Consider the following 70,546-nt stretch of genomic DNA (forward strand, 5'->3'; position numbering starts at 1 on the left):
GCTTAGAGCTCTGTAGAATGGATATTCAATACTATTAACTTGCCAAAATATTATGTACCCATATAAAAGGATAAAATTAAAATTCTTATTACATGATTTAAAAGTTTCCAAATATTCTCAAAATCGTAACTGAGTATTTCATATACTTCCTGAAAGTGAAAGTGTTAGCCGCTCAGTCATGTCCGACTCTTTGCAACCCCATGGACTGTAGGCCCACCAGGCTCCTCTGTCCACGGAATTCTCCAGGCAAGAATACTGAAGTGGGTAGCTGTTCCCTTCTCCAGAGAATCTTCCAGGCCCAGGGATCAAACCTGGGTCTCCTGATTGCAAGCAGATTCTTCACTATCCAAATCACCTATACTTCCTGGCCTTACCTTAAACTCAGGTCTCAGCCTATAATCCTTTAAGTATGCTCAATCATTCTATTCTACCTATATCAATGAGACTCTAGACAGGGGTTTGATCTGTGTCTTCCTTTCTTCTGACTGCATTTCCAACCATTTACTTTTCTCTGCTCTTAAAAAAAAAAAAAAAATCCTTTCTTTATGTGTTTATTCTGTACTGTCAACTAGTGTTCTAATGCCAACAGTCAGGGTTTCAAGAAAAACCTCAGTTCACAGAAACCTTAAGCATCTGGCTTATAGTTTCTCCCACTCCAAGTTCTGTTTTTCACTCTGAGTGATGTAATATTTACAATAAGCAGCCAATGCAAAGTCATGATTCTTATTCCTTGACATCCCTGATTTTAAAATATACTGCTTATGGGAAAGGCGAATTTATGGAGGGAGTTTAAAAATGGTGATTTCCAGAGATTAAGGGGTAGGGAATGATGAAGTAATGGAGCACAGGGAGTTTTTAGGACAGTGGAGATTCTGTATGAGAGTGTAAGGGTAGATGCATGTCATGATGCATTTATCAAGGTATAGACTGTAAAACACAAAGAGTTAACTTCATTGTCTGCAGTGGACATTTGTTCATATTCATATGGATGTTAGTTCACAACATGTAACAAATGTGCCACACACAGGAGTGTGGGACACTGATGGTGGGGAAGCTGTGTATGGGACAGAGCAAAAGATAGTGGGAACTTCCGGTGCTTTGCGATCAGTTTTGCAGTCAATATGTCTCTAAAAAAAGTCTATTAATTAAAAAAAAAAAAAATACTGCTTAAACCTGCCCCGAGATTAAAGTGTGAAAGTGAAAGGGTTAGTCACTCAGTCGTGTCCAACTCTTTGTGATCCCATGGACTGTAGCATGCCAGCCTCGTCTGTGGAATTCTTCAGGCAAGAATGCTAGAGTGGTAGCCATTCCCTTCTTTAGGGGATCTTCCAGATCCAGGGAACAAACTTAGGTCTCCACTGCAGGCAGATCCCTTACCAGGGATCTGAGTGACCAGGGAAACCCACCCTGAAATTAAAGCAGTGTATTTAATAGCTACTTGCTAAGCACTGCTTGTACCTCATTCAGCATACACATATATGAACCAATCATTTTCCCTCAAAATTGTTCTCCTTTATTTCTTCACCATGGTAAATGACACTATTCTCTACTAAATCATCCATACAAAAATAAATAAACAAATAAATAAATGTAAAGAAATGGCATGTATAAAGAAACAAAAAGGTAACAATTAATTCTGAAAGTCTCTCCCTTAATCTCCACCTTCAGTCTATCAGAAAATCCCATTGACTTTCTTTGCAAATATCTCCTAAATTGCTCAATTTATACTCAAAATTGCTATCATAGTTTGGATCGCTATAAAGTCTTGAAGGAATTATTGCACATCTATCTCAGCTTAAAAAACAGAGACATTACTTTTCCAACAAAGGTCCACATAGTCAAAGCTTTGGTTTTGCCAGTAGTCATCTATGGACATGAGAGCTGGGCCATGAAGAAAGCTGAGTGCCAAAGAATTGATGCTTTTGAACTGTGGTGTTGGAGAAGACTCTTGAGGGTCCCTTGGATTGCAAAGAGATCCAACCAGTCCATCCTAAAGGAAATCAGTCCTAAATATTCATTGGAAGGACTGATGCTGAAGCTGAGACTCCAATACTTTGGCCACCTGATGTGAAGAACTGACTCATTGGAAAAGACCCTGATGATGGGAAAGATTGAAGGCAGGAGGAGAAGAGGACGACAGAGGATGAAATGGTTGGATAGCATCACCAACTCTATGGACATGACGTTGAGTAAACTCCAGGAGTTGGTGATGGACACGGAACCTGGCAAGCTGCAGTCCATGGGATCGCAGAGTCAGACACTACTGAGTGAACTCAACTGAACTGAATCTCAGCTCATCTCCCTGATGTATTCCCTGAATAAATTCATCTCCCTGAATCTCAGCTCATCTTGCTCCATTCTGAATAATTCAGTAGGCCATATTTATGCAAGGGTAAGTTGTATCATGCTGCTGCTTAAAAATTATACATTGATCCTTCACTGACCTTAGATTTTAAGTAAAGAATACTTAGTATTACTCATTTGATTTTTTTTATAACCTATCCTCTAATCACCTCTCCAGGCTAATTTCTCTTTGTCCAAACCCAACAAGTTATCATTACTGAATTTCTACCAGGATTTTGAGTGAATCATTCCATCTTTATTTGCTCTTTTCTATAATTATTATACTATCCCTATTATGTCCATTTTTAGACTAAGGTATGCAAAATAACTTTCAACTTCGAAATCTTGGAAGCCTAAAACAACACATTGCTTCTTTCTCGTGTCATATGTCCATCTATTGAGCCGTTCCTGTTGCTATATTCTTTAATCAGGACTCAAGCTGACAGAATAGCCACTCTGGAACACACCCCTTTGACATCATAGAGGAAAAGAGAGCTCTGGGGTAAGTGCTCCTGACAATTGAGTGCTGGACCTGGAAGTGATTCATGCAACTTCAGTTCACTGTCATTGCCCAGAGAGTATTGAACAATTCCACGAAACTCAGAGGCTAGGACCATTATTGTTGTCAAATATTTGGTATATTTGATAAACATCACTAAGGATTACCATGATAACATGGCAAATAGTTAATGGTAGCATAATATTAATAGTCTAAGGTGGATAATTCCCATTAATTCTTGTGTCTAGTTTTTCAGTTTGAGAGTCAAACACTAAAAATGATAGACTTGAAATCATTCCAGGAGGTAAATACTCAGAGAAGTATAAAGGAGCACACTTAATTTACCTTAGGCAGGAATTTGCAGGCTTGCAATGCAGTCCTCCAACAAATTCAACATTAGGTAAGTAAGGGTATGGAAATTCACAATCCCAGTAAGTTCGAATCAACCACATTTCAGCTTTTCCCATAATCTTACATAATGTGGTAGGTTTTCTTAGACAAAATGAAAGAGAGGGAAAACAATCTCATGTTAAGTGGGGCATGCTTTGCCAAAGAATTTTCTAAGAAAAATATTTAAAGAACCAATATTAGTTCTATGCAACCCATGAGAAATCAATAAGTCTTCCCCCCTCAAGAGTACACAATACTGAGATTATGATAACTAAACATGCACTTAGGTATGGAATAAAGCCAAAAGCCTGTTTCTTTCTCTCTGCCAACAGAGTCTTTCTGTTTGAGTTAAGCCTAGCCCAGCTGCATGCTCAGAATCGGCATGTGCTCCTAGCAATGAACAAAAACTCAGCCAGAGGTCCTCAACCTACTATGGTAGTCTCTTCCTCTTCTGTAATTCCAATTTACCTCATCCTCATTCCTCCAAAAGTGGCTGATATCTTTTAAAAACAGCATTTGTAATTTATCCATCTTTTCTTCTTGTGTTTGGTACTGTTCTTCCATAACTGAATACATCCTATCAGGAATGAAAATCCTTTAATAAAAATATGAAAGTAATGACTTTCTTTCCTATACATAATTATAGCTCCTGTCTAACAAGACTTTGTTCTCTTTGGTGAAGATAGAACACTGCATAATAATTTGATGGTGTAATATTTGCCATTTTGACATATTTTAGCTGATAAACAGTACCAAAGGGTGACCTTTGAACTGAAGTGGAGACCAAGTGAACTTGAACAGAATAAGAACTCAAATTAGTGACTCTGCATTGAGTTATCTTCCTTATTTTGGAAACAGAGCTTCATTTCTGAATTGTATTTTATTACTGTGGCATAAGAACCTTACCCTGAGTTTGGTGTCCTTTTGAAATGTGTGCTTCATATCACTGATAGGAGGAACCCGTATCTATCTGTTTTCTCACCACATGGCTTTTTGAATATTGTCTTGATGTCCTAAGTGTGATGAAGTTTTGATCAGAAAATATAAGGGGTTTTGATCTGACCAGGACAATCTTTTTATGTGAAAGATCACAAACAAATCTCAGTAATTTAGGGGATGATTCTGTTAATGACAAAGGTATTAAAAATCCAGTTTCAGATCCAAGACAGACCCCGTACTGGAGTCTTACTGGTGTTAACCAGGGGTATAATCTTATTCACTTTGTGTGATGTTTCTCTCCCATGCTTTATTTTAATGACAGTTTTACTGAGATGTATTTTATATGCCATACAATTCTTCTTTTTAAATAAACAATTGAGTAGTTTTTAGTACATTTATAACATTATGAAAACATCACCACTGGTTCAGTGATAAAAGAATCTGGATGCCAATGCAAGAGACTCAAGAGATATGGGTTCCATCCCTGGGTCAAGAAGATCCCCTGGAGTAGGAAATGGCAACCCCCTCCAGTATTTTTGATTGGAAAATTCCACAGACACAGGAGACTGGGGGACTGCAGTCCATGGGGTCACAAAGAGTGGGACATGACTGAGCACACATGTGCATGCGTATACACCACTGTTAAATTCAAAAGCAAATTTATTACTCGCACAAGAAATCCTGTATCCATTGGCCACCATTCCCCATTTCTCCCTGACAACCGGTAACCTATTTTTTTATCTACTTGCCTGTTCAAAAATAATCTTATTTCCCTTAATATAAATGAATTCATACATTATTATGTCTCTTTCATTGCCTTCTTTCACTTAGCATAATGTTTTTCAAGGTTCACCTGCATGGTAATATGTATCAGTACTTCACTACTTTTTGTTGCTGAAAGATTTTTGTCGAGATATACTTCATTTTGTTTATTTATTCATTGGTTGGTGAACTTTTGGGCTGTTTTCATGTTTGTCTACTAAGAATAATGCTGATATGAGCATTCATGTATATGTTTTCTGTATACATATGTCATCATTTTTCTTGATTTTAAACTTAGGAGTAGAATTGCAGGGTCATATGATTGTTTCACTAACCTTCTAATATATTATCAGATGACATCTTTTTCCTGTTAATTCTCCACTCCTGATTTAGTAATCTAGAGTGGTAAAGAACCCGCCTGCCAATACAGGTTAGATGTTTAGAGACGCAGGTTCAATCCCTTGGTCAGGAAGATCCCCTGGAGGAAAGCACTAGCAACCCACTCCAGTATTCTTGCCTGGTGAATGCCACGGAGAGCAGCCTGGCAGGCTGCATTCCTTACGGTCCCACAGAGTCAGACACGACTGAAACAACTTAGCAGCACACACACACACGCATGTGCTTAATGCATCTTATTGAAATGAAACTGATATTGTAGGAGAAATAAAAAAGCAGTTTATCTGAATAAGAAGACTGTGAGACAATATCTCAAATTTGGAAAAGCATTTCCAAATTTCCAAAAGCAATGCTACATTTGATATAACGCTGGGACATTTGCTGAATATTGAATGATTAAAGAATTATTTACATCCCTTAAGAAAAGCTAGGAAAGTGTGCCTATGCTTTGTTTTGTTATTTATTATTGATTTATTGTGGACTTTTGTGTTCTGATACTGTGAAATTAAAAACTTGAGTTATATATTTCTGTCTGGTAAAAAAATCATCCATTAAGTTATGATTCTGTTACCCTTTTAGACATTGACCATTTTTGCGTCTAACCTAACAGTTCTTTTTCTCCCAAAATATTTATAAATATTTTCAATATATGTTTTGAAACAGATACCACCTTACTCATTTCCTTGTCAATTATTTGAATGTATCTATAACATGATTCAGTTTATAATTGTATAATTTATGTTATCCTTTTAAAATCTGAAAAATATACTTGAAATGAAAATCCTCATATACTTTATAATGAAAATCCTCAATGGATTCTGAATAGCAATCTATATGTAATAGCATTCTAAACTTTATGAGAGTCAAAGAAATGTTTTTCTTCTATTTACCAAGCCTCTATTATTCTTTCTCAGATTATCGATATATTCCCCAAAAGAATGTTAGTGTGCCAAGAGTTAGGAGTAAATCAGAGTCAGAGTTATATCCTGTCACTATTCCTTACTATAAAAGAGTTTTTACAACTGAGTACAAAGTTGTTGGAACCAGAAGTAAACAAATAGCTTCAGTCCAGCTGTAGATCCGTCACTGCTTGATCCGTTACTCAGAATATGTCACCAGAAGATTTTCACTTTTCTTTTCTCACTTTTACCTTTTGCAGCTTGGACTCTCACTTTGCAGCAGTTTTGTCCACACTCTTTAGGGTCGATTCTAGAGCTATAAGCACCTGTTTCTGTCACAGAGTGCCCAGAAAAAGCCTCCATGCAACATGTCGACCTTAATTAGGTCATATACCTTTTTTGAATCTGTGGCATATTTCTACGTAGCATACCTCAGTAGAAACACTCATATTGTTTGTGAGTTGTAGAAGAAAAATTTCTCAAAGATATCTTGAAAAAAATGAAGTGGCTACAAACAACAAGAGATCACAAGTATAAAGAAAACTGTTACTTGGGAATAAGCTTAATTTTTAGTAATGATGGGGTTTTAGAGATTTTGATACTTATGTTAGAAAATAGCAACAAAGAAAACACTTTTAAAATTCATGTGTCTACAAGCAATAAATGCTGGAGAGGGTGTGGAGAAAAGGGAACCCTCTTACACTGTTGGTGGGAATGCAAACTAGTACAGCCGCTATGGAGAACAGTGTGGAGATTTCTTAAAAAACTGGAAATAGAACTGCCATATGACCCAGCAATCCCACTGCTGGGCATACACACCAAGGAAACCAGATCTGAAAGAGACACGTGCACCCCAATGTTCATCGCAGCACAGTTCATAATAGCCAGGACATGGAAGCAACCTAGATGTCCATCAGCAGACGAATGGATAAGGAAGCTAAGGTACATATACACAATGGAATATTACTCAGCCATTAAAAAGGATTCATTTGAATCAGTTCTAATGAGATGGATGAAACTGGAACCCATTATGCAGAGTGAAGTAAGCCAGAAAGATAAAGAACATTACAGCATACTAACACATATATATGGAATTTTAAAAGATGGTAATGATAACCCTACATGCAAAATAGAAAAAGAGACACAGATGTACAGAACAGACTTTTGGACTCTGTGGCAGAAGGCGAGGGCGGGTTGTTTCGAGAGAACAGCATTGAAACATGTATATTATCTATGGTGAAACAGATCACCAGCCCAGGCTGGATGCATGAGACAAGTGCTCGGGCCTGGTGCACTGGGAAGACCCAGAGGGATTGGGTAGAGAGGGAGGTGGGAGGGAGGATCAGGATGGGGAATACATGTAAATCCATGGCTGATTCATGTCAATGTATGACAAAACCCACTACAATATTGTAAAGTAATTAGCCTCCAACTAATAAAAATAAATGAAAAAAAATAAAATAAAATTCATGTGGAACTACAAGACTCCAAATAGTCAAAGCAATCATGATAAAGAAGAACAAAGCTGGAGGCATCACAGTTTCTGATTCTAAGCAATGTTTTAGAGCTGTACCAATCAAAATGATATGATACTGGCATAAAAGCAGACCCACTGATCAATGGAACAGACTCAAGAGCCCATAAATAAGCCCATGCATATATGGCCAGCTAACATTTCACAAAGCAGACAAAAATATTCAGAGAAGGAAGACAGTCTTAAATAATTCTTGCTGAAAAAACTGGATATTTACATGCAAGAGAATGAAACTAGACCCCAATTTTACTTCACTACAAAAATTAACTTGCAATGGATTAAGAAGAATGTAAATGGAAGCCCTGAAACCATAAAATTCTTAGGAGGAAATATAGGGAAAACCTTCCGACATGGATCTTGGCAATGATTTTTTAATTATGACAACAAAATCATAAGTGATAAAATTTAAAATTAAAAAGTACAGATTAATTCACATTATAAAGCTTTTGAACAGCAAAAGAAATGATTAACAAGATGAAAAAGCAACCTATGAAATGAGAGAAAATATGTGCAAACTATTTATCTCATTTGTTGCTACTATACGAAATGTCTAAGGAAGACAAAGAATTCAACAACAGAAAAACCAAATAATTCAATTAAAAAATGAACAAAGGACCTGAATAGACATTTTTCCAAAGAGGACACTCAAATAGTCAACAAGTACATAAAAAAGTTCTCAACATCACTAATTACCAGAGAAATGTAACTCAAAACCACAATGAGATATCACCTTTCACCTATTAGGATAGCTATCACTGAAAAGAGAACAGATAACAAATACTGGTGGGGATGTGGAGAAAAGAGAACCCTTGTGTTCTGTTATTGAGAATGTAAATTGGTAAAGCTACAGTGGAAAACAGCATGGTTATTCCTCAAAAACTTCAAAATAAAACTACTACAGCACTCCCATGTCAGTTGGATCATTATTGACAATATCCGTAATATGGAAACAATCTGTTTTTCAGTGACTGAATGGACAAAGAAAATATGGTTACATCAAAAATAAAAAATATTATTAAGTCATGAGAAAAAGGAACGATCTGCCACTTGCTTAAACAAGAATGAAACTTGAGGGAAATATGGTAAGTGAAGTAACTCAGAGAAGGCAAATACTGTTTGATATTATTTAAATATGAGATCTAAAAAGAAAGCGAAACAAAAAAGAAAAATGAAGTCACAGAGAACAGACTGGTGGTTGCCACATCCTAGGGATAAAGGATAGACACAAAAGGTAGGTGAAGGTGGACAAATGATATAAACTTCCAGTTTTCAAATAAGCAAGTCCTGGGGATCTAATGTACAGCTTGGTGACTACAGTTAATAACTGTGGTTGTTTTTAGTCACTTCAGTTCAATTCAGTTCAGTGGCTCAGTCATATCTGACTCTTTGTAACCCATGAACTGCAGCATGCCAGGCCTCCCTGTCCATCACCAACCCCCAGAGTTTACTCAACCCATGTCCATTGTGTCGGTGATGCCATCCAACCATCTCATCCTCTGTCATCCCCTTCTCCTCCTGCCCTCAATCTTTCCCAGCATCAGGGTCTTTTCAAATGAGTCAGCTCTTCACATCAGGTGGCCAAAGTATTGGAGTTTCAGCTCCAGCATCAGTCCTTCCAATGAACACCCAGGACTGATCTCCTTTAGGACGGACTAGTTGGATCTCCTTGCAGTCCAAGGGACTCTCAAGAGTCTTCTCCAACACCACAGTTCAAAAGCATCAATTCTTCAGCACTCAGCTTTCTTCACAGTCCAACTCTCACATCCATACATGACCACTGGAAAAAACATAGCCTTGACTAGACGGACCTTTGTTGACTAATGTCTCTGCTTTTTAATACACTGTCTAGGTTGGTCATAACTTTCCACCCAAGGAGTAAACATCTTTTAATTTCATGACTGCAATCACCATCTTCAGTTATTTTGGAGCCCAAAAAAATAAAGTCAGCCACTGTTTCCACTGTTTCCCCATCTATTTGCCATGAAGTGATGGGACCGGATGCCATGATCTTAGTTTTCTGAATGTTGAGCTTTTAGTCACTAAGTCTGACTCGTTTGCACCCATGGATGGTAGCCTGTTATTCTCCTCTCTCCACGGGATTTTCTAGGCAAGAATACTGAAATGGGTTGCCATTTCCTTTTCCAGGGGATCTTCCTGACCTAGGGATCAAACGTCCTGGCAGGCAGATTCTTTACTACTGAGCCAACAGGGAAGTCCATCGTTGTTAATACTGTATTGTATATTTGAAATGTGCTAAGAGAATAAGTCTAAAGTTCTCACCTCAAAGGAGAAGAGAATTTTAACTATGTGTGGTGATGAATGTTAACTAAAGTTACTGTAGTGATCGTTTCACGATATGTACAAATATAAAATCATTATGTTGTATACCTGTGATGAAACAATATGGTTGTTTTGTGTTTTTTTTTTTTTAGTGAGTTTTGCTTTTTTTTTCTCATTTATTTTTATTAGTTGGAGACTAATATTAATGCATATATATGGAATTTAGAAAGATGGTAATGATAACCCTATATGCAAGACAGAAAAAGAGACACAGATGTATAAAACAATATGGTTTTAAAGCAGGACAAGAAAAATTTAACCTAAAAAGTTCTCTGCCATTTGAACCAACACCCTGCTTCCCTTTAGTATACATTTTACATCTCCATTGTACATTATCAAGATCTGCTTAGAAGATACAGGAATGTCTACTCACAATAAAACAAAAACAAACAAAAATTACGATTTCCTCCTGGCACTAGCAAAGTAACTCCTTAGGAGATAGCATTCCTTCCTTAATCTCTCAAGGGGTCACAATGACCCACCACTTGCTTTACTGGCCTCTATAAACTGTCAGTATATTACTCTGATCTAAAACCCTTTGTCTCAAAAACATATAACCGTTCTTTGGCTTCTAATGGGTGAAATATTCTCCAGAGCTTTCTGAAAGACTCTCTCCTGGGTTATAATCCTCATATTAGCTCAAATAAAATTTTCCACTTGTTTCTTAGGCTAACTATTGGCTAATTTCTTCATCCACACCTGAAACTAATACAATATAAAATGTTAATTTTATTTAAAAAATCTAACTAAATAATGCAAGTAGGGTACTGCCTCCTCTAAGATAATTAGTATATTGTGCAAAATCATCCTTAGCACAATTAAATAAATTTAAAAAATCAATTATGAAAAATGAAAAACAAAGTGGCACACAGACTTACTGAAATAGAGAAAATCTTTTTGTTGGAGTCAAAACTCACTAGTTGACTTATAATGTAGTTATGAACAGAACAATAACAACAGGATGACAATGAGATAAGTTTAAACATCTAGAAACATGGTCCTTTAGAGAAAAATCTTCCATGTTTCTCTTCTGGGAAACAAGAGTAGAGAAACCAAGATTTATATATTTCTTTTCCAGTTTCATGCTCACCACATTCCAAGCCCAGGAATCAGTCAACCAAGTGTTGATAGGATACAAATACAAAACTTGAAAAGAGAAGATTAATCAGGAAGAAAACAGAGTATATAAAAAAGAGAGGTAAAAAAGAGAGAAATAGTCAGGGTTATGGAACTTACACTGTCAGATTTGAGTTTTCCAGATACTTTGAAAAAATTAGTAACATCAAATAGGATATATGGAGAAATAAAGAGAATATTTCTTCTGTGATACATATTTTCAATACACAATGATATAAAACAAAACAAAAAACCAGAAGCTTAAAAAAAGGAAAAACTGAAGAAAAAGTTATTATTTTCATTCAAAACAGTTAAGCAACAGAATCTTGTATCTCACTTAAAAGAAAACTTTTCAAAGGTTTCATACAGTCAGATAGATACTCACATTATACATATGAAATAAGAATCATTATTGCATGTAAATTTCTCTTACCTAAAAACTTGCTGTAATACTCATCCCATTCTGGAAATGAATAATGTGCAGACATCACATCACCCATGGTATACAATAACCAGTTCTCCAGCCTCTGTATAAAAGTCATACTGTCTATCAGTCTTGATATGACACAAGGAATATATAAAGAAAGCATAAGAATCCCAGAACACAATCTCTCAATGACTTTTTCATAAGAAAACTGCAAAGAATATATAAATGGAATATTGATGAGTTCAGCCACTAATTATCTACAAAGGTCTAAAGGGTCAGCAATACAGATATCAAACTTAGCTGTCTGTAACCTGCTGAGTTACTTCTTCTTTGTGACAGCACTTATCACATACTCTTTTGGCTATTGCTAAAAATATTTGATCATTTTTATCAGTTTTACTTGCCTGTCACATCATGAAAATTTTGGCAGTTCAAAAGAAAGTGTGTAGAGACCAGCACTGAATTATTCCATGAAATTTTCTTTACTTGTTGGAAGTTGAAGAATCTCCACATTAAAGGGAGTCTGGGATGATCAAGCAAAGAACTCGTTGAAGGTACCAAGACGTTATCTCATACCCATGAAGGTAGAGTTCATCCAGAATAACTTTAAAATTAATCCAGTAACTAAAATCCATGGGTCATACAAGTACCTTCTCAGTAGTCCTTCCTTTCAGGGTCAAAGAACCATAAATGTAGCATGAAAAGGACACAGAAGCCTTTCACAGTTTTCATGACATTAACTGTGCTCAAACTAAATCTGGGTTTAAACCAATTGCATGAAACTCACAATCCAAAGGTCTCTCTGAGCTTCACAGTCAGTTTATAGAAGGTTGGATTAAACTTTGAGTTGTGTACTTTGCATTAAAGATTAAAAGGAAATGCAATTGCTTTGATGGAAACAAAAATATCAATAAAGTCAATAAAATGAGTTACAAAGAAACCCCTCAGAATGAGAGCTTCCAAACTTATTTTAGTTGATATCAAAAAGGGCATGTGAAGTTAAACATAAATTCATAATAATTTCTAAATAATGTCAAGAAAATCCATCATCATCTCATGTGTATACAATGAAGACTAGAATTTTTGGAAATAAATAAATAAATGGCAAGTAGATGGGGAAATAATGGAAACAGGAAGAGACTTTATTTTTGGCGGCTCCAAAATCACTGAAGATGGTGACTGCAGCCATGAAATTAAAAGACACTTGCTCCTTGGAAGAAAAGCTATGACCAACCTAGACAGCGTATTAAAAAGCAGAGACATTACTTTGCCAACAAAGGTCTGTCTAATCAAAGCTATGGTTTTTCCAGTAGTCATGTATGGATGTGAGAGTTGGACTATAAAGAAGGCTGAGTGTTGAATAATTGATGCTTTTGAACTGTGGTGTTGGAGAAGACTCTTAAGAGTCCCTTGGACTGAAAGGAGATCCAACTAGTCCATCATAAAGGAAATCAGTCCTGAATGTTCATTGGAAGGACTGATGCTGAAGCTGAAACTCCAATACTTTGGCTCCCTGATGCAAAGAACTGACTCATTTGAAAATATCCTGATGCTGGGAAAGACTGAAGGCGAGGGGAGAAGGGGATAGCAAAGGATGAGATGATTGGATGGCATCACTGACTCGCTAGACATGAGTTTCAGCAAGCTCCGGGAGTTGGTGATGGACAGGGAAGCCTGGTGTGCTGCAGTCCATGGGGTCACTAAGAGTCAGACATAACTGAGCAACTTAAGTGAACTGAACTGAGATTTTTTTTTTTTTTTTATATTTTGGAATTTTTTCTCTGATTTTATTTGAATGTTTGTTTGAACAGGATAGTTAGTCTCTGTGGTATTTTTCTTTCTGATGAATCTGCTAAATATTCAGATAAGAATGAGGCCATCACTTACTGCCCGATGGAGTAACTATGCATACTTTGAGATGTTAAGACAGAGAGACTTAGAGCCAAATGTTTTGATGCTAAATTCAGTACTCTCCCTGCTAAATCATATCTATCTTTAAGAGAAGCAGAGAAATATATCTTTTCACTATTAGGGCAGATAAGAGTTCAAGCTCTGGTTCTCATCAGACTAATGTTATATTGAGAAGAGATACTTTATTAATAGAGTGAAGTAAGGAAGTCATGAAGAACGTAACTTGATAATATTATCCTTCTATCCAGCAAGTCTAATTGTATTATCTTTGCCTTCTTGTTCTAAAATAATTTTTATAATGCAAAGTTCCATTTTTTTTTTTTTTTTTGCTTGAATTTTTGCAACTTGAATTCACTACACTCTGTAGAAATGAATCCAGTGATATTTAGGGACATTGGCTTAAAAAGTTTATTTTCCTCAAGCAATTAAACAATAGGAATATATAAAGATAACATTGTCATAAGAATAATTGTTTCTTAACAAAAATATAATTACATAATTATCCAATTGTTTACTATCTCTACACCTTCTACTCCAAAATTATAAATCAATCTATTTACATTGTAGATGTCACCATTACAGTCATTTATATATCTAATCTGGAATTACTACAGAACCCTTATGGTCTCACTGCTTCAAATTCTGCACACGTGCAACTCACATTCCATAGAGAAATTTTGCTGCAGTTTAAGTTGTGTCTGACTCTCTGGGACCACATGGACTGTAGCCCACAAGATTCCTCTATCCATGGGATTATTCCAGCAACAATACTAGAATGGGTTGCCATTTCCTCCCCCAGAGGACCTTCTTGACCCAGGATCGAACCAGCGTCTACTGAATCTCCTGCTTAGCAGGCAAATTCTTTACCACTAAGTCACCTGGGAAGCTAGAGAAACTTCACTGATCTTTTTTTTTTTTTTTTAATTCTCTTTCACAAATTATCTTACTTGAGTCAAATGTTTTAATAACTACGTCTTGTATAGATATTAAAATCTATACTCTCTGTAATGGTCCAAAAGATGCTGACTTGACTTCTAATCTTACGTTGTTCCACATTCCTTCCCCATTGATATCTGCTTTCTTTGAGGTTTTCATGGTAAGAATTTCTCCTCTGGAATGACATTAGCAAGACTGCAAAATAGGAGATCTCTGCTGTCATCCCCACAGAACAATGATTTTGGTAGTTACCTCAGGATGAGCATAACTTTCTGGGAATCTGAAAGCCCAGTGAAGAAGTTTCGGCCCACCATGGGAGCAAATAATCCCAAGAATGTATGCGTTGAAAAGGGTAAGTGAACAGTTTTGCTTTTTGTGTCACTTCTTCCCCAATTATCATGGTTCAGTGCCACAAAAGATCTATGTAAAATATAATTTCTCCCAGAGGAGAAAGTGAAATTGTGTGAGTCAGTGCATGATGTCCCAGCAATAGGAATGTCTTTTTTTTTTTTTTTTAACCTTGCCAAGATTACTGAGTGATCTGCAAAGCTAAGGGGTTACAAGAGGCTGGGATCATTGCTGGGTCTTAGAACTTCTCAAAGCAATTCCGCTAACCATTTTGTGGTTCTTCCTACTAAACAATTTGCAGACTCCATCAGGTGGACTTCCCACCATCTCCTTGGACACCTCATCTGCAGACCAGTCTGAGTGGCCACAGGCTTCCCCAGTGCTTCATCTGTCTCACCCACTCCACTCTGCTCCTCCTCCCTGACCCACAGAACAATCTCCTCTGTGCACCGCCATGGACATCAAGAGTTAGCAAATGCAGAAATCTGACCCATATCTGTGGTATTGGGAGAATACTCACAACCTTGAACATTTCAGGACTCTATACTTGAGAAGACAAATGGGAAACTCTCAACATGGGGCTGGTATTGTGGGATCAAAAGGAGATACACAACCTAAATAAATCCCCCACAAGAGGGAGAAATCAATGTGGAAGAGACATTGGGAGGTCGTCTGTGGGGTCACAAAGAGTTGGACATGACTAAGCAACTAACAGTACACTGCTACTGCTATTTAGTACAGTTAATATAAAATTTTCAAGGCATCGTCACAAAAATAGGAAAAACACTCCTAATATTTGTATGGAGCCACAAAACACCCTGAATCACCAAAACAATCTCCAAAAGAAAGACAAAGCTGAAGATATTACACTTCCTGATTTCAAGTTATGTTACTAAGAAATAGCAATCATGAACTGAAATGACGCTGGCATAAAATATGGGCAAAGACCACTGAAACAGAGTTGAGAGTTAAAAAAAAAAAACTGTAAGAAATATGGGCAACTAATATTCAACATGAGGTCCAATAACAATAGGTGGGAAATGGATAATCCTTTTCAATATACAATGTAGGAAAACCAGATTACCATGTCCAGAAGAATGAAACTGGACTTCTATCAAATGCCACTCACAAACTTAGCATGAAATCGATAAAGAATTAGACATAAAAACAAAAACCTAAAACATTCCTGGAAGAACAAATAGGGAACATGTTCCTTGACATTGGTCTTGGCAATAGTTTTTTGGATTGACTCCAAAAGCACAACAATAAGAACAAAAGTAAACAAGTGGGACCACAACAAAATAATAAGCTCTGCACAGCAAAAAAGAAAGAAAGAAAAGGCAACTGACAGATGATATCAGCAAGCCACATATCTGATAAGGCATTAATATCCCCAAAATAAAAAGAACTCATATGTCAAACCCAATCTCTCAATTTACTTTGCTGTACAACAGAAATGGTGGCTCAGTGGTAAAGAATCTGCTTGCCAAGCAGGAGACAAAGTTTTAGTTCCTGGGTTGGGATAATCCCCTGGAGAGGAACATGGCAACCCACTCCAGTATTCTTGCCTGGAGAATTCCAAGGACAGAGGAGCCTGGCAAGCTACAGTTCATTGGGTCGCAAAGAGTCAGACATGACTGAGCAACTAAACAACAACGACAGCAGAAATTAACACAACATTGTAAATCAATTATACTCCAATAAAATTTAACTTTAAAAAACTCATGCAATTAATAGTAAAATAATCTGATTTAAAACTGATCAGACACATCGAATAATTTTTCCAGAGAAAACATATATATGCCCAACAAAACAATTGAAATGCATTTCTAACTTTCACAGAAATGCAAATCATAGCCACTTTGATATATCAGCTAACGCTGTTAGAACTAGTTCAGTTCAACCACTCAGTCATGTCCAGCTCTTTGCGACCCCCTGGAATGCAGGGTGACAGGCTTCCCTGTCCATCACCAACTCCCAGAGCTTAATCCAATTCATGTCCAGTGAGTCAGTGATGCCATCCAACCATCTCATCCTCTGTCATCCCCTTCTCCTCCCAACTTCAATCTTGCCCAGCATCAGGGTCTTTTCAAATGAGTCAGTTCTTCAGATCAGGTGGCCAAAGTATTGGAGTTTCAGCTTCAGCATCAGTCTTTCCAATGAATGTTCAGGACTGATCTCCTTTAGGACGGACTTGTTGGATCTCCTTGCAGTCCAAGGGACTCTCAAGAGTCTTCTCCAACAGCACAGTTCAAAAGCATCAATTCTTCAGCACTCAGCCTTCTTTATAGTCCTACTGTCACAACTATACCTGACTACTGGAAAAACCATAGCTTTGACTAGATGGATCTTTGTTGGTAAAGTAATGTCTCTGCTTTTTAATATGCTGTCTAGGTTAGTCATACCTTTTCTTCCAAGGAGCAAGCGTCTTTTAATTTCATGGCTGCAGTCACCATCTTCAGTGATTTTGGAGTCCAAAAAAATAAAATCTGTCACTGTTTCCATTGTTTCCCCATCTATTTGCCATGAAGTGATGGGATCAGATGCCATGATCTTAGTTTTCTGAATGTTGAGTTTTAAAAGTATGAAAAGGTGAAAAGATAGGTACTTGTATTACATCATGTCATGTGGTTTGCTGATATTATATACGAGGGAATTGCATCTAAGGGTATAAAAAGGACATCTCTGAGGGAAATAAATGCCAGGAACTGAGAATGTGATTTTAGGATCTCAGTCTACTTAATCAAGCTTAGAGCCAGAATCTAGAATATTAGTAGAAATGGAGTGGAATTCAGAAGCAAAGAACCTAGGGAGGAAACAAAATTGAGAAACAAAAGGTCGGTGCAATCCAGTGTGAAACGCAGAACTGATGTTTCTCTGCTCCATAGACTGCATATTATTCTAAGTCCCAACTGTACTGCTTTTTAAAACACTACAGTTGATATCCTCATAAATTTATGGATAATGTTAGATCTGAGATTACAAGTGAATCATTATTTTTGATAAAATATGTTGACTATAGCTGAAACAAATACCTCCCTCACCATAAAAGACAGCCACATTTAGAAATCAAAGCACAGAATTTCATGGATCATTTTTTATTTATGACACATAGAACTTGACATTGTGTTCATATATGTATATATGCACATATGTACAAAATATTTGTGTATATCTGTGATAGTTTAAAATTATCATTTTAAATTAAGTCTTGATATGGAAGAAATTTGAGCAGGATTTCCTAACATAGTGATGTATGAAATGCAACTAGTTTAAATATAAAGTATTTTAGAACATGTTATACTAACTGACTAGGAAAACCAGAGGTCATCAAAATGCAAGGAAAAAAAATGCCTATTAAAACTAAACTGGGAAAATAAAGCATGTTACAAAGGTTTAGCCTCTGTATACCTAAAATTATTAGCAAATTGTTTATTTAATGCAATGATGTATAGATTATTTAAGTAGGTAAACATTAGTGCTTAAGAGAAGTTTGTTTCTATAAAATAGAATAGATTCACTTATTTATCAGAGTAGTTCTTTTGTATAAACAGAAAATTCAGAAACAAGGTATCTAAATCTTGAACCACTTAAGCTCCTTTATGTTAACATAATTTTATACTATGCAAAAGATTTTGATTTTGGCATAAAATGGTGAAAGATTCAATTATGGTCTTTAAAGAGTATTATAGAAAAGGACATTATCTTACTGTCAGAAAAAATGCTTTAGCACTATGATAAATTACTGCTTTGATTATATGAATTAGGCCTTAAAACAAGCAGCTTTAGTGTTCATGTTTTTTAAACTCTATATCTTAAAGTATAATAATTATTTCAAACTCATAAAATTAAGAAAAAATAATTTTCTGATATTTGTATAGTTAATTTTTTATAGTTAATTCCCCATTGAGGAATATATTTATGTTTACCTTTTTCTTATTTGTGCCACTATTCCTGTAATAAAACTGAAAAATGCCCAAATCATTCATATTTGTCCTACTTCCCTGGTGGTTCAGACAGTAAGGAGTCTGCCTGCAATGTGTGAGACCTGGGTTTGATTCCTATGTTGGGAAGATCCCCTGGAGGAGGAAATGGCAATCCACCCCAGTATTCTTGCCTGGAAAATCCCATGGACGTAGGAGCCTGGCAGGCTACAGTCCACAGGGTCCAAAGTGTCAGACACGACTTTCTTGAAGATAATTCTATATTTGTTCTAATATATTTTTATGTTCTTAGACTAATCTGATAAACTAATATTTATTCTGAGATTGTAATTTGAGGTCTATTTTGCCTAGGATATAAATATCAAAGTCTATGGTAAATCATTACTAAATCTGGTTGATATCAGTTCAGTTTTATTAGTTGTGTCAGACTCTTTGCAACCTCATGGACTGGAGCACGCCAGGCCTCCCTGTCCATCACCAGCTCCTGGAGTTTACTCAAACTCATGCCCATTGAGTCGGTGATGCCATCCAACCATGTATTATGTTAAATAACTTTTTGGAGATAGACTTTTAGAAAAGAATGTTAGGGACATCTTTTTTAAAGGGGAGAATTGGGTAGAATTCAAAATCATTGTCAAGACCCCCCAAAACTGATTCTGTATAATTAGAGAAGAAAGAAAGGGAATGTTCTTTTTTTTTTTAAGAGATACCTTTTTTTATTAAAATTCAAGCTGTGTTTTCAAGCTTACTGCAGATTTCCAGCAGATGCTAGTTAGTAAGAAGCCTAAGTACTTGTGCTTGTAATAGTGATCAAAGGACTATTTATGTGAAGACCAGGGGAAGTGATGGAAGTGAAGGAAGAAATGAGAAAACCCACTGAGTTTCTCTTTAGATGGAGAAATCATTCCCCATAGCAAATAGCATTTCTGAGAAATGCATTTTCCCCAATGAATCTGCAGTGTAGCTCTAAGAAGTTTGCTTCTTCTCTCCAAATGTATATGTTCTAAGTAAAATTAATATAGGGATTTTTTAAAATTAAGTTAGTTTAGGACTTGCCTGTTGGTCCAGTAGTTAAGAATCCACCTGCCACTGAAGGAGACATGAGTTCAATCCCTGGTCCAGGAAGATCTCACATGCCACAGGGCAACTAAGCCTGTTCAGTAAGACTACTGAACTCCCACTCTAGAGCTCCTAAGCTACAACTACTGACACTCACATACCCTAGAGCCTGTGCTCTGCAATAAAAGAAACCACCTCAATGAAAAGCCCATGGACTACAACTAGAGTAGTCCCTGCTCACGACACCTAGAGAAGGCCCATGTGCAGCAATGAAGACATAACACAGTGAAAGATATATAAATTAATTAAAATAAATGTTTAAAAATTGTTACTTTGAAAGGATGGGTATTAAATTCCAGTCATTTACTTTTGCTCCATCATACCAACAACCATGCTAATCACTAGTTGTCTGAAGCTATGAAGTGTTACAATACAAATTAAGTACTATTATTATTATCAAATGAGTACTATCATTACTAATATCCAAATGAAGGGCAATCTTCAAATCAAAGACAAAGCAAAGGTTTGTATTCCAAGAGGGACAACATCTAATGTATGATATGAAAGAAAATTGATGGTGTAAAATGTACTTTACAGATGAGTAGAAACCCTATGAATCGCCTGATCATCTTGACTGGAAAGGAAGTTTTGACTAGAGTGTGCACTACATTACTCCTTGTCTAGTTCCTTTAGAATATGTGCAATAATTATTACATATGGAACCCAAAATCATGTCAGATATTAAGGAAATAGTCAATATGGTTAGTGCTGAAAATAGAATTACTCCCTATGTTCTTAAGGCCTCAAACAGCATCTCAACTGATTGAACTGAAAGCAATGAATGAAGTAAACCACCGCATCGTTAATGGTAGCAACTTTTATGTGTTTATTTGTTTAGCCTCTCTTTTTAAAGAAAAGAGTCTTTTAAACCATAATTATAAATCATGCAGCATATTTTTGGAGTGACAGTTTGACTTGATAAGCTGAGGAATGGACGAGAACTCAAGAGAGTAGGAATCTGTTCAAATCAGTGGCTGGGATAATTCAGATGGATTGCATCAAGGTTTCTAGTCCAACTGTTAAACAAAAAACAAAAACTACTCTCTCTTTTTCTTCTTTGAAATTTTACCAAACTTCCCACAACAAAACAGGCAACATTTAGTGACCAGGAATAGAATAGTTGCCACACAAGCTAGCAGGAAGCCAATCACATCCAAAGAGTGGTGCTGGTACCAGGTGAGGTCATGGAAGGCTGGGCGAAGGTGCTTGGCTCCTTTGTGACGCATGACAAACTCAATCCAGAAGACTGCTCGGTCCAGGGGTTTCACAGGCTGATCATGGTGAATTCTTGATAACTTCATAGCATTCTCTTTATAGCTAAGGATTGAATATATAGATAGCCACTTGAAAATTTTGTTAAGGACATGATATACCTAAAATTGTTATATACTATTAAAAGTATATTACATAATTATGAATATATTATGTCATAAATGATATCACCAAGAATGCAGAATATACATGAAAGTTTTTTTCCTCTTGAGATACTTCTAGATATGGTAGTTTATTAACTGAAACTTGTTGGATATTTCATAGTCTCTATAATAATTGGAGGTAGGGGAGAATTTCTAACTGGAAGTAACATTTTAAAGATTCAGAAAGAGGAATGTAGAATATGTAATTTGAGAATACAGAATTTTGATCTTTTTTGCTGAATGTGGTGCTGGGAACATAATAGTGACAGAAGCAGCATTTGAGGGGCAGAGCTATGAGAAAATATCTCTTCCTGTACTCCTCTTCCCTCTCCCCGATTCAGTTCAGATTATTAGTGCTAAAAGAAGCTAGTTTTCAACAGCAGCAGGAAAGTTTTCAGTCTGAGATTTTCATGGCCCTGACATTCCAGATGAAAACAAGAAGCCTGATGTGATCCTCTGAGCAAGAAGTAGGGGCTGAGAGTAAGTCGATGGTATATCAGTGCTATTCTCAATTTGCCCCACCCACTTCTTCCCCTGCTGTGTCCACAACACCATCCTCTCTACATCTGTGTCTCTATTTCTCCCCTGTAAACAGGTTCATCAGTACCACTTTTCTAGATTCTGTATATATGAGTTGATACATTTGTTTTTCTCTTTCTGAGTTCCTTCTCTCTGTAAAATAGGCTCTAGGTTTAGGGTTTTTAATGGCTCACTTAGAGGAAGTAATCCTTTGGGTTTGTGAAGGAGATGGAGGAGGAAGGTTATTCTCCCACACTGAAGTGCAGTTATCATTGATAGAGAGTACAGAACATTAAATTGTAGAAAAATAATGAAATACATGTAGAAAGTTCTGTTTCTAGCCAAGAAAAAAAGTATGCAAAACCCTGTCACCATTTGGTTAAAAAAAAAAAGAAAAGAAAAGACAGCTCTTTCTTAATATACAAGAATTTAATGAATAAGTACCTCTAGATGTATTCAGGAAAACAAGGAAAAAACAATAGCTCTGAGACGTAGAAAAAAATTTTGTCAGGTTAAAAAATTAATAAAAACAAATCATTCAGGAATATATATGCCAAGCATGCTGTGCAAAGTTGCTTCAGCTGTGTCTAACTCTTGCGACTCCATGGACTGTAGGTCTCCAGGCTCCTCTGTCCATGGAATTCTCTAGGTAAGAATACTGGAGTAGGTGGCCAATCCCTTCTCCAGGAGATCTTCCTGACCTAGGGATCGAACCTCTCCTGCATTGCAGGCAGAGTCTTTACCATCTGAGCCACCAGGGAAGTCCCAAAATGCAGCCTGGTCCCATTTTTATACATTTTTTTCTTTTCTATTTAAAAATTAGCACAAAGAAATATCTGAAGTAATATTTTTATACTGGGAATAGGTTATGTGAGAGTTGGACTGTGAAGAAAGCTGAGCGCTGAAAAATTTGATGCTTTTGAAGTATGGTGTTGGAGAAGACTCTTGAGAGTCCCTTGGACTGGAAGGAGATCCAACCAGTCCAACCTAAAGGAGATCAGTCCTGGGGGTTCATTGGAAGGACTGATGCTGAAGCTGAAACTCCAATACTTTGGCCACCTCATGAGAAGAGTTGACTCATTGGAAAAGACCCTGATGCTGGAAGGGATTGGGGGCAGGAGGAGAAGGGGATGACAGAGGATGAGATGGCTGGATGGCATGACTGACTCGATGGACATGAGTTTAAGTAAACTCCAGGAGTCTGTGATGGACAGGGAGGCCTGGTGTGCTGCGATTCATGGGGTCGCAAAGAGTCGGACATGACTGAGCGAATGAACTGAACTGAACTGAACTGAATAGGTTATAGATACCTGAAGAGAACTAAGTGATTTTTTCAACTTTATTTTTCTATATTTCTGTCACATTGCCTAAATTCTTTATAGTAGTAATATCTGTAATTTTAAAGGCATAATAAATGGCTTCCCGGGTAGCTCAGTGGTAAAGAATCTGCCTGCCATTGCAAGAGATGTGGGTTGCATCCCTGGGTCAGGAAGATCCCCTGGATTATATAGGTTTTAATATATAAAAATCTCCATTTCCCCTGCAGAAGGAAATGGCAACTCACTCCAGTATTCTTGCCTGTAGAATCCCACAGACAGAGGAGACTAGTGGACTAAAGTCAATGAGGTTGCAAAAGAGTTGACACAACTTAGCACTGAACACACACATGAACAAAAACTAATATTAGCAAAAGTATGTGTGACTCTTTAAAAATAGTTTAGCTGATTTTACAAAACCCACTGAAAAAAATAAATAAATAAATAAATAAATTTAAAAAAAATAAATAAATAAAAATAGCTGATTTAAATAAATTTAGCATTTCTTTGAGGATGAAATCTATTCTCCAGTAACAACAATAGGTAAATATTTTCATAGAATTTGAGAAGTATATGACAATAATTTATTTGATGTTAGATACGTCCTGGTGCTTATATAAAAGTATTGAATTAAACTGAATGAAACAATTACTCCTTTTAAAATACCAATGTTTCTCAGAAAACTGGGTACTTTATACTCACGTAGGGTTGTTAATAACTTCCTTCAAAGCGTTAAGCAGATCTGAACTCGTCATTCTCTGCAAGTCTACTTCAACAGCTGCTCCTCTGGCTTTAACACGAGCAACATTACCAAACTGATCACCAAACAGGGGGATTCCCACGATAGGGACCCCATGGTAGATAGCTTCATAGATCCCATTGGTTCCACAGTGAGTGATAAAAGCTCTGGTTTGGGGATGACCTAAAAAGAAAAAAAAAAAAATCAGTATTCTAAATTGAAATAGAAACAGAAAGCCATAACATCTCTATAAATAATGAATTCAGTTAGGTAGCATCTTCTATATGATTGTGTGCAGTGAAGCCACATATAGATTCCTATAGGTGCTAAAGAAAGTAGCAATTGATTATTCCAGGCTAAGCAGCAATTAGTGATTCCAGCAAGTGAGTCGTTCCATAAACCTCTGAAAAATTTGTGCAGAATTAAATGATGGAGAGTACCTGCCATTGGACAAGTAACTGGGATGAGGATGCTCTAATAAACAGGATTGAGGGATTTAAGAAAAAATGCTTCTGTGAATGGGACATGGGAGGTGAGATATGCAGGGTTTCAATGTGAGAATGTTGGCAGCACAGAATAGAAAGATAGACCAAGGCAAGTTCATTAAGTACCTGTTTAAGAAAACAGAATTGTGCGTGTAATTTTATAGTAATCTGGAGCCATTTGTAATATGATAGATGGTGAAATGATTTACCAGATTTTTTTTTCCCCAAATAGTTAAGGCAGGGAAATTGCAGAGAGGTGGATGCATGCAGAGGAGAAAATGGATACAGAGAGTCAGGAAGGTGTTGCCATATTCTATGCAAAAAGTAATGACAGCCTGATCTAAAGGTACTTTCCTTTACCCTGATTCTGAAGAGGCAGAGATTATATCATAAGTGGAAGAATTATAAACTCCATATTTATGTTAGAGCTTGAAAAAGATTCTACCCTTGACCAAAGTCTAGTCAGGCTCCTCTGAACTCTTCTCAACCAGGTCCTGGTTTGGGGGGTTCTTTTTTCTCTCTGCGTTACCTCATTTTAGCAAGCATCCTATCAAGTCAGTTTCCCTAGACTCTTGAAACCTTGATATTTGATCACCTCTCTGATTGTTGATTCATCCCTCACCATCCCCCTATTTGATACCTGATCACTCTGGCCTGCCTTCAGAAAGAATCTGATTCAGTTGTTTTTGCCAGAATCCCTCCCCCGTTGTCTGTGATGCTTACTCTTATTAATTTTTCATCTAATGACCATCCACTCTGTACTTTGCCTATAAATCCACTTTTCCTTTTTGACTCAGAGTTGAGTCCAATCTCTGATTTTCTGTGAAAGTCTATTGCAGTAGTATTCATCCTGATGGTCTTGGATAAAGTGTTCTTTACAGTCTTGCGGGGGGGCTTTTTTGATAGCTTGGGATTCTTGGTAAAGAATCTACCTGCAATGCAGGACACTCTAGTTCAATCCCTGGGTTGGGAAGATCCCCTGGAGAAGGGAAAGGCTACCCACTCCAGTATTCTGGCCTGGAGAATTCCGAGGACTGTATAGTCCATGGGGTAGCAAAGAGTCAGACACGACTGAGCAACTTTCACAGCACTTCACTTCACTTTACAAGTCTTTAACAAGTGTCATAGATAATTTTTTTCTTTAACAAACTCCAGAAGAAATGTGAAGAAGCCATTAAGGTTTTTATTTCTTATTTTGAATACAATTTTTTTGGATTTATTTGTTATTGAGTAATCGTTCAGATTATCCCTTATTTTATTTCTGTTTGATTTTCTTCTCTTTGGCCTTACCCAGAAGATCATTCTGTGGAATCCATTCATATATCCGGGTATTGGCTCCTAAATTTTCTGGTTTCTTTCCTCCATATTTCCACAGAACCTGTTAAGGCAAGTGTCTTTACTTCATTTGAAGATTTTTAGAACCACATCCTGTCAGAAGGAGGCAGTTAACTTAGAATTAATCAGGTTTAATGCCTTCAGGTATTACACAAGCAATGAGGCCCTAGTAATTAAGTAATGAATGCTTTTAAACTATTGGCACTACAATCATATTTTCAAATGCTTACAATAATCCTCATCTATATACTAACAGGTTAATTCTCACTTAGAAGATGAAGAGAAAAAGGACAATCTTTACCTGAAACAATTATGTATTGGCATTACTAGGTTATTCTGGTAAGGGGCATTTAGCAACAAAATTTTCAGGCGTAAAGGGGACAGATGTTATTTACCTAAGAGCTTGTTAGCACTCTGACCTTTGATATATACTTGGTAGTGATATAGAATTGAGTATTGGTTTCAATATCTGGTTAGGGAATTGACATCCTGCTTCAAGCCACCACCTGCTAAATTTCCCTGAGATCAGACTGACTACTATGAGCCACTGGCTCCTCTGAAAGTAATACCTACTGGCCTTCAAAGTCAGTGTTCTGAGAGATTGACTTCTGAGCACAGAATATCTGGGCTAAGGAGTCCAGGATTGGGCTCAAACCTTTCAGTCTTTGGGAACCACCTCTGCTAATTAGCCTACTTGGGGATATGAGTCTTGACTGTATTCCTTCTCCATCCTTCCTGTCTATCTAATTGTGGTTCCTTCTTTATACCTTTAGGTGTAGAAGATCTTTACAGCCCATCTTCTGTTTGTTCACATCAATAACTGGTCTGTAAATAGGATCTATTTTAGTGTGCCTGAGGAAAAAGGTGAGCTAGGGGGTCTTTCTACTCTTCCATCTGAGCCACACTGCCATTACATTCTCTTATAATCTTTTATCTCTACAAATCCATTAGTAATCTCCCTAGGATCATTTCTAATTTTAATTTTTTGCATCAACTCTCTTTTTTCTTTTTTCCAGTTTAGCTAAATGTTTGATAATTTTGCTGACTTTTTAAAAGTGCTGGTTTTTTATTTTATTGATTTGTCCTGTTTTATTTTTAACCTATTTTTGTTTGTTTATCTCTGATCTAATAATAATTACTTCTAATAATCATTACTTCTTTGCTTTGGCTGCATGTTGGTTCAGCTAGCCTTCTTTTTATAGTTCTTTAAAGTATAATCTTAGGTTGCTTGTTTTAGATCTTTCCTCTCTTTCAATGTAGTCACATAAAGCTATAAGGGCTTTCCTAACAGCTCACTGGTAAAGAATCTGCTTGTCAACACAGTAGACATGGGTTCAGACCTCGGGTTGGGAAGATCCCCTGGAGTAGGAAACAGCAACCAACTCCAATATTCTTGCCTGAAAAATCCCATGAACAGAAGAGCTTAGTGGGCTATAGTCCATGGGGTTGCAAAAGAGTCGGACACTACTTAACTACTAAACAAATTCAAATTCAATAATTAAAAATTTTTCTATGGCCCTGCTTTCTCACCATATATTTTCTTGTCTCTTGCGTTTTCATTAATTTAAAAAGATATTTTCTAATTACTCTCATGCCTTATTCCTTGACCTCCTGATCCAATAGCAGAAAATAACTCAGCTTCTTTATAGAAAAAGGAAGAGATTCATCCTCTTTCTTTTACTGTTGTCATAATTTATATATTTATGCATTGTGTTCCTAATTACATAATTGTTTTTAAGCATTTATATATTAAATTTTTGAGATTTTTAAAAGTTAGATATACCAGCCAAAACTACAAAAATACTAACTTTTATAATTGAATTGACTGCAATTTCACATCACTGCAGATCTCTATTTCTTCATATAGTTTTGTGTTACTGTTTAGCAGACTTTTATTACAATCAGAAAGCTTTCCTTTTGCATTTTTTAAAATCTAGTGTTAATGATGTTCCTCAACTTTTGCTTTTCTGGGAATGTCTTAATTTGTACTTCAATGTTGAGGATATTTTCATCATATATAATTCTGTTAGCAATTTTGTCTTTCAACACTTTTGAATTTATCAACTGTCTTTCCAAGGTTTCTGATGAGAAATTGGCTGATCACTGTATTAAAGATACCATATATGTAATGAATTCTTTCTTCCTAGCTATTTTCAATATTTACTCATTATCTTTGGCTTTCAAGAAGTTGATTATAATATGTCTTAATGTAGGTTGCTTTGAGTTTATCCTACTGGAAATTCATTAAGCTTCTTGGAGGTATGGATTCATTCGTGCTAAGCTGCTTCAGTAATGTCAAAATCTTTGCGACCTGGTAGACTATAGCCTGCCAAGCTCTTCTGCCCATGGGATTCTCCAGGCAAGAATACTGGAGTGGGTTTTGTGCCCTCCTCCAGGGGATCTTCCTGATCCAGGGATCGAGCTCACAACTCTTAAGTCTCCTACATTGGCAGGCAGGTTCTTTACCACTAGCGCCATCTGGGAAGCTTGTGCAGATTCATACCTTTAATAAATTGGGGCTATTTTAAGTCATTATTTACTTTAATATGCTATCTGCCAATTTCTCTCTTTCTGGGACTCCCACAGTATATATGCTAATTCACAGGATGGATCCCCACAACTTTTAGACTTTGTTCATTTTTCTTCTCTTTTTTCTTTTTCTGTTCCTCAAACTTGATAATTTCAATTATCCTTTATTAATATTTGCCACCTCTTCTTAATATCTTCTACTTCTGTTAGGTCCATACTATTTCTGCCCTTTATTGAGGCCATCTTTGCATGAAATGCTCCCTTGGTATCTCTGATTTTCTTGACTAGATCTCTAGTCTTTCCCATTCTATTGTTTTCCTCTATTTCTTTGCATTGATCACTGAGGGAGACTTTCTTATCTCTCCTTGCTATTCTTTGGAATTCTGAATTCAAATGGGTGTATCTCTCCTTTTCCCCTTTACTTTTGGCTTGTCTTCTTTTCACAGCTATTTCTAATGCCTTCTCAGACAGCCATTTTGCTTTTCTGCATTTTTTCTTGGGGATGGCCTTGCTCCCTGTCTCCTGTACAATGTCATGAATCTCCGTCCATTTTTCATCAGGCAGTCTGTCTATCAGACCTAGTCCCTTAAATCTATTTCTCACTTTCACTGAATAATCATTAGGGATTTGATTTAGGTCATACCTGAATGGTCTAGCGGTTTTCCCTTCTTTCTTCAATTTCAGTCTAAATTTGGCAATAAGTAGTTCATGATCTGAGCCACAGTCAGCTCCTGGTCTTGTTTTTGCTGACTGTATAGAGTGTCTCCATCTTTGGCTGCAAAGAATATAATCAATCTGATTTTGGTCTTGACCATCTGGTGATGTCCATGTGTAGAGTCTTCTCTTGTGTTGTTGGAAGAGGGTGTTTGCTATGACCAGTGCGTTCTCTTGGCAAAACTCTTATTAGCCTTTGTCCTGCTTTGCCTGCTTCATTCTGTATTCCAAGGCCAAATTTTCCTGTCCCTGCAGTCCATGAGGTCTCAAAGAGTCAGACACAACTGAGCAACTGAACTGAACTGAGCTGAACATTTGCTGATGTTTTGCCTCATGTCTGAGTTAGAACCCCTGCAGTGAATTTTTCACTTTAATTATTGTAACTGTTAACGCTACAATTTCTTTTTGATTCTTTTAAAAAATAATTTATTTCTCATTGCCAGTACTTCCTTTTGTCCCTGTATCATTTTCTTCTCTTTATCATTGTCTTCCTTTGTTACTTTGTCCATCTTCAGGACAGAGTTTTTAAAGGATTTGTTTCTAGTAATTCCAAAATCTAGGATGTCTCAGAAATTGTTTTTCTCAATTTATTTTATTCCTTTTCTCCCCCTTCATTCTTTTGATTGGGCTATACTTTCATCTAACTTTCTATGTCTTGTGATATTGGTTGAAATGTGTACACTGAATTTTTAAACAAGATTCTAACTCTGGAAATCTGATTTGCCCCTTTGACAGGGTTTGCTTTGTATATTTGTTTGTTTGACTCTTGAAGCATTTTTATTTGCCAGGAAACAGGCTGAGGTTAAACCTTTAGGCCTTCTAGATATTTTACGAACCATTGTCTTTTCATGGACCTGCACATAGCTTTCTAAATTCCACTGGGTGAGGTTGTTTTTCGAAGGCCTAATTCAATGACTTGCTCCGAAGTGGACAAAAACAGGAAATTAAAAAAAAATATATATATATATATATATATATAGGCTTATGCTTTAAAGTTCCTGGAAATTGCATCTTCCAGTGAAGGTTGAAATGACTGTGGCCAACTTTTGTGCCTCACCTCAATTATCACAGGCAGTAGTCAGCAATTAGACTGCAGACACACAGTATTTGGAGGTTAAAGTCTCTATTGCCTCTTATGCTGCTGCAAATCACACCAGGAATACAGGCATGCAGGCTACTGTGAGGCTGGGTGATGGAGACTTTCAAGTTGCTGCTATTCTAAAGGCCTTAAATTGACTGAAATTAACCACAATTTCCACCCAACCTTTCCACTGTGAGTTGCAAGTACTTAGATTCCAGAGTTCAAATATCATTACTTCAGATAGCTTTTGCTGGAACAATTTTGTTTATGCAGAGAGAGAGGTCTTGGTCTTGGTGCTTCAGATTCTGTCCTGGTTTAACCCCTAAGCATTGTATATTTTAATACAATTCAATATTATTACGAAGATGCTTTTTTACATTAAATATTGAAAAGGTACTGCTTCCACAAAACAATTTGTGAAAGTAATTTGGCTATGAATACAATAATTATTGTGAGCATTTGTAACTTAACATTACAGGTAATTCTCCGTTTTAACTAAAGCTAGGGGAAAAAATGTCTTTGGGAGTTTAAGAAGAACATTATTCAGTTATAACCTAGAATAGTATCAATAAAAATTATAATTTAGGGTAACATCATAGAGTGAACTACATAAATCTTTATTGTATTAATATTATTAAAGTTTTCAATTATTTAAATAGAAGAATCATTGTTTAGGAGTATCCCAAGAATCTAGGCTGTTACTTCAAGGCTCAACCAGGTCCTGATTGATCCAAATCCATTAACTATAAGGAAATATAGTCCCAAGGCATCCTGTGAATCAAGACTATAATTTAAAATATCATAGTCTTTAAAATATTTAAGATAAATATTTTAAAATATTTAAAATAAATATTCTTTTATTTTCAATCATGGCAGTTGCAACTCATTAAATTAAAGTTGTGCCTTATATTAAAACAAAATAATACAAACAACAAAACAATGTTAGATTACATGAAAGGTTTAAAATCTAGGCACAAGGCTTACTGATTAACAGTAGTGAATGATTCAGTATTAGCTCATTGTTTAAAGAAAATTCTGCAGTATGTTTTCCTGTTAGCAATGCCAGGATATCAATCACATGTGTTGTTTTCACAGTTAGTACTTTTTTTATATCTCAGTTAAATTGACAATAACAATACCAATAACTTCTACATTTTGAAGCATACTTTTTAATTAAAGAGTTTTTCCTAGATTCTAAAATAGCTGCCCCTCCCTCAAAAAATATAAATATCTGACCTTTTGTGGAATCTGGGCAAGAGCTGATGCAATCATTTTAGACTTTTCTTCTGTGAGGTTTTTGACCATTGATCCCAGAGTAAACAACACGACTCCATCTTTTCCAGAACTTTGAACAAACTCTTCAAACTCCTGTGAAGAAAACAGTCTTTGTTATGTGAGAGTGTAGAGTTATGAGTCACACCCTTTTCTCAATGTGCCTGAACTAAGAATGATTCTATTTTTTCATGTTAACCATTTCAGAGTACAGAATATGACCTGAAATCATTGGTTAATAGGCAAATTAAAAATTATTTAACTTGGAGGTTCCCTTTTAGCACATTAGAGGTGTGTGTGTGTATGTCTTTACAAATTATTGACTATATGTATCTTTTGCCATTGCTGAGCCCTTTACTTATATCATTTGACTCTGATCCAGGGTAACTAAAGTAATATATATGGATTTGCAGATGAGAAAGCTATCTCAGAAATGTTAAGTAATTTGTCCAAGGCTACAGAGTTTCCCTGGTAGCTCAGCTGGGAAAGAAAGGATCCACCTCCATTGCAGGAGACCCCAGTTCCACTCCTGGGTGGGAAGATCTGCTGGAGAAGGGATAGGCTACCCACTCCTGTATTCTTGGGCTTCCCTGGTAGCTCAGACTGTAAAGAATCCGCCTGCAATGCGGGAGGGCTGGGTTTGGTCCCTGGGTTGGTATGATCCCCTGGAGAAGTTAATAGTTACTCACTCCAGTATTCTGACCTGGAGAATTCCATGGACAGAGGAGCCTGGCAGGCTACAGTCCGTGGGGTCCCAAAGAGCTGGACTCACTGAGTGACTTTCACTTTCACACAGCTGTAGGTGTTACAACCAAATTTCTAAGTTACTTCAGCATGATTAAATATGTCATTTTACTTTGAATGTGATGCTGTAGGTGTCTATTATATGACTGTCATTCTCAGAGTATGCATTATAAGAACTTCTGCATTACTTGTCCAGTCAGGAAGTTATATAGCTACCTCATTTCTAAATGTGCTGTGGAACCTTCTACCAAGAGAAAAATTAAGCAATATAAAATAAAACTGAAATTTAGAAAACAGAAAAAAGTAACTGTACCAAAAGTATGTCATTATACTGACTGTGCTTCAGTAGAAAATGAAGGATAAATCTTATTAGCATCGATGGCTAAATATGAGGTGAAGCATCAGAACTACTTAAGAATCAAATGTTATTCATTTGGAGCATTGTGGAGAGGGTGCTAAAAGGCAATAAAGAGAACTGAATTAGTCATTGGCTTACTCATCATTTACCATTTTACACGCACTAACTCTGAAATAGCACACAAAAGTTGTTATTGTTCGTGAAAAGGTTCAAGTTTCACCAGGTTCTCCATCATATTCCTTTCTATTAGAGCCTCAAACCTCATGATTACTTTACTCTTCACCCTCTTTATGCCTTACTTTGCACCTTTGCATTGACTCTTGTAGCTGTATAACCCATGTTGATTTAGCGTCCTTTGTTGTCTAATTTTTGTAATTAGGGATATTACTGAACCAGCATTAGCAATACAAATTATTCAAATAATTCAATGTTATGAAAATGCTTGCTACCACTGAAGAACCCTACTGATATCATAGATTTAAGAATCTTTTTTGTTTTTCATATGTGTGAGAGCATATCATTATGTGACTGCAGAGATGTGATTGTGCTTTTGTAGGGGCCCCAGAGCCCTAGTGTTCTCTGGTGGGTGGAGACAGGGACTCACTGGAAAATCTACAAAGCTCTTATGCTTTCTGGACACCCTGCAAAAAAAATAACAGGTTGATCCTTGATGCCACATTATTGATATATAAATATTTAAATACACACATTACACATACATACACATTAAACATTACACATACATATGTGTGTTATTGGTCAATACTAAGACAATAGAAGAATTCTGAAATATTTTTGAGCCATTTAGTATATCTGTTTATCAGCAAGCCTCACACTATTCCAACATTTTATTTCTAGGATTTTAGAACTGAATTTTTACAAGGCATAGATCTTTTATTAAAAATCATGGGAAAAAAACAACTTGGAATACTTGAAGGATTACTTTCTGAGCTGAAAAAATGCTTATGACAATGTAGAATGGATATCCAACATCATCTATCTTTTCAAAATATTGAAAATTGTGCTTTAAGATTTTGATGTGAATGTAAATGTCTCTGAAAATAGTTTATTAATTTTAAAAACTTCAAAAATACTTCATTGACCTGTCTCCTGTGATTAAAACAGTGTGTTTAATAGCTGCTTGCTAGATACTGCATTGTACCTCATTCAGCTTATACAAACATGAGTTGACCATTTTCCTCAAAATTGCTCCTTTCTCCTTCTTCACTTTGTAAATTACAATATTCTCTACTAAATTCCCATACAAAATAGTAAATATAAAGGTATGACATATCCAAGAAATACAAAGCCAAGGATTAATTCTGAAACTGTCACTCTTAACTGCCACCTCCAGTCTATCTGAAAATCTTACTGACTTTCTTTGTAAATATTCACTAACTCTTTCCATTTATGCTCAAAATTATTATTATATTGCAGTTTGGATTTCTATAAAGTCTTTCTGAAACTATTGCACCTATTTCTCCCCCAATTCCATCTCAGCCCATTTAAATTGTACTCCATTCCAACTAATTCAATAACCAAAATATATGAAATGGTAAGTTGTATCACGTTATTGCTTAAACCCAGGTCTCCACCACTCCAGGTGGATTCTATCCAAAGACTACTTAGTATTGCTCATTTGCTTTTTTCATAACTTACCCTGTGATCATCTTTCCAGACTAATTTCTTTCCTCTACTTAAACCAAACAAATCATTACTGTAAGTTCTGCCAGGATTTTGGGTGAGCCACCACACCTCTATTTAATCTTTTCTCAAAGTATCATAATTTCTCTACTATGTCCATTTCTTAGACTAGGTTATGCTGAATACCTTGCAACAAAAATCTCAGTGTCTTGGGGTTTCCCTGCTGTTTCAGGGATGAAGACTCTGCTTTCCAAGGCAGGGGACGGCTGTGCAATCTTGGTCAAGGAACTAAGATCCCACATGCTGCAGCAGCATGGCCAAAAATAAACAAGTAAATAAAAGGCTCCAGAATCTTAGTGTCTTATAGCAACAGCTTCTTTTACCATATATTCATCTATTATTGCATGTATTTTTAATCAAGATTCAGATTGACACATGCCGTTCACATCACAAAGGGAAAGAGAACTCTGGATGGAATAAGTGCATCTGACAATTAAGAGTTGGATATGGAAGTTACACATGCCTCTTTAGCTCATTCTCATTGCCCTGAGAATATTGGACAATTTCACTAAACTCAGGGGCTGGGAATTTTATTTTAGCTAAACATCTGGCATATTTGATTAGCATCAGTAATGATTACCACAATGGTGTAGAAAATCTGGTAGCATAAAAGTCTAATGCGGATAAGTCCCACTAATTCTTGTGTCTAGGTTTTCAGTTTCAATATCAAATACTAGAAAAAATAAACTACAAATCATTCCAGGAGGTAAATACTGAGAGAGGCAAAAAGACACATTTAATTACCTTAGGCAAGGGTTTTGCAGGCTTGCAGTGCAGTCCTCCAACAAATTCAAAGTTAGGTAAGTAAGGGTGAGGAAATTCAAAATCCCAGTTAGTTCTCATCAACCACATTTCAGCTTTTCCCATAGTCTCGCATAATTTGGCAGATTTTCCTGAATAAAAATGAAAGATGATAGAGGGAAAATCATTTGATATGCTAGGTGGGACATGTTTTATCATCGAATTTCCCATGAAAAATCTTTAAAGAACCAATATTAGTTCTATGCAACCCAAGAGAAATCAATAGTCTTTTTCCCCTCCAAGAGTACAAAATACTGAGACTATGAAGAACCAAACACAGAATTAAGTATGGAATAACCAAAGACCTTCTGCTTTATCTCTACCAACAGAATCTTTCAGCTTGAGCTACACCTGAGCCCTACTCCATGCTCAGAATCAGCAGGTGCTCTTAGCAATGAACAAGAAACTCAGCCAGTGAACCTCAGCCTACTGTGTGGTACAGTCTCCTCCTCTTCTGGAATTTCAATTTATCTCATCCTCATTGCTCCAAAAGTCTCTGAAAGCTTTAAAAATAAGCAACTTTTTAAATTGAACCACTGTTTTCTTTTCTGGTATTGGAAATGTTCTGTTACTACTAAGTACATCCTATCCAGAATGGAAATGTTATACAATAAAAATCTTCAAGTGATTATCTTCTTTGCCATACAAAATTAGTTTCACAAAACTCTGTCCTCTTTGGTGAAGATAGAGCACTGCGTCATAATCTGGTGGCAAAATATTTTCTATTTTGACCTACTTGTTGACAAAAGTGTCCCCTTTCAAAAGAAGTGGAAAGCATGTGAATATTAACATAATAGCAGCTCAAATTAGTGACTCTGAATTAAATCGCTTTCCTTAGTTTGGAGCAAGAGTTTCATTTCTGAATTTATATAATTACTGTGGTATAAGGACCCTTATTCAGAATGTCAGTGTTCTTTTGAAATATGTACTCCATATCACCAATAAAAAGAAACTATAGCTATTTGGATTCTCACCACATGATTTTTCAAAAAATGTTTTCCTTGATATTCTAAGAGTGCTGAAGTTTTGATTAGAAAATATGAGGGATTTTTCAATTGCCAGAGAAACCTATCTGCTTAAGAGATCACAAGCAAATCTCAGTAATTTAGGGGTCTGATTCTGGTAACATCCAAAGTATTCAAATTTCAGTTTCAGACCTAGTATAGACCTCATATTAGAGCCTTAAATGTCAGCTATGGGTATAATCTTATTTTCTTTCTGAAATGCTTTACTCCTCTGCTCTTTTAATGACAATTTTATTGACATATAATTTACACCATACAATTCTTCCTTTTAAATACACTATGTGGTCTTTTATGCTGCCTTCTTTTATTTAGCAAGTTTTCAAGATTGATTCCTAAGGTCATATGTATCAGTACTTCAAGATTTTTTGTTTCTGAATAATACTTTTGTACAGATATACTTCATTTTTTTTATCCATTCAGTAATTGTCAAATATTTGTGTTGTTTTCATATTTGGCTCTATGAATAATGTGGTTATGAGCATTAAGGTATGTGGTTTGTGTGGATAAATGCATTCATTTTTCTTTGTTATAAGCCTATGACTATAATTATGGGGTCATGTCATTGATTTGCCTTCTTTTGTTATCAAATAATATCTTTTTTAGTTAAAATCTGCATTCTTGTTATTAATCTAATGCACTTCAAGCATCTTATTGAAAGGAAGGCAATATTGCACAAAAACTATAATTGATCTGAGTAAAGATTGTGAGCCAATATCTCATATTTGGAAAACCATTTCCCAAAGTTCCAAAGCAATACCACTTTTTGTGTTATGATGTTGCATTTGTTGGATACTGGACAATTCAAAGATTATTTATATCTTTAGAAAAATGTATCTATGTTCTATATTGTTATTTGTTAGTGATTTACTGCAGATTTTTGTTTTTAGATACTGTGAAGTTAAATGATAACTTGCATATTTCCATTTAGTAGAAAAAGTCATCTCTTAAATTATGATCTTATTGCCTTATTAGACATTGATTATTTTTGTGTCTAACCTAATAATATTATCCTAACATTCTTTTTCCTCCAAAACTGTTTATAAATAGTTCCTCAAAATATTCTGAAGCAGATGCAATCTTATCTGTTTCATCATCAATTATTAGAACATATTCATACATAATAAAGTTAATAATTACATAAATTATGTTATATTTTTAATTTGAAAAAATATACTCGGAATTCATTTTATAATGGAGATTATAAATTGATTCTGAATGATAGTCTATATCTAATAATATTTTTAAATTTATAAGTAAAAGAAATGTTTTCCTTCTATTTTATGCCTTTATTCTTTTTTTTTTCAGATTATTGATATATTTCCCAAAGAATATTTCAGGTGCCAAGAGCTAGGAAAGAATCAGAGACAAGAGTTATGTCCTATCACTAACTTCACACTAAATTACGTTCCTAGGCTGAGTACCAAACTGCTGGAACTAGGAGTAAACAAAACTCTTAGATCCAGCTGTAGATCAGTCACTTCTTGATCCACGGTTGAGAAAATGTTATCAGGATGAGATATCAATGACCTTTTCTCAGTTTTGCCTTTTGTACCTTGTACTTTAGACATAGGTGAGTGATGGGTGCAACACTTTCTGCCTATTTTTAGGGTCAGTTCAGTTCAGCCGCTCAGTCGTGTCTGACTCTTTGCACACCAGGCCTCCTTGTCCATCACCAACTCTCAGAGTTTACTCAAATTCATGCCCATCGAGTCGGTGATGCCATCCAGCCATCTCACCCTCTGTCGCCCCCTTCTCCTCCTGCCCCCAATCCCTCCCAGCATCAGGGTCTTTTCCAATAAGTCAACTCTTTGCATGAGGTGGCCAAAGATTTTTAGGGTCAAGTCTAGAGAAATAAACACATGTTTCTGTCACAAAATGCCTAGAAACTATCACAATGTTACATGTCCACTTGGATTAGGTCTTATGCCTTGTTGAACACACAGCATATTCCTGGGCAACATACTTCATTAGAAACACTCATACTGTTTCTGAATTGTTGAAGAAGTGATTTCTCATAAGAAATTTAGAATGTGCTGAAAATAAGGAAAATGAAAAGATCTATATAAAACAAAAGATTACAACTATAAAGGAAATTTTTTAAATTTAGTAATAAACTAATCTTTTAGTAATGACACATTATTAGAGATATTTCTGTCCAAAAGAGTAAAAAAAAAAAAAAAAAAAAAAGAAAGCAACTTTAAAATGTATGTAAAACTAAAACTGACTCCTAAAAGCCAAAGCAACCTGCAGGCATAACATTTCTGATTTCAGGCAATATTGTAAGCTATAGTGATCACAGCCATATGGTATAGGCATAAAAACAGGTACATGAACAAGTGGAACAGAATCAAAAGCCACAAAATAAACCCATACATATATGATCAACTAATATTTCAAAAGGGAGCCAAAAATATTCAATGAGAAAAGATCATCTTTTAAATAATCCTTACTTGAATAAAAAAGAAAAATGATATTCAAATGAAAAAAATGAAACTAGACTCCAATCTTACTCCACTACAAAATTAACTGGAAATGGATTAAAGATTTCAGTGTAAGATCTGAAACCATAGAGTTCCTAGAAGAAAACATGGCAGAAACTTTTCTTGATATGAGTCTTCAGTGATTTTTTAAGCATGATACCAAAAGCATAAGCAACAACAAAATTAAAAATAAGCAAATGAGACTACTTCAAACTAGAAAGACTGTGACCAGCAAAATAAATGATCAACAAAATGGAAAGGCAACCTATAAAATTAGGGACAATATTTTCAAACCATATATATGATACAGGATTGCCATTCAAAATGTCTAAAGAACTCATACAACTGAGTACAAAAATATAAAACAAATAATTTAATGTAAAAATGATCATGTGTGCATGCATGCTAAGTCACTTCAGTCATGTCCAACTCTTTGTGATCCCATGGACTGCAGCCTGCCAGACTCCTCTGTCCATGGAATTCTCCAGGCAAGAATACTGGAGTGAGTTGCCATGCCCTTCTCCAGTAAAAATGAGCAAAGGACTTGAATAGACAATCTTCCAAAGAAGATATTCAAATGGCTAACAAGTACATAAATGGGTGCTCCCCAATGCTAATCAGGAAAATGCAAATTAAAGCCACGATGAGCTATCACCTCATGCCTGTTAATATGATTACCATGAAGACAGGAGATAACAAATGCTGGTGAGGATATGGAGAGAAGGGAGCCCTGGTGCACTGTTAGTAGGAATGTAAACTGGTGCAAAACTCTGGAAAACAGTAGGCAGGTCCATCAAAAAATAAAATGATAAAACTGCTACCACCTCCCATGTTCACTATAAACAGTGCTATAGCATTGTTTACAGTAGCCAAAATATGGAAAAATTCTAAATATTTTTCAACGAGAAAATGGATAAAGAAAATATGATTACATATACCATGAAATAGTGTTAAGTCATGAGAAAAAAAAAAAAACCTGTCATTTGCCTCAATATGGATGGAACTTGAGGAAATCATGGTAAGAGAAGTCAGAGAGGTAAAGACAAAAACTATGTGAAATCACTTAAATGTGGAATATTTAAAAAAACACAGAACAAAAAAGAAAGTGAACTCATAGAAGCTGAGAACAGGTTGTTGGTTGCCAAATGCCAGGATTGGAAAGTGGGTGCAATAGGTAGGTGAAGGTGGTGAAAGTGTATAAGCTTTCACTTATAAAATAAGTAAGTCCAGGGGATATGATGTACAGCATGTTGACTACATATAGCAATACTGTATTGTATATATGAAATGAGTTAAGGGAGTAGATCTTAAAAGTTCTCATCTCAAAATTAAAAAGTTGTAACTACGTGAGGTGATGACCATTAACTAGAGCTCTTGTGGTGATCACTTCACAATATGTATAAATACAAAATTATTACATTGTATGCCTGAGATAAAAGAAAATGAATTTCAAGCAGGGCAAAAAAAAAGTAACATAAATTTTTCTCTGCCATTTGGGCCACTCACCACCCTCCTCTTTAGCGTACATTGCATGTCTATATTCCACATTAACTAGGTCTCCTTAGAAGACACAGGAATACCAACTCATCAAACAAACAAATGAACAAAGCAATTTCCTTTTAGTGCTAGCAAGGTAACTCTTTAGGAGAAAACATGCCCTCCTTAATCCTATAAGGTTATCACAATGACCCACCACTCACTTCGGCCTATGTAAGTTGCCGGCATTACTCTGATACATAAACTTTGATGTATAACCCTCTACCTCAAAAACTCATATAACTGTGCTTTGATTTCTAATCGGAGGACTTTTTACAGAACTTTCTAAAAAACTGTCTCCCAAGTTATAATCTTAAGGTTGGCTCAATTAAAATTTTCAATTTTTTCTGCAGATTAACAATATTCTGTTGACATCTAAAATTCATACAAAGTAACATGTCAATTATATCTTTAAAAAACTAACTGAATAATGCAAGCAGAACATGGCTGATAGGGCCCACATGGGGTCTCACTGATAAGATGGCTCGTTATTCGTGGTGTAGCTACTAAACCATCAACCCCCATAAGAGAGAACTGAGAGACCTTAGTTTTTCCGGAGTAGGAAGGCATAGCAGAGTAAATGACCCCTGTGTCAATGAGAAAGGAGATCGGCTTACCTGCCAGTGTAAGAGTTACCCTGGGCTCCATACAGGTGATGAGAGTTGGGGCCTGGGGCCCTGGGCACCTTCAGACTTCAGAGGCAAGTCTGAGGAGGCTGAGCAGAGCTGGGTCAGAGGACTCCTGCTCGGGACCAAGAGGGGAATGTCCAGGTCCCTGGAGGGGGACTTGGGCAATCGACCTTCCAATGTCCCTTTATGCCACAGCTGGGGCATGGACCTGGAGGGGGCCTTGGCTTTAGGCATGAGCGGGCCCAGTGGCCTTCTTTGCCACATTTGAAGCAGGGGCCCGTTGGCTTCCTTTCTTTGTTGGTTGATGAAGGCTTGGAGCCATGTAGGGCAGTGGCTAAAAAGTGGTATTTGGCCTGATCTGGTTGGGCCTTCTCTAGCTTTGCCTGTTCTTCTCGATTATTGGAAATCTCAAAGGCTCAATTTAAAAGGTCTCGTTGAGGGGTTTGAGGGTCTTCTGTCTTTTTTAGTTTCTTTCAGATATCTGGAGATGACTGGGAGATAAAATGGGTGTTAAGGACAATGGTGCCCTCTGCTGAGGTGGGGTCTAATTTTGTATATTTTTGTAGTGCTTCCGTTAACCTGGATAGAAATTGGACCAGGTTTTCATCTAGTCTTTGAGTTATTTCCCTGCAGCTTATCTAAGCCGATGGCTTTATGCCCTGTCTTTTGAATGTCCACAATGAGGCAAGCAGTCATATGATTATGGGCTGCTCACCCCGGTCTCCCTGCCTGATAATCCCAGTTGGGATCGTCTCAGGGGACAGCCATTGAGCCTAGGGGCTTAATAGCCTGTGTATCTCACCAGCATGCGGCTGAGAGGCTTGCCATACTCCATACTCCTTCCTTCTCTTCTGGAAGAAGAGTGGAGAAAAGTGTGATGTAAATATCATGCTAGGTTAAGTCAGAAGACTGGGTAAGATCCTTGAATTCTTTTAGTAATTATCCGGGACTGAGGAGGAGGAGCCAAGACACTTTTCAATCTGAGATAGAAGGTGAGGGAGAATGGGACGTGAACCTGGACAGTGCCTTCTCCTCCAGCTGCTTCAGGTAAAGGCAGGCGTGGAGCAGGGCAAGGAGCGGGGTCCTGGGGTGAAGTTTCCTGCTTTAAAGTTGTTCGGAGAAGGGATCTAGGGAGGTCAGGGTAAAGCCTTGGAACCCTCAGGGCAGAGGGTGGGGCTGAGGTCTCAGAGCTTGTCTGAGGCTGGGCAGGGAGGGGTGTTGGAGCGGCCTGCCCTTGAGAAGGAGGGAGGGAGGAGGGGAGGTAAGGTGGAGGTTGTGGAACTGGATCTGGAGCGGCTGCAAGGGGGTTGGGAGCGATAGGGGGTGGGCTGTGGTCGGAAAGGTGGAAGGAAGAAGAAAAGTCTGAACAAGGATCAGGAGACATTGTATTAGGAGGATGTGGCCCAGAGTGGGCCGAGAGTATTTGAGAAGTAGAAGGGGATTCACAGAGAGCGAAGAGCAAAGAAAGCCTGAACAGAAGGGACTTCTAACCACTTGCCATTGCGGCAGCAGAAGTTATCACGCTCCGGTAGAGTATTAGAATCAAGAGTTCCGTTTTCTGGCCACTGGGACCTGTTATCAAGTCGGTTTTGCGGCCAGTGTTAGAATAGTGAGTACGTCTTTTTGGTCTTATCTCCCCTTGGAAGCCCAAAGCTTTTAGGTTTCGGAGAAGGCATCCCAGAGGAGTAGATTTTGAGGGCTGGGATTGAGAATTTCCCGTTGCGGCCGAATAGAGAAGTTAAACAAGGGCGAGAGAAAGCGAGGCGAAAGGCCCCAGAGACCCGGTTCTCTCGGACCTGAGCGCCTCCCGGTTCTCAGCACTTTGGCGGAGAGTAATAATAGTCTGCTTTAAAATGGGCATCCGCTGTTTCAGAATCAGACGGGGCACAAGGCCGAGGGGCTGAGGGCCGGGGGATCCTCCCGCCGATCGCTAGGACTCGAGGTCCCAGGGAGGGGGCCTCCCAGCTGCGGTGGATCTTCCCTCCCGGGTTTCGGCACCAAAATGTAAGGCAAGTGCAGAGAAAAAGAGAGCGAGCCGGGGCAGTCAGACAAGAAAAGGAAATTCATTAGAGGGAAAAGAGAGGGCAACTGGCTCTTAAGGAGAACCAGCCTTCTCCCTTTCTGATGGAATCCTTCTTATACCCCACCAATGAAAAGTTCCCTGACGGGATGGTCGCATAGCTGGAGGTCTGGAATCTGGTGGTCTCACAGCTTTGAGAAGATAGGCGCCAGTGAGATAACAGGATGTCATTTGGGCAATTTGGTCAGCCTCACTCACTGTGCTTTATTCTTTCTTTGTGAGGTCGACATAACCAGCCATCTTATCAATGAGACCCCCATGTGGGCCCTTTCAACAGCTTTCTCAAAAATCTTCTGCAAAATCCTCCTTAACACAAGTATATAACCTTTTTTTTTTTTTTAATAAGCATATACGTTATGCAAAAGGAAAAATGAAAGCATAGAAGGACTTGCTGAAACGGATAAAATCTTTAAGCTCAGGATCGAAGCTCAATAGTTCATTTCTAATCCAATTATGAATGGAACTGCAACAATAAGGCAGCAATAAAATACGTTTAAAAGTCTAGTTAGAGAAAAACATTTCTTGTTTCTTTCTTTTTTGGAAGGCAACGAGCAGATGAAACCCATGTATGTTTATTTATTTTCCAGTTTCTTACTCATCATGTTGCAAGCCTGGGAATCAGCAAACCAAGCCTTCAGAGGATGCAAACAGAAGGCCTGAGAAACAGCAGGTTAATCAGAAAGAAAACAGAAGGTGTAATGCCCTATTCTAGGGGATCTTCCTGACCCAAGAATCATCAAACCTCTGTCTCTGTTTCCTGCATTGGCAGACAGGTTCTTTACTGCTAGCACCACCTGGGAAGCCTGCATATAAAAGGAGAAGTAAACAAGAGAGCGTAGCCCAAGGTTATGGAACTTAAACACTGTCAGATTTGGGTTTTTGTAGATATCCTGCGGGAAAAAAAAATAGCAGCATTGAATAGGATTTATGTATAAACATAGAGAATATTTGATCTCTGATAAATTTTTAGTACTCAGTAATCTAAAACAAAACAAAAAAGGAAAAGCTTAAGAAAAGAATAAAGAATGATAAAGAATTGTTATTATTGTTGTTATTCAAAACAGTTAAGAAACATGAGCTTGGGTATGACTCAAAGAAAAACTTTTTTAAGCTTTCATACAGTCAGATAAACATTTGCATTTTCCATATGAAATAAGAATCATTATTACATGCAAATATCACTTACCTAAAACCTTGCTGTAATATTCATCCCATTCTGGAAATACAAAATATGAATACATCAGGTCACTTATTGTATATGATAACCAGTTCTCCAGCCTCTGTATGAAAGTCATGTTGTCTGTCAGTCCTGACATGATGCCAGGAACATAGGAAGAAGGCATAGGAAGCCCAGCACACTTTCTCTCAATGACATTCCCATAGGAAAACCGAAAGGAGTATATAAATGGAATATTGAGAAGCTCAGCCACTAATTCCCCACAGAAGCTTAAAGGATCAGCAATACAGATATCAAACTTAGCTTCCTGAAGCCTGCTGAGCAACTCCTTGTTTGTGACAGCACTGTCACAGATTCTTCTGGCTGTTTCTAAAAAAATTTTCAGCAGTTTTGTCTGTTGTACTTGTCTCGCCCACCATGAAACTTTCGGCAGTTCAAAAGAAAGTGTGTAGAGACCAGCATTGAATTCTTCCATGAAACTTTCTTTACTTATTGGAATTTGAAGGATCTCCACGTTAAAGGGAATCTGGGTAAGATCAAACAGAGAACTTGTTGAAGGTACGAGGACAGTTATCTCATGCCCACCGAGGTGAAGTTCATCCAGAATAACCTTTAAATTAATCCAGTGACTAAAATCCATGGGCCATACAAGTATTTTTCCAGTCCTTCCAGAGTCAAAGAACCATAGATGCAGCATGAAAAGGACATAGAAGCCTTTCACAGTCTTCATAATCAACTCTTGCTGAAACTAAATCTGGACTTGGACCAAGTGCATGAAACTCAAAATCCAAACATCTCTCCTTGACTGTCCCAATCAATTTATATAGTAGGTAGGACTGAACTTTGGTTTATGTACTTTGTATTAAAGATTAAAACAAAATGAAACTGCCTTGAAGGAAAAAAAAACAAAAAACAGTCGATAATGTCAATAAAATAATTAAGGGAAAAAGAGAAACACCTCAGAATGAGTTTCCAACTTCTTTTATAAGCTTCTCTGTGGTGGCTCATATGGGGGAGAGTCTGCACTCAATGCAGGAGACCTGGATTCAATCCCAGGGTCAGGAAGAAATAGCCACAGAAAAAACAAAACAAATAAAAAATTTCAGAATGAGATTTTCAAAACTTCTTTTCATGAATATCAAAAACAGGGGACTTGAAGTTAGACATCAATTCATAGTAATTTCTAAATGATGTTAAGAAAGTTCATCATCATCTGATGAATATTCAATTAAGACTAGATTTTTTGGATCTTTTCCTCTGATTTGATTTGAACATTCATTGAACAGAATGGCCTGTCTAATATTTCTTTTACTGATGGCAGATTATTTATCCACTGAGCCACTAATATTTGTCTATAAATTTGTACTCATATTTTCATTGTCTGGAAACTAACAATCTCTTCCTATTTAAGAAGGATATCATTTTCAAGTAAAATATTTTAGGTCACATATTTTGTCTTTCAGAACTTTGAATATCCCAAACAACTCCGTCCTGGCCTGCCGAGTCTCTACTGTTGGACACTCAGTTGTGTCCAACACTTTGCAACCCCATGGACTACATCATGCCAGCCTTCACCATCCTTCACCATCTCCCAGAGCTTGCTCAAACTCACGTCCATAGAGTCGGTAATCCCATCCAACCATCTCATCCTCTGTCATCCCCTTCTCCTCCTGCCCTCAATCCTTCCCAGCATCAGGGTCTTTTCAAATGAGTCATCTCTTTGCATCAGGTGGCCAAAGTATTGGAGTTTCAACTTCACCATCAGTCCTTCCAATGAACATATAGAATTGATTTCCCTTAGGATGAACTGGTTGGATCTCCTTGCAGTCCAAGGGACTCTCAGGAGTCTTCTACGACACCACAGTTCAAAAACATCAATTCCAGGGCTCAGTTTTCTTTATAGTCCAACTCTCACATCCACACATGCCTACTGGAAAAATCATAACCTTGACTAGATGGATCTTTGCTAGCAAGGTAACATCTCTGCTTTTTAATATTCCGTCTAGGTTGGTCATAACTTTCCTTCCAAGGATCCAGAGTCTTTTAATTTCATGGCCACAATCACCATCTGCAGTGACCTTGGAGCCCAAAAAAATAAAGTCTGGCACTGTTTCCACTGTTTGCCCATCTATTTGCCATGAAGTGATGGGACCGGATGCCATGATCTTAGTTTTCTGAATGTTGAGCTTTAAGCCAACATTCTCACTCTCCTCTTTCACTTTCATCAAGAGCCTCTTTAGTTCTTCTTCACTTTCTGCCATAAGGGTGGTGTCATCTGCATATCTGAGGTTATTGATATTTCTCCCAGCAATCTTGATTCCAGCTTGTGCTTCTTCCAGCCCAGCATTTCTCATGATGTACTCTGCATATAAGTTAAATAAGCAGGGTGACAATATACAGCCTTGACATACTCCTTTTCTATTTGGAACCAGTCTGTTGTTCCATATCCACTTCTAACTGTTGCTTCCTGACCTGCATACAGGTTTCTCAAGAGGCAGGTCAGGTGGTCTGGTATGCCCATCTCTTTCAGAATTTTCCACAGTTTATTGTGATCCACACAGTCAAAGGCTTTAGCATAGTCAATACAGCAGAAATAGATGTTTTTCTGGAACTCTCTTGCTTTTTCGATGATTCAGCTGATGTTGGTAATTTGATCTCTGGTTCCTCTGCCTTTTCTAAAACCAGATTGAACATCTGGAAGTTCACGGCTCACATATTACTGAAGCCTGGCTTGAAGAATTTTGAGCATTACTTTACTAGTGTGTGAGATGACTATAATTGTGCAGTAGTTTGTGCATTCTTTGGCATTATCTTTCTTTGGGGTTGGAATGAAAACTGACCTTTTCCAGTCCTGTGGCCACTGCTGAGTTTTCCAAATTTGCTGACATATTGAGTGCAGCACTTTCACAGCACCATCTTTCAGGATTTAAATAGCTCAACTGGAATTCCATCATCTCCACTAGCTTTGTTCATAGTGTTGCTTCCTAAGGCCCACTTGACTTCACATTCCAGGATATCTGGCTCTAGGTGAGGGGTCACACCATCATGATTATCTGGGTTGTGAAGATCTTTTTTGTACAGTTCTTCTGTGTATTCTTGCCACCTCTTATTAATATCTTCTGCTTCTCTTAGGTCCATACCACTTCTGCCCTTTATTGAGGCCATTTTTGCATGAAATGAACCCTTGGTATCTCTCATTTTCTTGAAGAGGACTCTTTCCTATTCTATTGCTTTTCTTTATTTCTTTGCATTGGTTGCTGAGGAAGACTTTCTTATCTCTCCTTGCTATTCTTTGGAACTCTGCATTCAAATGGGTATATCTTTCCTTTTCTCCTTTGCTTCTCGCTTTTCTTTTCCTAGTTATTTCTAAGGCCTCCTCAGACAGCCATTTTGCTTTTTTGCATTTCTTTTTCTTGGAGACAGTCTTTATTCCTGTCTCCTGTACAATGCCATGAACCTCCATCTGTAGCTCATCAGGCCCTCTATCAGATTTAATCCCTTGAATCTATTTTTCACTTCCACTATATAGTCATAAGGGATTTGATTTAGGTCATACCTGCATGGTCTAGTGGTTTTCTCCACTTCCTTCAATTTAAGTCTGAATTTGCAATAAGGAGTTCATAATCTGAGCCACAGTCAGCTCCTGGTCTTGTTTTTGCTGACTATATAGAGCTCCTCCATCTCTGGCTGCAAAGAATATAATCAATCTGATTTTGTTGTTGACCTTCTGGTGATGTTCATGTGTAGAGTCTTCTCTTGTGTTGTTGGAAGAAGGTGTTTGCTATGACCAGTGTGTTCTCTTGGCAAAACTCTATTAGCCTTTGCCATGCTTCATTCTGTACTCCAAGGCCAAATTTGTTTATTACTCCAGGTGTTTCTTGACTTCCTACTTTTTCATTCTAGTTCCCTATCATGAAAAGGACATCTTTTTTGGGTGTTAGTTCTGAAAGATCTTGTAGGTCTTCATAGAACCATTCAACCTCAGCTTCTTCAGCAATACTCGTTGGAGGATAGACTTGGATTACCATGATATTCAGTGGTTTGCCTTGGAAACGAACAGAGATCATTCTGTCATTTTTGAGATTGCACAAGTACTGCATTTCGGACTCTTTTGTTGACTATGATGGCTACTCCATTTCTTCTAAGGGATTCCTGCCCACAGTAGTAGATATAATGGTCATCTGAGTTAAATTCTCCCATTCCTGTCCATCATAGTTCACTGATTCCTCATGTTGAAGTCAATTTTCACCTGCAGTCTTACAAATCTTGGTTTTTAAACACTTTTACATCTTTCAGTGCTTTGAACAGTTTAAATTGCTAAAATTTCATGTCACTTGAATGTGAACTTTCTGTAGAGAACATCCAAGTGATAGATAAACTCATTTCCAATAATATGTGGCTCTTGTTGTCAGGGTAAATAGCCAGTGTGAAAGAGATCCAAGGTAGGAAATCAACCACGAATTTCCAGTTGGTCATCACAAACAGTGGTGCCATATCAGGAAGTCAGTATTTAATCAGACTCCTAACAGGCGTAATTCTCTTTACAGTCAGTTAGGAAGTAGTTATGTGAGCCCATGTATTGGTAAACAGGAGCTCATATATTGGGGCCCAGGCACGGCTTCACTTGCTGTCACCCAAACCACTTTGTAAGTTTGTTCTAGGGACTGGCACCAGAGTGGATGATGACAAAGACTGTCTAAGTTACCCGGCTGCATAGTTTTGTCTCCTTAATTGCCTAATGCCTATTCTTTGCTGAATGATCTCTGGTGGGAAACAGCATTATGTCCCATCGTTTAGTATTGCTTTTCTAACAGAGTCCCATAGCATGCCAGGAGTTGTTTTTTCAAATACCTATAATTCTCCAGTCCAGGTGACTTCATATTGCTGTGTTGTGATTCTGTCTTTAAGGTTGGCAGAGATCCCACATAGTATTTTCTGTCATTATGGATGCATTTAATACTACTCGTGCATGCATGCTAAGTCACTTCAATCGTGTCTGACTCTTGGCAATCCTGTGGACTGTAGCCCACCAGGGTTCTCTGTCCATGGGATTCTCCAGGCAAGGTCTACCTAATACTACAGTCCATCACAAGTTAGACCTACTGCAGAATTCCATCCTGTTCTGGGCCCACTCACAATGGGTATTTTTTGTTGTTGTTGTTACTTGGCATATGAGTCACAGGATGGAATACATCTAATTCCTAAAAATGCCTTCAAATAACTGTATTTTTTTTTCCTCTGTAGAAAGGAAAAATGCAAAAATCTGTTCTCCTTTTGAAATGATGACCTCAAATACCCCCGATCACGGGGTTTCAATTAATTTCATTGACGTGGCAGATCACACATATTTATAGAGTTTATCTTCTACTCGCTGACACTGATGCATCTTACACATGTGTCCAATGTACTATCCATTTCTTGCTCATCCTGCCTGACTAGCACAATGTTATCAACACAGTCAGTTAACACAGTTTTTTGAAGTATATCCAGATAATTCATATCTCATTGGTCTGTATTATGAGGGAAGAGAAGAAAGTTTATTTTATAAAATTCTCAGTAAAAATTGTAAATGTCTGCTGTTTCTGTTCCAAGTGAATGAGAACTCTACCTTGTCTTTTCAGGTAGAGATGGCAGAGAACACAATCACCAAAGCAATGACATCCTACCATGTACCTGAAGATGTGTTATTATGCTCTAGCAGAGATATCACATCTGAAACAGAGACTAAGAGTAGAGTGAATTCTTGGATGAGTTTGCAGGAGTCCACTACCAGATATGAGGGGCTCAGATATGATGGAGCTAATCATTGTGCCTTTTTTTTTTAACTCTTTAAAATCTTTAATTTGCACCATCCACAGAAATGTGATCTTTTTTTCTGTTTGTGTTTGGTTTGGATAAGGGTGGTGATAAGGGGGACTCTTTCAAAGATACAGTAGGCTGAATAGTGGACATCCCAAAGTATGTCCATGGTGTAACTCCCAGAAACTATGAAATTGATTTTCTATGGAGAAAGGATCCTTGAAATGCAAAGGCTTACCTCGTTTTGTTGTGTTTTGCTTTATTGTACATCACAGATATTGGCTTCTTACAAAGTGAATATTTGTAAGATGGCGGAGGAGTAGGACGGGGAGACCACTTTCTCTCCTACAAATTCATCAAAAGAATAACTGAACGCAGAGCAAACTTCGCAAAACAACTTCGGATCGCTAGCTGAGGTCATCAGGCGCCCAGAAAAGCAGCCCATTGTCTTCGAAAGGAGGTAGGACAAAATATAAAAGATAAAAAGTGAGACAAAAGAGCCAAGGACGGAGATCCGTCCCGGGAGCTCTTAGGCGGCATTGCTTGGGGTAGGGTCCGGGCCGAGTGCCCTGAGGACAATCGGAGGGAACTTCTGTGAGTTGCCAACTTGAACTGTGGGAGACCAAAAGAGAGAGAGTAAATTAACCGGCCCGAACACACTGCCGGCCGTTCACAGAACAAAGAGACCGAGAGGGTCCAGAGAGGAGCTCGCAGGCTGCGGACCGGCCCAGCCCCGCCGGAGGCAGGAGGCAGGGGGGAGGGGAAGGTCGCGGCGAGACACAGGGCGCAGGCAGCCGACCGGTGCGGGCGGGGACTGGGGCTGGGGACGCTGAGGGTGGAAGGCGCGCGCGCCCGACTGGCGCCTGCGGAAACTGAGACTGGGTCCGCGGAAGGGAGGGGGCGCGCCACACCTGGGTAGAGTGCGCCCACCAAGCCCCTGGCTGCCTGGACCGCTCTGACGGGGAAGGCACAGACAGCAGGCGCAGCTTTTCCTTCCGCGCTTTTGTGGAACACCCGAGGGCTGGAACCTCGCGCAGCGCGGGGCGCGCTCCATATAGAACAGCCGGGAGCCTGAGCAGCGCAGACGGAGAAAGCAGAGTCAGCCCCTCCCGCAGCGCCAGCCCGCCCCCGCAGGGCCAGCCCCTCCCCGCAGCGTCAGCCCCGCCCCGCAGCGCCAGCCCATCCCCGCAGCGTCAGCCCCTCCCGGCAGCCCCAGCCCATCCCCGCGGCGCAAGCCTGTCCCCACAGCGCAAGCCCCTCCCTGCCCCGCAGAGCGACGGAACTAGCTACCTGAGTAAGAGTCCACCTCCGCCCGCCTGTGTCAGGGCGGAAATGAGGCTCTGAAGAGACCGGCAAACAGAAGCCACATAAACAAAGGGAACCGCTTCAGAAGGGACTGGTGCAACAGATTAAAATCCCTCTAGGAAACGCTGACTACACCGGAGGGGCCTGTAGATATCGAGAAGCGTAAGCTGGAACGAGGAGCTATCTGAAACTGAGCCGAACCCACACTGACCGCAACAGCTCCAGAGAAACTCCTAGATATAATTTTACTTTTTTCTCTTTTTTTTTTAAATTTTTTAATTTTTTTTCTTTTTTCTTTCTTCTCTTTTGTTTTCCTTTAAAATCCCCTATTACTCCCCCATTACTCCTTAACTTTCATTTCCACAGACTTTTACGATTTTTTAATTAGGGGGAAAAAACTTTTTTCTTTTTTCTTTTTTTTCTTTTTCTTTCTTTTTTTTTCTTTTTTTTCTTTCCTTTTTCTCTTCTATTTTCTATTTTTCTTTTTCTCTTATTTCTTTTAAAGTCCTCTAGTTCTCCTATACTACTCCTTAATTTTCATTTTCAATACACTATAACCTTACAAAAAAAAAAAGAGAGAAGCCCTATTTTTAAGCCGAAGATTATTCTCTCCCAATCTTGACTCTCTGTTTTCTACCTCAGAACACCTCTATTTCCTCCTTTCCCCTTCTCTTCCCAATCCAATTCTGTGAATCCTTGTAGGTGACTGGGCTACGGAGAACACTCTGGGAACAGACAGCTGCGTAGATCTGTCTCTCTCCTCTTGAGTCCCCCTTTTTCTCCTCCTGTCATCTCTATCTCCCTTCCTCTCCTCTTCTTCATGTAACTCTGGGACCTCTCTGGGTGTCCTAACAGGGGAGAATCTTTTAGCCATTAACTGAAGTTTTCTTATCAGGCTGTATAGTTGGAGAAGTCCTGAGATTACAGGAAAAAAACTGAAATCCAGAGGCAGGGAGACTTTAAGCCCAAAACCTGAGAACACCAGAAAACTCTGACTACATGGAACTTTTAAGTAATAATGTGACCGTCCAAAAGCCTCTCATACCTACACTGAAAACCAACCACACCCAAGAGCCAATAAGTTTTAGAGCAAGACATTACCACGCAAAATTCTCCAGCAAAAACGCGAACATAGCCCTTGAACATAAATCATACAGCTGCCCAAGGACACACCTAACACATAGACCATTTCCAAAAACTCATTACTGGGCACTCCATTTTGCTCTCAAAGAGAAGAAATTCAGTTCCAACGCACCAGATACACTGACGCAAGCTCCCCTACAGGAATCTTGACAGCAATCGTCTAACCTCACACCACTGGTTAATCCTCCACCAATTAAAAAGAACCACAGACCTCCAGAATACAGGAAAGCCCACTCCCAGAACAGCAGATCTAAAACAAGATTGAAAAGGCAAAGAGAAATATCCAACCAGCAGGTAAAGGAACATGAAAAAATGCCCACCAAGCCAAACAAAAGAGGAGGAGATAGGGAATCTACCTGAAAAAGAATTTAGAATAATGATAATAAAAATGATCCAAAATCTTGAAAACAAAATGGAGTTACAGATAAATAGCCTGGAAACAAAGATTGAAAAGATTCAAGAACTGTTTAATAAAGACCTAGAAGAAACAAAGTGAATATTTGTGACAACCCTGAGTGAATTAAGTCAGTCCATGCCATTTACCAATAGCCTTTGCTTATATGCTTGTGTTACATTTGAGTAATTCCTGCAATATTTGAAACTTTCATTATTATTATATTTGTTATGGTGATCTATGGTCAGTGATCTTTGATGTTACTGTTTTACTTTGGGGGAAGGTGCACTAGAAAACCTTACCCATATGAGATAATGAAATTAATCCATAAATATATATGTTCTAATTGGTCCATCAACTGGCTGTTCCTCTATGTCCCTCTCATCAGATTTCCCTCTTCTCTGAGATACAACAATATCTATTTTATTTTATTTTAAAATTTCTTGAATAGCTGCTTCTTTTCTGTTAGTTAATTTTATTGGAGCATAGTTGCTTTACAGTGATGCATTAATTTCTACTGTACAGCAAAATAAATCAGCTATACATATACATATATCCCTTCTATTTTGGATTTCCTTCCTATTTAGGTTACCACTGTGCATTGAGTAAAATTTCCTATACTATATAATAGGCTCTCATTGATTGTCTACTTCATACATAGTATCAACAATGTATATATCTCAATGCCAATCGTCCAATTCATACCACCTCCCCTTCCCCATTGGTGTCTATATATTTGTTCTCTATATCTATGTTTCTATTTCTGTTTTGCAAATAAAATCATCTATACCATTTTTCTAGATTCTGCATATATGCATCAACATGCAAAATTATGTTGCTACCTTCTATCTTACTTCACTCTATTTTACAGCCTCTAGGTCAACCACATCTCTACAAATGACCCAATTGTGTTCCTCTTTATGGTTGGGTAATATTTCATTGTTTTTATATACCACATCTTCTTTCTTCATTCTTCTGTTGATGGGAGTTAGGTTGCTTTCTTGTCCTGGCTATTGTAAATAATGCTGCAATGAACACTGAGAGGCAAAAATATTGAAATTAAGCTATTAATAACCCTGAAATGTCTTCTAAGTGTCAAGTGAAAGGAAGAGTTAAATGTCTCTCATTTTAAATCAAAAGATAGAAATAATAAAGCTTAAGGATGAAGGCATATTGAAAGCTAAGGAGGTCAAAAGCTAGGTCTCTTGCACAAAATGAATGAATATTTTCACAAAGGAAAAGTTCTAGGAGGATGCAAAAAGTGCTACTCCAGTGAGCACACAAATGATAAGAAAGTGAAATAGCTTTATTGTTGATATGAAGAAAGTTTCTGTGGTATGGATAGGACAGCAAATCAGCTACAACATTCTCTTAAGCAAAGGCCTAATCCAAAGTAAGGCCCTAACTGTCTTCAATTCTAAGAAGAATGAGAGTCATTAGGATCCTGCAGAAGAAAAGTTGGAACTAGCAGAATTTGGTTCATTTGGATGAAGGAAAGAAGCAACCTTTATAACATAAAAGTGCAAGGTGAAGCATCGAGCACTGATGTAGAAGCTGCAGCAAGTTATCCAGAAGATCTAGCTAACATAATTTATGAAACTGGCTACACTAAACAACAGACTTTCAATGTAGACAAAAGATCCTTATGTTGGAAGATGAAGCCATTTAGGACTTCCATCTTTAGAGAGGAGAAGTTAATGACTGATTTTTATAGTTTCAGAGGATACACCAACTCCCTGGTTAGGGACCAAAGTAGCTGATTACTTGAACCCTGAAGCCAATGTTCTTTTTTTTTTTTTTTTTCACTTATTTTTATTAGTTGGAGGCTAATTACTTAACAGTATTGTAGTGGTTTTTGCCATACATTGACATGAATCAGCCATGGGTTTACATGTGTTCCCCATCCCGATCCCCCCTCCCACCTCCCTCTCCATCCCATCCCTCTGGGTCTTCCCAGTGCACCAGGCCCGAGCACTTGTCTCATGCATCCAACCTGGGCTGGTGATCTGTTTCACCCTTGATAGTATACTTGTTTCAATGCTATTCTCTCAGAACATCCCACCCTCGCCTTCTCCCACAGAGTCCAAAAGTCTGTTCTGTACATCTGTGTCTCTTTTTCTGTTTTGCATATAGGGTTATCATTGCCATCTTTCTAAATTCCATATATATGTGTTAGTATGCTGTATTGGTCTTTATCTTTCTGACTTACTTCACTCTGTATAATAGGCTCCAGTTTCAACCATTTCATTAGAACTGATTCAAATGAATTCTTTTTAATGGCTGAGTAATGTTCCATGGTGTATATGTACCACAGCTTCCTTATCCATTCATCTGCTGATGGGCATCTAGGTTGCTTCCATGTCTTGGCTATTATAAACAGCACTGCAATGAACATTGGGGTGCACGTGTCTCTTTCAGATCTGGTTTCCTCGGTGTGTACGCCCAGGAGTGGGATGTTGGGTCATGTGGCAGTTCTACTTCTAGTTTTTTTAAAATTCACCATTACAAAAACCCTAGGTCCCTTAAGAATTACACAAAATCTACTTTTCCTGTGTTTTATAACAACAAAACCAAGATGACAGTGCAGCTCTTTACAAGGTGGTTTACTAAATATTTTCATCCCAGTGCTGAGAACTTCTGCTCAGAAAAAAAGGTTCCTTAAAAATATATTGTTCATTGACAATAGAGCTGGTCTTCCAAGAGCTCTAATGGAGATAATGAGACTAATGTCATTTTATGCCTGCTAATACAACAATCATTCTGCATCACATGAATCAAAGAATAACAACATTCAAGTCATTATTTAAGGAATACATTTTGTAAGGCTATCACTGCCTCAGATAGTGATCCCTCTGATGGAGTTGGGTAAAGTCTACTGAAAAGTTATGGGAAAAGGTTGACCTTTACAGGTGCCATTGAGAACATTTGTGATTCATGAGAAAAAGTCAAAATATAACATTAACTGGGATTTGGAAGAAGTTGATCCAGTTCTCAGGGACGATTTTGAGGGGTTCAAGATTTCAGTAGAGAAAGAAACTGCAGATGCCATGGAAGTAGCTAGAGAACTTGAATTAGATGTGGACCTGAACATGTGAATTCACTGTAGCAATTTCCTGATAGAACTAGCAGGTAAGGATTTGCTTCTTGTGGATGAGGAAGGAAAGTGATTTCTTCAGATGGAAAGTAATTTTGGTGCAGATGCTGTGAAAACTGCATTGAAATGAAATGAATTGAAATGAAAATAATGCCTATGATTAAGTTAAGGAAATCAAGGTAAGTTATTTCTGAAATTAGGATAGGCTCTAAATTCAGTAAAAAGTATTGACTCAGGCAGTAAAGAATCTGCCTGCAATGCAGGAGATCCAGGTTTGATCCCTGGGTTAGGAAGATCCTCTGGAGAAGGAAATGGCAACTCACTCCAGCATTCAGTTGTTTCAGGATGCAGTTCTCCTCTTGGGAAAGAATTGAGGTTATTATTAGCATTTACATTTACTGTGATGTTAAGGCATTCTTCTTCTAAAGGACCCAATCTCTTCATTATCAATTAATCAGGTTTGAAAAATCTCAGGTCAAAAAATGTGGCAAGTGAGTACAATTTGAGAGGAGCAATGGTCCTCATCTTTCTGATACCTATCCATTGACTGTTCTGGAAGTATAGACAGGAAAATGCCTTTTTGTTTTATCTGTAGCACCATGCTAACATGCTAAGTTGCTACAGTTGTGTCCAGCTTTTTGTGATGTCATGGACTGTTGCCTGCCAGGCTCCTTTGTCAATGGGATTTTCCAGGCAAGAGTATTGAAGTGGGTTGCCATTTCCTTTTTCAGGGAATCTTCCCAACCAACCTAGGGATCCAACACTTATCTCTTATGTCTCCTGCATTGGCAAGTGGGTTGTTTACCACTAGAGCCTCCTGGGAAACCCTGTATCTAGCTTCATGGAGCTCAGTTTTGCAACTACCAACAAAACACCCCCTCAAAGGACAGCCACACTAGACATCGTATAACTTCAATAAACAATCACATGGTAGATTTTCCAGATGTAAACAGCATTTCTATCTTACTATATCCATAATTCTAAGCCTTTGGATTTCTTCTTTCATTGTTTCCCGTGGCACTGACTTCCAGTCAATTTTATTTCCTAAGGGCCATCACTTTTTTCAAGTTTCTACAGACATCCTAGTAGTCTGTTATCAGTATCTCCTGGAGTCTTAACCCAGTTATTAAATCCTATATCCCAAGAAAGTGCTCCAAAAAACACGCTTCTTTGTACAACTTTATGTTCTACTTTCCTTAATTCTATTCCCTAGTATATAATTCTATATATAATTTCTCAGTTCCTGTTGGTAAATATTGGATATACTCTTTAATTTTCTGAGTTATACTATCATTTATTCCCTAGTAGGTCCAGCATATGCCTGCTTATATACAATGGGGCTTAACCCTAGTTATTGGCCTATGAACAAGAGGGAAGATATGAGCAGACCTAAGAGGGATACATGGTATTCTGTGGGGTAGAGGACACTATATCGTCCTCAAACAATGGAGAAGTGTTACCCCTTAACAGAGAAAAGGGGGCCAATACCGAGGACTCACAGGGTTCAAGGGAATCTAGGAATTAAAGATCTTCACAAACATTATTTCTCTGATGACTTGTCATTATGCTCTTTTTCAACTACTGTCCTGATCTTGGAAAAAATTCCTACTAGTTTGGGAATTTAAGTAGAACTGGAAATGTCTTATTTTAACATCATACAAGTTTTGTTTTGTTTTTTTCTTTTTCCCCTTCTGAAAGAGATAAGAATTTTTTTTATATGATGCCAAGGGGGCTCCTCTAGCTTTCTCATTTAGCCTTAATACAATGGTTTGAAGTTCTCATTCTGTCACGATATTTTCTAAAGAATTAATGCTATAGAAACACTCATGAACCTTCATTTTCTTAATAATATCTACTTTTCCACAGTTATCAACTACCTGATATATCACAAACACTAGTAACTTTTTTTCCAACATCATACGGTCCCAACTCACCTTAACTGAAAATAGTAAAAATTTCACAGTTACCACAGACCGGGGATATCTGTGTGTCATCCTAATACAGTGGAATATTAGGCAGGTCAATTTTTTATTTAATGTATTTTCCTGTAGTATTTGAAAACCAATATTACTTTCTTTGTGTTTGTTAGAATACATTTATAGCTAGGTATCAATATATGCATAATATATGAATTTAAAATTTAAAAAGATTTTGTTAAGAATAGAGAGAAATAGAAATGTAATAGGCTCTCAGTGAACATCTATCAACCATTTTAGAGTTTGTACAGCATAGAGGTCTTTGACACTTTGGACCTTGCTCCAAAGTGGAGTGACATTAATCCACTATATTAATATTCTTTGGGCTTTTTTTTTATTTAATGAGCTACATATGCACTGTGTTTTTCATAAATCATAATGGCTCTGTTATTTATTGCTATATAATCAACCATTATTAAACTTAGGGTTAAAACAGCGCCATATCATTTGCTCATGATCCTCTGGACCAGCCATTTGGGATGGATTCAGGGAAATATATCCTCTTTGCAGATTTCCTGAGCTTACTCTTTAGGCTCCAGTTAGTTTTCAGCTTGGCTGGGGCAGAATGATCCAGGACAGCATCAGTCACATGGCTGCAGTTTGGCAAATTAGCAGGAAGCTTATTCCTGTCTTCCAACCAACAAACTTGGATTTTTCAAATGATAACATAATCCCAGACCCGCTCGTTTGGAAGTTTTAAGACTAGGTTTTGAAGTCATACAGTGTTAACTTCTGCCAGCTTCTATTGTGAGTAAAGGCAAGTCATGAAGCAAATCCAAATTTAAGGGGGGAAAATTAGCCTTCACCCTTTGGTGAGAGGAATTACAAAACAAATATAGCCATTTTTAATTTACTAGAGTAGGAAACTTCATTAAATATAAAATCAAATGAAGGGCAGCCATGAAGTAGTACATCTTTCAAACAAGGTACTAGTAAAAAACCCACTTTATGTATAAGAAAGTATGACTAATTTTTGTAAAGTTTATTTTTGCTTGCCTTAAAAATTAAACATTTCTATGTATTCACACCCAAGGATCCTTTCAGATTCAAAGTCTTTATATCTCTTAACTAAATTCAAATTTTCTTTCTAACTATCTAACACCTCCACTAGAAAAGAAAACCCCTTAGTTGTGGATGAGCAGTCTCTGGGAATTATCTGACGTGACTTCTTCCTTCTCAATGGATTAAATTTTATTGGCTAAAGAAAACTAAAACTTTGTGGATTATCATTATAATTATTATTATCAATTTTCTATTTTCTGAGTCTACAATTATTGCAGAGACTTTTGCAAACAAGACAGTTTTCTAGCCTTATTTCCAGATGTTTTATGTTACTCCTTGAACAGGTAGGCACCCATCATGTATTTCCTGACTTGTTAAGAATAGAAACTGATAAAGGAGTTCTCTTGGCTGAATTATAATACATCAAAGGGATAATTTTTAGCTTTGTGCTGACACCTGTCCCCTTTTATGAATAAACTCAGAAAATTCAGGAACAAGAGATCTAAACCTTGAGTTTAATTGAACTCCTTTATGCTAACATCATTTTACATTATGAAAAAAGTACAGGGAGAGCTTGAATTTGACATAAAATAGCCAAAGATTAAATTATGATTTTTAAAGACTATTATAGAAAAGATTATTTTACCATGAGAATAACTGATTTAACACTATGGTAAGTTATTGCTTTGATTACATGAATTAGATCTTAAAACAAGGAGCATTCATGCTTCAGTTCAGTTCAGTTCAGTCGCTCAGTTGTGTCCGACTCCTTGCAATCCCATGAACCGCAACATGCCAGGCCTCCCTGTCCATCACCAACCTCGAGAGTTTACCCAAACCCATGTCCATTGATTCAGTGATGCCATCCAACCATCTCATCCTCTGTCATCCCCTTATCCTCCTGCCCTCAATCTTTCCCAGCATCAGGGTTTTTTCCAATGAATCAGCTCTTCACATCAGGTGGCCAAAGTATTGGAGTTTCAGCTTCAGCATCAGTCCTTCCAATGAACACCCAGGATTGATCTCCTTTAGGATGGACTGGTTGGATCTCCTTGCAGTCCAAGGGACTCTCAAGAGTCTTCTCCAACACCACAGTTCAAAAGCATCAATTCTTCAGCACTCAGCTTTCTTCACAGTCCAACTCTCACATCCATACATGACGACTGGAAAAACTGTAGTCTTGACTAGACGGACCTTTGTTGGCAAAGTAATGTCTCTGATTTTTAATATTCTGTCTAGGTTGGTCATAACTTTCCTCTAAGGAGTAAGCGTCTTTTAATTTCATGGCTGCAATCACCATCCGCAGTGATTTTGGAGCCTCCAAAAATAAAGTCTGCCACTGTTTCCACTGTTTCCCCATCTATTTGCCATGAAAGTGATGGGACCGGATGCCATGATCTTAGTTTTCTGAATGCTGAGCTTTAAGCCAACTTTTTCACACTCTCCTCTTTCACTTTCATCAAGAGGCTCTTTAGTTCTTCTTCACTTTCTGCCATAAGGGTGGTGTCATCTGCATATCTGAGGTTATTGATATTTCTCCCAGCAGTCTTGATTCCAGCTTGTGCTTCCTCCAGCCCAGAGTTTCTCGTGATGTACTCTGCGTATAAATTAAATAAGCAGGGTGACAATATACAGCCTTGACGTACTCCTTTTCCTATTTGGAACCAGTCTGTTGTTCCATGTCCAGTCCTAACTTTCTGACTTGCTTATAGGTTTTCAAGAGGCAGGTCAGGTGGTCTGGTATTCCCATCTCTTTCAGAATTTTCCACAGTTTATTGTGATCCACACAATCAAAGGCTTTGGCATAGTCATTAAAGCAGAAATAGATGTTTTTCTGGAACTCTCTTGCTTTTTTGATGATCCAATGGATGTTGGCAATTTAATCTCTGGTTCCTCTGCCTTTTCTAAATCCAGCTTAAACTCCTGTAAATTCCCAGTTCACATAGTGTTGAAGACTGGCTTGGAGAATTTTGAGCATTACTTTACTAGCGTGTGAGATGAGCACAATTATGCAGTAGTTTGAATATTCTTTGGCGTTGCTTTTCTTTGGAATTGGAATGAAAACTGACCTTTTCCAGTCCTGTGGCCACTGCTGAGTTTTCCAAATTTGCTGGCATATTGAGTGCAGCACTTTCACAGCATCATCTTTTAGGATTTGAAATAGCTCAACTGGAATTCAATCACCTCCACTAATTTTGTCCATAGTACTGTTTCCTAAGACCCATTTGACCTCTCATTCCAGAATGTCTGTCTCTAGGTGAGTGATCACACCATTGTGTTATCTGGGTCACGAAGATCTTTTTTGTATTGTTTCTGTGTATTTTTGCCACCTCTTCTTAATATCTTCTGCTTCTGTTAGGTCCATACTATTTCTGTCCTTTACTATATCCATCTTTGCATGAAATGTTCCCTTGGTGATGTAATATAGGGGTCCAAATTTCATTTTCTTCCATATGATTATCCAGTTTCCTCAGTACTATTCATAGAAGAGGTGACCATTTTCCTATTAAGTGTTTTTGTGTTTTTTGTCAAATATTATTCAATTTTATAGGTGAGGGTTTATAATCCTATTCATTCATCTATGTGTTTTTTATGATAATACCTTATTTTTAAAATTTCTATAGTTTTATAATAGAGTTTAAAATAAGAGGTGGGATGCCTCCAGCTTCATTCTTATTTCTCAGGACTTCTGTGGCTATTTCACTTCTTTGTGACTTCATAAATATTTAGGAATTTTTGTTTTGCATTTCTGTGCCCCAAGAGGCTTTAAAAGCTTGTCATTCAACTCACTCTTCCCAGCTAGGTTCCTAGAGGAACTCTTTCTAGCTGTGAAGTTCTCTCTTGGAGCTAAGCAATGCTGGCTTGAGAATGTGATGATGCATCCATGAGCAAGCTGTCTTCTTCATTCTGAACTGTGTGACTATTCTCAGGGTTTTTTTGTTGTTGTTGTTGTTCCACAGTGTTGCTGAAATATCATAAGTGGACTTTAGATCTCTCAAAGATGTTTTTGTTCATGGATAGTGACTAATTGTTGACCTTAGGGAAGAGTGAGGCTGGGTTATTCTATGTCTCCATTTGTATCTCTCCATTTCACTTCACTAACTTTCTCTCCCTTTAATTTAAATATGTCAATATAGAATATTTTAAATAATTATTAAGTAGCATTATCCCATTTTTATAATTATTTCCTTTTCTTTTCTATTTATAAATTAGCATAAAAATATCTAAATTAATATTTCTATACTGGTAATTGGTTATAACTAAATGAGGTGAGTTAAGTCACTTTTTTTCATTTTTATTTTTCTATATTTTTGTCATATTACCTAAATTCTTTACAGTGGTAATATCTTTTAAAAAATAAATATTAACAATGAAAAAAATATTTCTCTTTAAAAATAGCTTAGTTTCTTTAAATAAATTTCTTTGAGGTTGGAATCTAATATCCAGTAACAGTAGTAAATCTAAATGCTTTCATAGAAGTTGAGACATACAAGACAATTCCCTTTGATTTTAGCTATGTCCTTGAGATTATGTAAAAGTACCAAATTTAATTGAATAAAATGAATTACTCCTTTTAAAATACTGATGCTTCTCAGAAAAGCATACATCCTTTACTCACATAAGGTTGTTAATAACTTCATCCAAAGCATTAAGCAGATCAGAACTCATCATTCTATGCAAGTCTAATTCAACAGCTGCGCCTTTGGCTTTTACTCAAGCAACATTATCAAGCTGGTCATCCAACAAGGGAATTCCCACCATAGGGACCCATGGTAAACAGCTTCATAGATCCCATTGGTTCCACAGGGAGTGATAAAAGCTCTGGTTTGGGGATGGCCTAAAAAGAAAAAAAATACACACACACACACACACACACACACACATATATATACAAGTGTTTAAATGGTAATAGTTCCACAAACAGAAAATCATGGCACCCGTATAAATCATTAATTCAATTAGGTAACATCTTCTATGTAACTCTGTGCCATGAGGCCATATATAAATTCCTATAAACTCCAAAGAAGGCAGTAATTGATTGGCTAAGCATCAATTAGTAATTCCAGCAGTTAGGTAATTCCACAAACCTCTGAAAGTTTTGTGTTGAGTTAAATGTGGAGAGTACTTGCCGCTGGACAGGTTGTTGGGGTGAGGATACTTTAATAAACAGGAATGGAGGAATTTAAGTAAACAAATGCTTGTGTGGGTGGGAAATGGAAGGTGAGATATGCAGGGTTTCAATGAGAGAATGTTGGCATCACAAGCTAGAAAGATCAACTAGTGCAAATTCATGAAATATGTGTTTAAGAAAATAGGATTTTGTATTTGAATTTATAGCAATCTGGTCACTTGGTCATGTCCGACTCTGTGACACCATGGACTATACAATCCATGAAATTTTCCAGGCCAGAATACTGGAGTGGGCAGTCATGCCCTCCTCCAGGGAATCTTCCCCACCCAGGGATTGAACCCATTCTCCCACACTGTAAGTGGATCCTTTACCAACTGAGCCACCAGGGAAGCCCATAGGAATCTGGAAGCATTTATAATATGATAGATGATAAAATGGTGTGTCAGATTTTTTTTTTCCAGATATTTACAGTGGGGAGAGTGCAGAGAGGTGGGAGAGAATGGATACAGAGAGTCAGAAGAGTGCTGCAGTATTCTGTACAAAAGTTAATGAGACCTTGATTTAAATGTATTTTCCTTTACCCTGATGCTGAAGTGGGAGAGTTTGCATCATAAATGGGAAAATTATAAATTTCATATTTATGTTAAAGCTTGATAAAGATTCTGTCCTTGACTAAAGTCTAGTCAGGCTCTTCAGAACTCTCTTCTCAACCAGGTCCTGATTTGGAAGCTTGGTTGTTAATCCCTGCATTACTCAAATTTAGCAAACATCCTACTGAGTCAGTTTAGCTAGACTCCTCCAACCTTGATATGCAATCACCTTTTTCGCTGTTGATTCGTCCTTCACCATCCTCCATGTGATGCCTGATCACCCTGGCCTGCATTAAGCATGCATCTAATTAGGTTGGTTTTTGCCAGAGTCCCCTTCTCTGTGTCAATCATTCAGTCTATCAGTACAACTGTTTGCAACCCCTGGGACTGTAACCCCATCAGGCTCCTCTGTCCATGGAATTCTTCAGGCAAGAATACTGGAGTGGGTTGCCATTCCCTTCTCCAGGGGATCTTTCCAACCCAAGGATTGAACCCAGGTCTCCTACATTACAGGCAGATTCTTTACCATATGAGCCGCCAGGGAAGGGAGTAAACTTTGAGCAAACTCCAAGAGATGGTGAAAGACAACATGGTCAAGGAAGCCTGGAATGCTGCTGTCCCTGTGGTCACAGAGTCAGACATGACTGAGCAACTGAATAGCCCATGCCTCTGATGTTTCTTCGTAGTAATTTTCTACCTGGTGACTCTCCACTCTGCACGTTGGCCACTTTTCCTTGTTGTACTCAGTTGAATACAATCTCTCTGACTTACTGTAATAATAACTACATTTATCATGATGGTCTTGAATAAAGTGAGCCTTACAATCTTTAGCAAGTGTCGTGAATATTTTTTTTCTCTAGAAGAAATGTGAAGAAGACAAAAAAAAATTGTTTTTGCTTATTTTGAATACAAATTTGTTGAACTTATTTGTTATCGAGTAAGTGAGAGTTGGACTGTGAAGAAAGCTGAGTGCTGAAAAATTGATGCTTTTGAACTGTGGTGTTGGAGAAGACTCTTGAGAGTCCCTTGGACTGCAAGGAGATCCAACCAGTCCATCCTAAAGGAGATCAGTCCTGTGTGTTCATTGGAAGGACTGATGCTGAAGCTGAAACTCCAATACTTTGGCCACCTCATTCGAAGAGTTGACTCATTGGAAAAGACCCTGATGCTGGGAGGGATTGGGAAAAGGAGGATAAGGGGACGACAGAGGATGAGATGGCTGGATGGCATCACCGACTTGATGGGCATGAGTTTGAGCAATCTCCGGGAGTTTGTGATGAACAGGGAGGCCTGGTGTGCTGCGGTTCATGGGGTTGCAAAGAGTCGGACATGACTGAGTGACTGAACTGAACTGAATACAGCAGTAATTGGCAGAGGCAAATTTCTAAGTTAAGCTTGTATTTTGTAGAGCCAATGAGTATATTCAGTACACATTATTCCATTCCGACACTCTCTCCACAATGCTCTGAATGAATAGTTTTGGTGCTGCATTTTGTGTTTAGCTTTTGGATGCTAATAAGATTATCTTTCATTTTTCAGTTTAGTAACCGTCAGTATAATGGCATACTTTTGAGGTATTTACACTTTTTCTGTTGTCTAAGTTTCAGTTGGGTCTACATTGCTTATGCTTTTCTTTTTGCCTGAGCTACCACAAACACAGTTAGAAACAAAGTAGCCATATAACTACTACAGAGCTTACAATTGTATTCATTCATGCTAGCAAGGTTATGCTTAAAGTCCTTCAAGCTAGGCTTCAGCAATAAGTGAACTGAGAACTTCCAGATGTACCAGTTGGCTTTTGAAGAGGCAGAGGAAACAGAGAGCAAATTGCCAATGTTCCTTGGATCCTAGAGACAGCCAGGGAGTTCCAGAAAAACTTCTACTCCTGCTTCATTGACTATGCTAAAGCCTTTAACTGTGTGGATGACAACAAAATGTGGGAAATTCTTAAAGAAATGGAAATAACAGACCACCTTATCCATCTCCTGAGAAACCTGTATGAGGGTCAAGAAGCAACGGTTAGAAACAGTTATGGAACAACTGACTGGTTCCAAATTGGGAAAGGAGCATGACAAGGCTGCTTATTGTCACCTTTCTATTTAATTTCTATACAGAGTACATTATGTGAAATGCCAGCCTGAATGAATCACAAACTGGAATCAAGATTGCTGGGAGAATTACCAACAATCTCAGATACAAAGATGAAGCTCCAATCCTTTAGCACCTGATGGGAAGAGCCAACGCATTGGAAAAGACTCTGATGCTGGGAAAGATTGAAAGCTAAAGGAGAAAGGGAAGCAAAGAATGAGTTGGTTAGATAGCATCACTGACTCAAAGGACATGAATCTGAGGAAACTCTGGGTGATAGTGGAGGACAGAGGAGCCTGGCATGCTGCAGTCTATGGGATTGCAAAGAATCAGACACGACTTAGTGACTGAACAACAATAGCAGCCACTCTAATGGAAGAAAGTGGAGATGAACTAAAGAGCCTCTTGATGAGGGTGACCAAGTAGAGTGAAAAAGGTAGCTTGAAACTCAACATTCAAAGAACTAAGATCATGGCATCCAGTCCCAACACTTCATGGCAAATAAAAGTGGGGGGGAATAGAAGCAGTGACAGACTTTATTTTCTTGGGCTCCAAAAATCACTGAGGATGGTGACTGCAGCCAAGAAATTAAAAGATGTGTGCTCACTGGAAGGAAAACTATGGTAAACCTAGACAGTGTATTAAAAATCAAAGACATCACTTTGCTGACAAAGGTCCTTCCACTCAAAGCTATGGTTTTTCCATTAGATACATATGGATAAAAGAGTTGGACCATAAAGAAGGATAGTTTAGTCGTTAAGTCATGTCTGATTCTTGCGATCCCATGGACTGTAGCCTGCCTGGCTCCTCTGTCCATGGGATTCTCCAGGCAAGAATACTGGAGTGGGTTGCCATTTCCTTCTCCATGGGACTTCCTGACCCAGGAATCAAACCCGGGTCCTGTATTGATTCCAATACAGGAATCAAACTCTTGTATTGCAGGCAGATTCTTTACCAACTGAGCTATGAGGGAATCTCAAATAAGAATGAGCACTGAGGCACTGATGCTTTTAGACTGCCATGTTGGAGAAGACTTGAGAGTCTCTTGAACTGCAAGGACATCAAACCAGTCAATCCTAGAGGAAATCAATCATGAAAGTTCACTGGAAGGAGTGATGCTGAAGCTGAAGCTCCAGTATTTTGGCCACCTGATGGAAAGAGCTGATGCATTGGGAAAGAGCCCAATGCTTGGAAAGATTGAAGAAGCAGGGGCTGGAAGAGGATGCGTTGGTAAATAGCATCATCAACTCAATGGCCAGCAATGCAAGCAAACCCTGGGAAATAGTTTGAGGAGCTTGTCATGGTGCATTCCACGGGGTTGCAAAGAGATTGACAGGATTCAGCAACTGAACAACAACAGGTCGACAGAGTAGCAGTGTTGGGACACATCCTGTTGACATCACAAAGGAAAAGAGAACTCTGGAGTTTCTGGTGAGCTAAATCACTTCAGCCGTGTCCGACTTTTTGTGACCCTACGGACTGTAGCCTGCCATGGGATTCTCCAGGCAAGAATACTGGAGTGGGTTGCCATGCCCTCCTCCAGGAGATCTTCCTGACCCAGGGATCGAACCTAAGTCTCCTGTAACTCCTGCATTGTTGGCAAATTCTTTACCGCTGAGCCACCAGGGAAGCTCCTGGAGTATCTGGACCTAACAACTATGTGTTGGACCTGGAAATGATACATGCCACTTCAGCTCATTTTCATTGGTCAGAGAGTTTTGGACAATTGTACTAAACTCAAGGACTAGGGGCATTATTGTTGTCAAATATCTGGCATATTTGTTGAGCATCACTAATGATTACCACAATAATGTACTAAATACTTCTGGTAGCATAACAATCTAAGGTGGATAATTCCCATTAATTTCTGTGCCCACGTTTTCAGTTTGAGTGTCAAATACTATAAGAATAAACTGGGAATCATTCCAGGAGGTAAATACTCAGAGAAGTAAAAAGAAGCATGTTTAATTACCTTAGGCAAGGGCTTTGCAGACTTGTTTTACAGTCCTCCAACAAATTCAATGTTAGGTAAGGGTATGGAAATTCAAAATTCTGTTCAAATCAACCACATTTCAGCTTTTCTCATAATCTCACATAATGTGGTAGGTTTTCCTGAACAAAAATAAAAGATGATAGAGGAAAAACAATCTGATGTGTTAAGTGGTACATGTATCGCCATCAAATTTTCTGAGTAAAGTCTTTAAAGAACCAATATCAGTTTTATGAAACCCATGGAAACTCAATAGTTTTTCTCCCACCAAGAGTACACAACACTGAGACTATGAAGAAACAAACAATGAATTAAGCATGGAACAAACCAAAAGCCTGCGGCTTTCTCTCTGAGCTAAACTCGAGCCCCGCTCCATGCTCAGAATCAGCACGTGCTTCTAGCAATGAACGAAACTCAGTCAGTGATCCTCAGCCTACTATTGTAGAGTCTCCTTCTCTTCTGGAATTCCAATTTATCGCCTCCTCATCACTCCAAAAGCTGCTGATAGCTTTACTAATGACTTCTGTAATTGACTCTTTTTTTTTTTTTTCTTTTCTTTTCTTTCCTGGTGTTTGGGAGTGTGCTGCCACAGCTAACTACATCCTATCCTGAAAGGAAATCTTACAATAAAAATTTTAAAGTGATTCATTTTATACAAAATGAAAGTTTCTGCTTCCTAAGGCTTTGTCCCCTTTGTGAAAACAGAGCACTGTATCATAATCTGGTGGCTAAATATTTGCTCTTTTGACATATTTGCTGACAAACAGCACAAAAGAGTTCCCTTCTGAACAAAGTGGAAAGCAAGTGAATATTAACAGAATAAGAATTCAAATAAGGAAGCTGTGGTACATATACACCATGGAATATTACTCAGCCATTAAAAAGAATTCATTTGAACCAGTCCTAATGAGATGGATGAAGCTGGAGCCCATTATACAGAGTGAAGTAAGCCAGAAAGATAAAGAACATTACAGCATACTAACACATATATATGGAATTTAGAAAGGTGATAACGATAACCCTATATGCAAAACAGAAAACGAGACACAGAAATACAGAACAGACTTTTGAACTCTGTGGGAGAAGGTGAGGGTGGGATATTTCAAAAGAACAGCATGTATACTATCTATGGTGAAACAGATCACCAGCCCAGGTGGGATGCATGAGACAAGTGCTCGGGCCTGGTGCACTGGGAAGACCCAGAGGAATCGGGTAGAGAGGGAGGTGGGAGGGGGGATCGGGATTGGGAATACATGTAAATCCATGGCTGATTCATATCAATGTATGACAAACCCACTGGAAAAAAATAATAATAATAATAAATAAATAAAAAAACTATTAAAAAAAAAAAAGAATTCAAGTAAGTGACTCTGAATTAAATCACTTTCTTTAGTTTGGAGCCTGAGCTTCATTTCTGAGCTCTGTGTAACTACTGTGGTGTAAGGAACCTTACTCAGAGTTGGAGTCCTTTTGAAATATGCATTCTGTGTCATTGAGAGGAGGAAACCATAGCTCTCTGGTTTCTCATCATAGGCTTTTTGAATATTTTCCTTGGTGTTCTAAGTGTGCTAAAGTTTTAATTAGAAAATGTGAGGATTTTTATCTGTCAAGGAAATCTATGTACATAAGAGATCACAAGCAAAACTCTGTAGTTTAGTGGTTTGATTCCGGTAATGTCAAAATTCAAAATCCAGTTTCAGACTCAGTACATATCGCATTTTAGAGTCTTACTGGTGTCAGCCAAGGGGATAATTTATTCTCTTTGTGAAATGTTTTACTCCCATGTCCTTTTTATAAGGGTTTTATTAGGATATAATTTAAATATCATGCAATTGTTCCTTTTATCTAAATGGCTGTATAGTTTTTTGTATATTTATAGCACTGTGAAACCATCACCAGTATTACATTTTAGAAAATTTCATTACTCCCCAAAGAAATCCTGTATCCATTGATGGCCATTCCCCATTTCTTCCTCCTCCCAGCCCCTGACAACCACTATTCTACATTCTTTCTCTCTTTTCCTATTTCAGAAAAACCTTGTTTCACTTAACATAAATGAAAGCATACACTATGTGATCTTTTGTGGCACTTTCACTTAGCATAACATTTTCAAGGTTCATAGGGTGGCCAGGTGTATCAATATTTCATTACTTTTTGTTCCTGAATACTATTTTTGCAAGGATATTGTGCATTTTTTTTCATCCACTCATCAGTTGATAAAGATTTGGGTTGTTTTCTTATTTGGCTACTAAGAATAAGGCAGCTATGAGCATTCATGTATGTGTTTTGTGTGGGAAACGGGTTCATTTTTCTTGGTAATAGACCTAGGAGTAGAATTGTGGGATCATGTCATTGATTTGCTTTATTTCATATCAAGATACTTTTTTGTTGTTGTTAAATCTCTACTTCTTAGTAATCTACTGTGCTTCAAGCATCTTATTGAAATGAAGACAATATAGCAGGAAAACTAAAAACTATTGATATAATTGATCTGGATAAAGAAATTGTGAGAAAATATTTCAAATTTGGAAATGCATTTCCTCCATTTCCACTTGTGATACTATGCTGAGGCATTTGTTGAAGAATGAATGATTGAAAGATATTTTACATCTATAGGAAAGTGCACCTATGTTTTATTTTGTATTTATTATTGATTTCATGCAGATTTTTGTGTTTAGACGCTGTGAAGTTAAATGTTAACTTGCATATTTCTGTCTGGTAGAAAAAAATCATCCCTTAAATTATGATTTATTGCTCTAATAGACATTGACTATTTTTGTGTATACCCTAATAATATTATCTTTGCACTCTTTTTCTCCAAGATGTTTATAGTTCTTCAAAATATTTTTTGAACCAGATGTCATCTTACTTGTTTCTTCCTCAATTATTAGAACATATTGGTACATATCTTAATAATCATATAAATTATAATTTATATCCTTAAATTTGAAAGATATGCTTGGAATACATTATATAATGACGATTCTAAACTGATCCTGAATGACAATCTATATCTAAAAACATTTTTTAATTTATGAGAGTAAAATGAATGTTTTTCTTATATTTTACAAGACTTTATTCTTCTTTCTCACATTACCGATATATTCCTCAAAGAATTTAGGGGAGAATAGAGAGAAAGAGCTAGGGGAGAATCAGAATCTTATCTCATCATTAATGCTTCACTATAAAAG

At 37.6% G+C, this 70,546-nt stretch overlaps 1 protein-coding gene, 1 long non-coding RNA gene and 2 pseudogenes across 2 annotated transcripts; 1 reads left to right on the forward strand and 3 right to left on the reverse strand.

Annotated features, from left to right (window-relative positions):
* Window positions 1-3,183: 3,183 nt before the first annotated feature.
* LOC122428013 lies at window positions 3,184-12,377 on the reverse strand (annotated as a pseudogene).
* Window positions 12,378-20,705: 8,328 nt separating this feature from the next.
* Window positions 20,706-44,774, reverse strand: LOC122428260 (UDP-glucuronosyltransferase 2C1-like). Its single transcript, XM_043448165.1, has 6 exons — window positions 43,852-44,774; window positions 34,859-35,007; window positions 31,273-31,404; window positions 25,668-25,755; window positions 23,856-24,075; window positions 20,706-21,220 (listed from the first exon to the last, which is right to left on the reverse strand). Exons 1-6 carry the CDS (start codon window positions 44,570-44,572, stop codon window positions 20,941-20,943), a joined length of 1,590 nt encoding a protein of 529 aa, XP_043304100.1. The 5' UTR covers window positions 44,573-44,774; the 3' UTR covers window positions 20,706-20,940.
* On the forward strand, window positions 41,926-43,701 carry LOC122428263. Its single transcript, XR_006265679.1, has 2 exons — window positions 41,926-42,194; window positions 43,253-43,701. It is a non-coding gene; the product is annotated as an uncharacterized LOC122428263 (long non-coding RNA).
* Window positions 44,775-66,920: 22,146 nt separating the features above from the next.
* LOC122428261 overlaps window positions 66,921-70,546 on the reverse strand; it is an 8,293-nt pseudogene continuing 4,667 nt past the window's right edge.

The sequence above is a fragment of the Cervus canadensis genome, chromosome 26, assembly GCF_019320065.1.
Source record: "Cervus canadensis isolate Bull #8, Minnesota chromosome 26, ASM1932006v1, whole genome shotgun sequence".
Lineage (NCBI taxonomy): Eukaryota > Metazoa > Chordata > Mammalia > Artiodactyla > Cervidae > Cervus > Cervus canadensis.

What these genes read in the sequence shown, in the direction of transcription:
- LOC122428260 (XM_043448165.1), bottom strand. Translation starts at nt 44,572, where the DNA reads ATGAAGACTGTGAAAGGCTTCTATGTCCTTTTCATGCTGCATCTATGG. An exon ending in ATATTACAGCAAGGTTTTAG is followed by an intron (nt 35,008 to 43,851) that starts GTAAGTGATATT and finishes ATTTTTATTCAG; the next exon opens with GAAAATCTGCCAAATTATGC. An exon ending in CTGCAAAACCCTTGCCTAAG is followed by an intron (nt 31,405 to 34,858) that starts GTAATTAAATGT and finishes TTTTCTTCACAG; the next exon opens with GAGTTTGAAGAGTTTGTTCA.